This window comes from Neophocaena asiaeorientalis, unplaced genomic scaffold (genome assembly GCF_003031525.2).
Source record: "Neophocaena asiaeorientalis asiaeorientalis breed wild unplaced genomic scaffold, Neophocaena_asiaeorientalis_V1.1 scaffold364, whole genome shotgun sequence".
Lineage (NCBI taxonomy): Eukaryota > Metazoa > Chordata > Mammalia > Artiodactyla > Phocoenidae > Neophocaena > Neophocaena asiaeorientalis.
This window is the reverse complement of record NW_020172457.1, coordinates 1,641,852-1,713,940: the sequence shown is the minus strand read 5'-3', so window position 1 is coordinate 1,713,940 and position 72,089 is coordinate 1,641,852. Positions and strand designations below refer to the sequence as shown.

The following is a 72,089-nucleotide window of genomic DNA, read 5'->3' as shown; positions in this document are numbered from 1 at the left end:
GAAAGGGATAATCCTTGTGGGCGGCACAGCTATCAGGAAAAAACAAAAACACATTAGCTTTTTGACGAAGAGACTTTGACCATAACAAACTTCAAAAAGTCAGAAACGGTGTCTCATTTAGGTAGAAAGAGAGGCCTCCGAGGGCACGAGCCTCTTCTGAGACTGCAGATCCTGGGTCTGCCCTTGGGGTCGTGGCCCACCTTCCAGTCCTCTGCCAGGGGGCTCTCATCCATCAGCACCTGGGTGATGGACACCACCCTCCCTGTGTGCCCAGCACTGTGCCTAAGGTGTGCAGGGCGGCAAGACACGATTCCTGCCGCCTGGTAACTCAGTCTAGTTGCAGGACCAGAGAGCACCTATTGCCTTCAACAGTAAGAGGGTGATAATAACATAAGAGATGTTAACAAGTCTGCACGCATGACACAGCAAGTGCTCCGAACACGTGGAACAAGAAGCCACTGTCACCTCCAAAACCTCCTGGTACCAGTGGGAGCTGAAGTGAGGCCAGGAGAGTAGTTGAGGATTTGCTACAGGAAACAGGGAGAGGGGACAGGCTGGACGTCGAGCTGGGGGTGGACTGATGCAGGCGTACGTGTTGGCCAAGGTTCACAGTCCCATCTGCAGGGCCAATGGCCTGTGTTGGGAATGTAATGGCAACAGCGTTGGGAAGTCTGGCTGGGCAGAGTGTGAGAGGCCCAGGGTGAACCCTGCTTGGGGCATACAACTCCCACGCAAATATTTAGGCAATTCAGAAGTTCCCCATGGATTTTTTTTTTTTTTTTTGGCATCCTATCAAACCTGAGAAATATAACACTGCCATTAGCCACAGGGGCTCAGTATAGCAATAGATGCCAAACTGTGGCAGTGTGGATGTACGTATGTGTGTGTACATATGGTTAGAAAAAGCTTCCTAGGTGACCTGGGGATGTTGCAGCCAGCCGCTCCCTTCCCACTCCGATCCTAACCCATTAAACATCAGTGGCCGCAGGATAATCTGACAGCTGTTTCTAGAATAGCACTAGAGAGTAGAAGGAGTCTATACATAAAGGGGCCGAACAGAAAACCCCTGTGGTTTGTCTGCCCTTCAATATGCTGCGTCAGCAGCAGGAAGGGAAAAGGAAACTGAATGAACGATCAGTGATTCTCAAAGCAGAACAGATGTAACTTGGCGACTGATTCACTTCTCTCTTCTCTCTCCCTTGCCCGCCAGATCAAAAATGATTTTAATGTCTAAAGGGTAAGCACCATTAACACAAACAGGGACATCAGAAAGGGCCAGTGGTAAACTCTGCTTCTGGCCTATTCCGAATCTGAGGCCATGGCGTGGCAGCAACACACTCACAGGCACGTGCTTGAACGAAGCTCAGGAGAGAGTTATCGGCCAAGATGCAAACCTGGCGAACACCTGCCAGGGCGGTGGGAAGCCACCAGTGGTGCAAACCCAGAACGGGAGAGAGAGCAGAGGCTGGAAGGAGAGAGCTAGCACCCGAGCCGGCCTTAGGGAATGCTCAAATTTTGCTTAGAAGAGTAACTACTTGAGAAGAAGAGAAGAAACAGAGAAGTCGGACGATAAAAATCACGAGAGAGGAGGTTCTTAGTCTCCACTGTGAAGTGGGGAGATTCTTCTTGAAAGCAGAAAATGAGTTTTAAACTTTATGGAGTTAATGCAGTGGTGCAAAAACGAAAAGAGAAAAAACAACCTTGCTTGTCATCTCCCTCAGCTTCCACACTACAAGTCAGAGGGAATACAAGGAACCAGCACATATATAGCTGGAGGGGCCGAGTGATTCTCTCAGTCACATGGTTTAATCGCTGTGGGAGCTGAGCCCCAAGCACCATGGTCTTCCAACTAGAACCCTTTCATTAGTCATTAGAGATAAAGAGTCACATGCAAATTTTTCCAAGAAGGCGGGGCACGAGCCACCTGGGATCATCTGGTTTCAGATGTGCCACTAAAATTTGAAAATTAAAAGTCAATATATGTGGTTACTGCAGGTTAGGCCAACAGTGCATGGGAGCGGGAGAAGACATCTAGGGCAGAGCTCCCTGCATTTCCCGGGGGGCTGAGTGCGGCTCAGCTGACACCCTGTAAATGTTTCCTGCTGTACACGGAGGAGAAGGCAAGTTAACAGGCAAGGTAACATGCACAAGTCAGAGCCGCTGCAATAGCAGGACTTGGACAGTGAGGCCTCCAGGCGTTATTCTTTCATCTGCAGCACCCGATACCCTCCTGGGGCTCTCCCGGGACTCACCTCACCAAGGCACAGACCCTCCAGTTCCTGTTGTAGCTGAGTAAGGTGGTCATGTCCGCACTGCTGAGTTCAAAGTCAAAGACCTAAAAAGAAAAAAAAAAAACAAAAAACCAACCTTCCAATAAGCTCTGTAAACGGCTATCAAACACAGAATAGGGAAGCATACAAGCAGCTCCAGGAAGGATCACTGATGAGATGTTGCCCGGAGTGCGGAGGGGCAGGAAGGTAGACTAAACTCAGAGAAAGTTTCTTACATGACTATTCAGAGAACGCACATGTTTTGTCTGGGTACTATGTGAACGATGAAAACAGACCTTCCCTTCCAGAACCTCCGAACAAAATGATACTTTTTCTTCCATTTATCTCTTCCATTCATTTCAAAACCTCTGCCGACCGCTTCCACTGTGATCAGCACCAGGGGAAATACAGTGATGGGTAAGAAGTGTCTTTGCCTCAGTTTACAATGAAGCAAAGGACGAGGTAATTCAACAGCTATGCTACAGGGAATAATTAGCTGCGCACTGCAGGAAAGAGGCTCCACAAAGCACGCAGGGAATCCAGAGGAATCAGGAAGGAATTCCAGCTGGGAAGCTGAAGGATGTGGTCAAAGGAGATGCCGTTTGAGATGGGCCTAAGAAGCCAGATAAGGTCTTGACACACAGAGAAGACGAGAAAGGCGTATCAGGTGGAGAACTTTGCCTACCCCAGGACCAGAGGAGGGCCCTCAGCTTGGATGATCGCGGAATGTGCAGATAGAAAGCCTGCTGCATACTCTGTGATCACAACCGTGCAAAAATGTGCGGACTACACAGTGAGATGCAAAATAATTGCGTTAGTACTAGAGACTAGTCATTTTATAATGTTTCTTTTCTAACCCCTTGAAAACATAAAATATGAAACAAAAAATGCATCTCTAGCAGGATATGTGTTTCTCGTGGTCACTGTTTTACCGCTTTATTTATCTCCTCCACCCTCCCCAGGCCCCAGGGACCAGCAGCACGTGTTACAGCCACAGCCTGGCCAGTGGAACAGGCAAAAATCAGCTGCTTGCTATGGAAACAAGAGCTGCTGGGAACCAGGGCTCAGGTGAAGACAGAGGGGGTCCGGGCAGAGCTGCTCTGCTCAGTGACAGCAGAGGCTCACGGGCGCAGGGACCCACCTGGAGAGCTCTTCTCCCAGCCCAGCCCCCAACACTGGTATGAGAGGCAGGCAGGCAGGAGGTGCCAGGAGGTCTGCTCTGCTCTGGCAGGTGCTCGGAGAGAACACCTCACTGGTGCCCTGTAAGGTCTGTGCAGGCCTCGGACTTACCAGCACAGCAGTGTTTGCTGAGTGCTTATGAACGTACCAAGCATTGTGTGAAGCCCGTCGGTGCATCTTTTTTAATCTTCATGACAACTCTTGAAATAGGTACTATTTTACAGATGGGGAAACTGAGGCACAGTAACTAACGGAGCCCTGAGGCAAACCCAGGGAGCATCACTCAAGAGCAACATTTCTCGGCAAATGATGAGTTCCCCGAGGAGCCTCAGCACAGGTGTGTGCATGCAGAGCGGGGCCCGAGGCCAGGGCCTGCCAGGCGTAGCACCGCCTCCCAGAGGAACCACAGTCCCTAGTCCACGGTGGGCTCCCTGCCACTCCAAGAGGAGACGGGGGGAGGGGGGGGCCCACACACGACAATCCAGAGGCCCTGTGAAGAGCTGGCCCCTCCTCCACTGAAGAGACCCTGGGCCGACCAGCCAGGACCTTTTACCTGGAAGTTCTCAGCAATGCGTTCAGGTGTCACAGACTTGGGGATCACGATCAAGTTCCTCTGCATGGGGAACCGGATCAGAACCTGTGAACAGAGGTGCCGAGTGCGTCCGTATACCAGGAGCTCTACACTTTCATCTCACCTAATCTTACACACCCATCACCTGGAGAAAGAAACCCCAGAACTTCACAGCGAGGAAACCAAGGCTCAGAGGTGATGGGGTCATGCCCAGCGAGGGGGAGGGGAGACACTCAGGATCTGACCCCCGAGCCCCGCTCTCAGCCTCCTTGCCACGTGCTTCCGCATCTCCCGGGTACATTCCTCCCTGTCTGGGAACTCGCTCTACCATTTGGGAGCGCTCAGCTGATCACGAGCGGCCTTCTATGAGTACAGAGACGGGTGTTCCCAAACAGTGCTGAGTGCTGACCCTCGTGCCAGCCCTCGGAGGTAGCAGGGCAGGTCCGATTATCCCCAGACCACAGGCAGTCTTCTAAGTCCCTTTCCACCACACACTCCAGGACCCGAGCCACACGTCCAGGGAGCGCTTGACAGGGCTCGGTCACTCTCCCCCCCACCCCCGCCCCGGCTAATGGGAACCATCACCACGAATGCAGGAAGTTCTGGGAACAGTCATGAGCGCCTGGAAATGGCTGTACCTGGGCTGTGGTTTTATTGTGTTTGTCTGCAATCGCTTTGATCCTGGGATCCTCCAGTAGGGAAGGGTCCTCGGGCTTGGCCCTGGAGACAGAAACACGGTCTGCGTGAGCAACCATCATCGCCACCACTCCAGGCAGCCGGCAACCCTAACCCTAACCCTCATCGACCTTGGAGGGCAGCCTGCCTGTCTTCTGATTCAGAGCTCAGTTACAAACTCCCAACCCGTTAGAAAAAGAGTAGGCATCTTGCTACTGGAAACACCAACCAGGAAACCCAACAGGAGGCTCCTGGGGAGGTCTGCCCATCAGCCCCAGAAGCATTTTCCTTGATGCTGGATTTTTCTCTGTAGCCATTTCTAATCGTCACTAGCTGACAAGAGAACACGATCCCGTGGAAACTCACCAGGGCCTGTCGGGAGAGCCAAGGGGACTGTAGGCAGTCACTACAATGCCTTTGGACTGGCAGTACTGGATTAACTTCTCCTGAGTGAGGTACGGGTGGCACTCGACCTGCAGATGCAAACAGGAGGGCTGATGGTGCCACTGTGGGCATGGGCCATGGGGCACACAGGAAGTCTCCCCATGCTAAGCCCTTCCCTTCCCAGACATAAAGTTATATGTAACCAATGTCCCAACTCCTAGATAAGCTGTTAACAACTGTCTCTGTTTCCCAGCAACTGTCCTTGACATTAACAAGAATAATCTTGTTACTGTCGCCATGGGCCCTGAGGGTTTTTCTGGCTTTGGCCATTTATCAACTGTGACAGGTCTGAGGAGCTCAATGTCTGCACACAGCGCATCTCAAGACCCTGAGTCTTCACAAGGCAGGCTCAAACCCGTTCTCTCCTGCAAGTTTCACTCCCAGATGTGTCACTATCTTTCTGAGCCATAAATCAGGACTCTGCCAGCGCCCAGGGACCTGCCTCCCGGCTGCGCCCCAGGTGACATGGACAGAAAGTAACTGCTAGGATCACACAGTAACAAACAGGCACAGTGGCTTCCCTGCCGGATGTTACCTGGTTAACCGCCGGCTTATATTTTAAGCCGGGTTTGTTTAAGATCTTCTCCACCTGGAGATGGTTGAAGTTGGAGACTCCAATAGCTTTCACCAGCCCTTCGTCCACCAGCTCTTCCATGGCCTAGAGACCAAAGAGGGTCTGCTTGCTGCTGACATGTGCCCAAAAGGACAAGGGTCAGAAGCACCTCTCGCACCAGACAACTTACCAGGTCCTGCCCTATTCGGTGATAGCAAATTAGATCTTTGGGAAGACAAGAGGCACCAAGACAAAAGCCAGGTTGGCTTTAATGAGACAGGAAGAGCAAAAAACAGAGAGTGACAATTACAGCGAAAGAAATGGCAGAGCCGGGTATTCACACCTGGCCCCTCGCAAGGAGACCGGGGAGCTGGCAAGGAAGGGGAGGCCAAGCCAGGGGCTGCCTTACCGTCCAGGTGTCCACAAAATCGTTGTCACTGGGAACCACGCTGCCATCCCCATCCAATGGGAAAAAGTCCTTCCCAGGCTGTGGTAACAATCAAAGACAATCAGTAACAGACCTGCATAGATCTGCTGGGGGAGCTGCATCTTTGAAAGCAAAGTTCTAATACAATTATTCTAAGCTACAATAGCTGGCTACGGTTTTAGAGGATAATCAAGAGCAAATCCGTGTCAGTGTGAAGAAGAAACGGCAGACAACTCCTGGGCTGGTGCTGACCATCAGGTGGAGATGGACAATTCTCGGTCAGTGAGATGAACCCTGCCGTGGATGGCAGTATGTGCGTGGGCAGGGAGGACTCAGAACCAGGATTCACAGGGCCCATGTCCTGGCTGGATCCAAACCTACAAAACCACCACCTCACCAAGCCTTGCCAGCTTACTGTGAAAAACAGAGGGTGAAAGTAAGGCCTCGAAATACCACAGTGCGATAAAATAAGAGTTACAGGGTAAAAACCTGCATGCCTTCAAGCTGGTTGACAAAGCAGAAAACTGAGCCCCGTGGCTAGAAAGGAGGCAAAGGACATAATAACTCTAGAGCTTTTTGTGAAGAGGCAGGCTGCCAAGGTTTACCCAGCTTCCGCAGGATGGGGTGTGTGTGGAATGTAGAAACACGCACAAACATGTACAGGGTATGAATGGGTATGTGTGTAGGTGCCTGAGGCGGTGGGGGGGCGGTCACTGATGACATCTCATGGCCATGGGCAGGAGTGTCACCTGAGCCATGTTCACTGTCACAAAGTTGAGTTATACAATCACCAAATGACAAAGAGCAGCATTCTTCAAACTCTGAAACGTGCATGTGAGTCACCTGAGGTTCAGATTCAAAGGGCCTGGGTGGGGTCTGAGACTGAGTTCTAACAAGCTCCCAGGTGATGCCATTGCTGCTGGTCCAGGGACCATACCTTGAGCAGAGCAGCAAGGACACACACAGACTGTGTACCTGCTCACGACCTGCTAACAGGAGAGGGTGATGCCACAGGCTACACCTGGGCCCCGGGTACCTACCTTGAAGCCAGTGGGCCAGTGAATAAGGTAGAGGTCCAGGTAGTCCAGCTTCAGGTCGCTGAGCGTCTTCTGGCAGGCGCCTTTCACCAGGTCCTTCTCATGGAACGTGCACCACAGCTGAAGCCAGCGAGAGAACAAGTCTTACCCTGCGTGCCAGAAGCGCTTTCCCAGCCGGGAGCCAGACAGCTCGGGGACAGAGAACTTGCTTTCCTCTCCCCACAACCCACCCACTTCACTGTGACGCTGTAAACAGTGGGGAAGAAGATTCCATTTCACACGTGGATCCTAACTCTTCCAAAGGAAGGGAGGGTGATCAGATCAAGGAAACCTTTCACAAGGACCAAACTGAAGGCACCAAGTAGAATGGACAGGTCAGCAAGCCAGCCCCAGGCTCTAAACATGAGCTCTCTGGCCTACTCTCCCACAGGCTGGTCTACGTGGAGCCAGCCTCACCCTCCCAGCCGGTGTCCTTTGGGCACCACCAGCCTCTGGGTGAAAGACAGTGGCCAGCGGCAGAGATCAGTCTGCAGATGGGAACCAAGTACCATCCTCAAAGATAACTCCCTGGAAAGGGGGCGACAACCCACAGCTTTGGCCGCATCAGCAAGGGGCTCCAACCAATGGGTCCAGGCGGAGTGACCATCCAACAGACAGGCGGCCACAGACGGGCAAACCCTAGAGCCCTCATGGCCTTGAGTCAACACACTTCCTCTGGAAGAACTGCCTGCCGGGTGATGACCGTAGCTGTATTAGGAGGCCCCAGAGCGTGGTCATGGCCCCTAAGCTAATGCTGCCCCTGGATGAATGTGGACAAGAACCCTCCCTCAGGCTCCCCTGCAGAGCGGGGTACCTTGCTGACGATGAAGAGGTCCTCACGCTTCACCACCTGCTCCTGGAGCTTCTCCTGGATGGCCAACCCCACCTCGTTCTCGTTCTGGTACACGTGGGCACAGTCAATGTGACGGTATCCAAGGTCAATCGCTACCTTCACAGCCTCCGTCACTTTGCCTGGAGGGGACTGAAAGAAACAGGAAATGGAAGGCATGGGGATAAAACCAAAAATGAAACAAAACACACAGTGTGCACACAACCCAGAAGCAAGGGCAGCAGGGACCCACGGCTCCTCAGGGACTCCTGCTTCTTTTAAGACTAGCAAAGGCAGGCCACGGCAAGTGTCCGAACATCCTGAGGTGAGATGCAATGTTGCTTCATTTTAGGAAAATCTGACAACCACTTACTAGCAGCACAGATCACCTTAATTAGATGGGCCAAAGCCTCTCACTTCCTTGTTTCTTCAGAACCCATTGACGGTATAAAAAATCCCCCACTCTCTGGATCTATTAGGTTCCCAAGACAATAAGGGATACCGTTTCCTTCAAACAGCTCAAAATATTTCAAAAGCGCTGTAAATATTCACTCCAATTCCCGTTTGGTTCCCGAGTTCCGTGAGTGAATGCCTATGATTTATTTTCCCCTTCCACTCGTGGATTCTGGTATTGGCCATCACTTGTTTTTAAGCAGTTTTGAGTGTATCAAAGTCAGGAACATTACTGGTACAGATTCAAAGGCCTGTGCTCCAATCTCACTGTGTAAGAATCTGCTTTAAGAGGTGGAGGTGGGAGGTGGGCCCTCAGAGGTATTAGCGGACAGAAATGAGTTGACGGGAGGGGGAAATGGGAGCTGTGGAAGACCATATGGTTTGTGGTCAGAGCGGCAAAAAGACTGAACGCCGCGCCTGCCCTGACCATCTGCGCGTCTGAGTGAGTGGGACAGGTGTGGGGAGCGCCCCCAGCACCCAGTCTGGCCGCACAGACACTCATCTCCGCGATGCTCCTCTCAGACCAGAAAGGTGGAAAGCAAACGCGTGTGCATCAGACGGTCGCATGCATACAGCGCATTCCTCTGGAGAGCTGGGGTAGAAAAGAATGACCAGGAAAACTCCCCAGGGCCATGAGCAGCTGCAGACATCTGCTGTTTTGACATGGGCTGTTGTGAACAGGCCAGGGCAGAGGAGCGGGGGACCCTCACCCAGGTCTCTGGCCACCACGGAGGGAGTAGGGGGCGTGGATAGGCGATGCTGACCTCAGGTGTGAGATCAGAAAACATCTTCAGACAATCTGGCAACCTCCTAGTTCCCTGGAGGACCCAAGAAGCTACACCTGCAGCCTTCCCCCGACCCTTCTCGGTTAAAGGAACAGAGCAGGGAAACCTTGGCATAACCAGAACGGAGTAAGTACCACGGCCTCCTTGTGGCGTCCTGGGCACAGCTGCTGATGAGAGCAGAGCACACCCCTCCCCAGGAAAGAGAACAGGTAAGGAGACCCAGCTGGGGAACTGGCTGCTGGCGCGCGTCAACTCTCTTCAGGCTTGATGGCGCCCTGACTGGATTTCTCTGCGGGCCTGTACTGTACCAGTCCAGCACCTCACTGCCCCCAACGCTGGGCAGAGGGGCAGGAACCTTTCCCAGGCCCAGCCCAGCCACACGCTCCATCTGCCACAGCGACTGGCGCAGGGCCAGAGACGTGACCCCAGCCAGGCCCATGAGAATCAATCTTTGGACTTCAGCTGATGCTACCAAGACAAGATTTCCTTCTGCTGGGGTCCCGGTGCTGGAAGCATGTGAGCCAGGAGCTGCTAAAGGAAAGTGGGGTTGAGGGACAGATGAGGGTTGGTGAGAGACGGCTCCTGGGCACATCTTTTATAGCCTTGAATCTGGTACACCTGACATCATTTTGTAAGGCAATGAATCCCCGCCCGGACACATTCTTTTTCCTGCTGAAGATTAAACTGGTTGTTCAGTTCCTTGGAACCAGAAGAGTACAGAGTAGGATGATCAAGGCTGCTGAACAACTGACAAAAAAACTTAAAAACACGTTCTTGTGATGTTTTTATAGAGAAGCCAAGGACAGAAATGACCTTCAAAAGGTCACGAAGAAGCTACAGCTCCCTGACCCTTCCCCGGACAGAGGGCTGATAAGTGAGAGAAGCACGTGCTGGGAAGCTAAGCCCAAACTGCTTTCAAAGGGGAAAGCAAAGCAGAAGCGAGGACTGTCATGCATTTTACAAATTAAATTTGTACAAGCTGTGGCAATTCATAAAAAGACTCTTGCGAAGGGGTGCTACATGCCGGCCTCCCCTTTTCAGAGACGCCTTTGCAGCAGTGGGGACTAAGGCTGCCTGCGGCCGCCGGCTCTATGTACAGCCGGGAACCAATGGCTCTCACCTGGGCTGGCCGGGCCAGGCCCGCCTCTGGGACAGGCATGCCGGTGGCGAGAAGGCTTGTGCCAGGGCAGATATGTAACAAAATGGAACCTGCCCCGTGCGGTGTTTAGCCCACAATGGCTCAAACTGAAAATAACAACAGCTGCCATTTGTTATGGGTCCATTTTCACTAGTTTTAAACGTATTATTGAATGGAACCTTCACCACGACCCTGGTAGATACTGTTATCTCTGTGGATAAGGGAACTAAGGTGCAGAGAGGTTACGAAACTGGCCATGATGGTGCAGTAAGATGTCAGGATTCAAACCCTGGCACGAGGACCTGAGAGCCAGCCTCTGCTGAGAGGTCTGTGTACTCTGGGGTGGACCCCAAGAGGCTGTGAGACACTGGTCAGGGAGAGGACAAGTCTCCTGGGCTTGGAAAATCATCCTCTGAGAATCCACAAACTATGTTCAATACTATCTCAATCAAGAGCCCTTCCCACAGAGACTAAAGTAACTTCCCTCATCACTTTAAGATACGGTAAAAAATGACTCAATAAACTTGGGAATGCTAACATACAATTACACCATCTCCCCATCCCATGTCCACATCGAAAACTGCCCATGGAAGGCAGGGGTCCAGACTGAGACTTTGAAAAGAAAACAAATCGTAAAGATCTGTTTCCATACATCTAATAGGAAATCTGCAGAAAACCAGCAGAGGAGTAATATTACCCAAGTAATAAATAACCAAATTATACAAATCCTTTAAATTTATTTTAAAATAATAATAATACAGACAAAATCATGTTTGAAATTCATTTCTGCCACTAATCTGCCCTGTGACTTGGCCACATGCACCTATTCCCAATTCCCCTCAGACCTTACAGCTCCAAAGCTCTAGCTTGGGTAGCAACTTAATGATGTTCTGGGCTGATGGCACCAAGTGACAGTGGTGACAAGTCTCTGCCCCTGAGGCCCCCATCAGCTTCACAAACTGGGCCTATTTTCTTTTCATATAACACTCCCAGGAAAACTACTGTCAGTCTCTCTCTCTCTCTCTCTCTCTCACTCTCACCCTTTAAAAACCTAATCATCTTCCACTTTGCTTGTAGCCCATGCACGTTACTTTAAGATAATATCCCTCCCTCTATTCCCTCTGCAAGTCAAAAACAAAAAACAACAAAAACACCACAGATCCAAAGAAGAAAGGTTACAAAACAATGTCATTGGTAAAAACAAAGTATCTCAGAGATTGAATCCTCTGCAGTTTTAACATGGGGGTTTCTGGGAGGAAAGGACTGTGCCCTTTCAGACATTTTTTTTTTTTTGAAATTTTCTCGTTAGCAGGTATCGCTTTTGTAATGGAGGAGGTGGGTAGGGAACAAAGGAAACTTCACTTTGGGGAAGAAAAACCATCCTGGGTAAGAAGTATGAGAACAGTGTGCCAATGGTAACCCTGGAGCAAGAAACACATAACCATAACTTTTTATTTTTTTATTTGTTTTTTTTAATTTCTGGCTGCGTTGGGTCTTTGTTGCGGTGCACAGGCTTCTCGTTGCGGTGGCTTCTCTTGTTGCAGAGCACAGGCTCTAGGCACGTGGGCTCAGCAGTTGTGGCTCGCAGGCTTAGTTGCTCCGCGGCATGTGGGATCTTCCCGGACCAGGGCTCGAATCCGTGTCTCCTGCATTGGCAGGCGGATTCTTAAGCACTGAGCCACCAGGGAAGTCCCCAACCATAACTTTTGATGTGAACTTAGATTAATGAATAAATAGGGCATCAACCTCTAAGGCCTTGTAAACTAACATATTCCGGAAAAGCTGTCACTGAAAAACACTGTTTAACCTCTTCTGATTAAACCAGCTTTTCTTCAGAGAAACTCAACCTGCATTTAAGAGAAACTAAGCTTATTTCTTATTATTGGTTTTGTTTAAATACTATGTCACAATATAATTTTCTGTTTTTCATTGTAAATATAAAGCATTTTAACTAGATGCATGTTAAACAGACACCTGTGACCTAATTTCTCAAAATGTATTCCAGGTTCCAATTAATTTACTTAGAATCTTCTGGAAGAGGAGTTGGCAAACTTTTTCTGAAAGTGGGCAGACAGAAAGTATTTTAGGCCTTGTGGGCCAAATGGTCTGTCATAACCGCTCAACTCTGCTGCTGGAGCAGCACAAAAGCAGTCATAAAAGACATGTAAAGGAATGAGATGTGTTCTAATAAAACTTTATTTACAAAAACAGGCTGTGGCCTGTGGCCTGTGGTTTACCAACCCCTGAGCTGCTGGAAGAGCATACAAAGAAATGGGGATTAGGCAACAGTCCCAGCCTTGATTTGCCCTAACTCCTATTCACAAATAACATTCTGGCTTCCAATTCAGCCCCTCCATAATAAAAAGGTATTCCGATATTGAACGCAGATATTCTGGGGACTAAAAGGGTTTCAGCCCCTGCTCTAATTTAATCAGTTGACAATACAGTCCCGATCAACTTGGGGTAAACCTGAGCGAGCTGGGCCTGCTCGTCTCTCGCCTGCCCTGTGCTTACACACAACGCTCCCACTCTGCACAGCTGGGAGACCTGGGTCTGGCAGCTTTGTATCAACAAGGCTTAAAATCTGCCACACTCGTAAGACTCCAACAACGTAAGCATCTGGCAGAACCCTGAGAATGGCAACAATGTACAATTTTTCACGTCAACAGAGACGCTTTTCATTGTTTGGTGCAGAGAAGCCAACCTCACTTGGCTTATCGTGTTCAACTATGTCCAAATTTATTTTACAGTTTAATAATGTAAACCACAATTTCCAATGATAAAGAGCATTCTGCTGAAGAATCTCTTTCATTGCCTTATCACAGGAAAACAGTCAATTCTGGCTATGGTTTTTACACCAAAGCTCATAACTCGGTTTGGCAACAAACACAGACCAACTTACTAAACCAAGATTAACTTCCTCCCGCTCAACATGAATCAATCTGTCCTGAATTCCAAGACATCACTGTCTCCACTTGGTTGAGATGGGGATGGACCAGGAATGGCCCTGGGCAGGCAGGTCTTATTTAAGTATCTTTGCCTTTGAAGAGCTCCAGGTGTAGGCCTGCAGGGAGATGAGGCTGGTGAACAGAAAAACAAGCTACTGTTTTAGCTCCCAGTGCCAGCACCTCTGCCCTCTCCCCTCTTCCCCTGGCCGGGATCTCAGGCCATCATGAGCTTGCCTTGAGTTCTTTCTCAGCATTTTCTCCTATTCTTAAAGGAAGTGATATCACCCTCAAAGAGGCAAAAACTGGTTTATCGGCAGCAAAAAAAAATCTTAGCTTATAAAACGGTTTGTGGCCCGCCAAAGAGCCAATGGACACAGACAGATGTACAGTCTATCTGTGATGTTGAACTTTACGGTGGGGGGGTGGGGCTAGAAATTAGGGGAAAATGTCTCAAAGGCTCCTGGGTGCGGGCAGATACAGAGATAATGGAAAAGAGATGGAGAAACTCTATCTCCATTCCTAGGTTTTGAGTATGTGGGTGAGTTACAACGGCCATTTACCATCAACTTTTCAGCTAGGGCCAAACATTTATCAGCAACAGGACACTGGTCAGCATCAGAAGTAATCTCTGTTTTAGTCGCTTCCTGGCACTACAATGCTCATGGCTTATTTACCGTCCATTGGGGACGTCAAGCTTGCCAAGGGAAACTGCCTCTAAGCCACATGGGCTCTGAGGCAGAGATGCTCTCCCATCGGCCTGAAACCTTCACCTCCAAAGAGAGAACGGAGAGTGTGAGGACCTTCAAAGGAACAGTGATTGGAGACTCCCAGAGCCCCGCCAGGAGTCTGAAGGATACAACACAGCCACCGTCACATGGAAGATCCTCAGGAACGAGGTGCTGCACCCACTCCCAGAGCCTCCCCCAGTTCTCACAAAGATAAGCAAACGGTATTTAGGTAACCCCATCTTTGTCCAGCATCTGTGAAGGAATATATACACACACACACAGGGGAAAGGTATTAAAACACTATTCATATACCTTTTTTACTTGAAAAAAAAAAAAAGGAAATCTACTCCAAGCCCATACTTATACCATGTCACTGTCACCTCCCCTACCACGCCTCTACACAATTCTGTACAACATCTCCTCGCCACCCCCAAAATCTAGTTATCTTACTTCTTCGTATTAATTCAACACATATCTTTAGGGCACCTACAATTTACCAGGCACCTTGAGCAGTGCTGTAAATAGCTGTGACCAAGGTAGACGCTACCCTTGCCCTCAATGAACTTAGTCTGCTGGAATGAATGATCTAAATATACAGATTTACAGAGCTATCTTAACTAAATATACAGCTTTGGGGTTGGTGGGGGGAGTGTTAAGTGCTCAAGCAAATGATTTAAAACCCGCTTTTATCAACTTTTACTCCTTATTTACCCCAGCCTCGTGATTTTGAAATGACGAACCTAAGGTCAGGACCATAATTTCTGAAACCGCGAGCTTAGAATAAAAATATTGGAATGCATCCCACCCAGTAAGGTTTAAGTATTGTTTTGTGGAACTTTTGTTCCAGTTACATGTGATGGTGGTTCACCATCGTAAAAACTGTAACTTGCCATTGCCAACAAAGTGTCTGTTCACATCCATTCCAAGAGAACAACCTGTGACAGATGCAATTTAACTTGGTACAATGGTCATAATTCAATTACACCCTTAGAGCCACCATTGGGCTTTTGGAAGGAAACACAAGTCACATATACTCTGATCACTTTGGCCAAGAAACACTTTCTGTGTGAGACAACTCTATGACCCTGTATTCACCCTTATATTTACAAATTTTCAACGGCAGGTTTTCGGGTTGAGGTAAGCACCATCTGCTGCTCTACTTCAAACCATTCCACGGCGCCCTCAATCCATGCAGTGTTTTCTTTTCCTTGTCTGTGTGTAAATAACCAATGCCCAATCCTATATTCAAAGCTCCAAGGAAAACCCTGGCCACAGCTATGCAATGTAATATACAATACCCGAAGCTAACGTATAAGCGGCTTAAAATTATTGGGTTTCCCTCGGCGCCCATAATACCACCCCTCTGTGCTAATTTTCAGATACTCAGATTACCCTTTTTACTCCTAACCGTCTCTTGGGGACTCTGTGCACAGATTTCAGTGGTACCGAGGTCTCCGAAGAGTTTTACTACCGAGGGCAGCTCGCAGTTTTGCACGGGCGGGAACCTCCCGGCCCAGATTCTCCGCCCAGCACACTACACCCCGAGAGGCACGCCCGGCTCTGGGGGGCTCCGGGGCTCGCGTCTGGGGACATGTAAATAGACGGGTCCTGGGCAAACTCGTGCCGCCTAACTGAATCACCTGCAGTCTCCGAGCTTACCTTGGGACGCTTATTCCTGAGGGAGCAAAACCGAATACGATTAAGGACAAACTATTTCGAAGAAAGACAAAGGAGCGGGCGTAAGAGGTGCCGTTGAGCGAGGGACGCCGGAGCCCAAGGCTCTTTCCCCTCCATCTCTCAGGCCCCGCCCCCGACCTCCATCCTCGGGGCCACAGCGGCGGGGACACGGGAAGCCCCCTTCGTTCGGCGCCCCATTAGTGACTTTCCAGCTGGGGTAGGATTCAAAGTGCGGCCCGCGGGTCCCAAGCACCAGGGGTTACAGGGTCGGCCGCCCATGAGGCGTTCTCAAGTCCCCCACGCAAGGCCCCTGGGCCGAAACCGCAGGCCAGCGCCCTGCCCGCCTCGGCGTCCAGGTTCCCGCGCTGCAGGCCCGATCCCGCCGGGGGCCCGGTCAGCCCAAGCGTGGCTCCTCCCGGGCGGGGCGTCCGCGGCGGGGTCGCTCAGGGTCACTGTAGGTCTCTTCCCGTCCCAGGCCGCGCCGAGCCTGAAGCGAGCCCCGGACTGCGCTCCTCAGGGTACCTACCTTCCAGGTGCCCAGCCCCAAGATGGGCATCTTTGCGCCGGTGTAGAGCACGAGGTGGTTGGCCATGACTGCCGAGCTCCGCTGACTCCGACCAGAGGACCATGCAGCGCAGGCTGTAGCGCGGTCCTTTATATAGCCTGTGAGGCCCGCAGAAGCGGCGGGTACGAGAGGCTCCCGGCTACGCAAAGGCGGCTTCTGATTGGCCCGCCCGCCAATCAGGACGCTGCGCCTCTGTTAGCCCGAGGTGGGGTGGCTCTGCCGGGAAGCTCCTCCTGCTAGGTCCTAGCGGGACCGGATTCTTTTCTAGCCGGTGGTTCGCCCACGCCCCGCGCGGGGCAGCTGGCTCAGCCAACTGCTGTGGAGCGTGGAAACGCGAATGTTTTAGCAAAAGTAACAGACTTCTCGTAAATAAGTAGCCTGGGAAGGGTTTTTTTTTTTCATTTTTTAAAAGAGCGCATATGGGTACATTTGTCTATTGTTCAAGACCAGTATCGTGCTCTTTGGGAATGTGACCAAAGCCGTGTCTTTAATGTGTAGGAACACACAGACTGCTGCTGTAGTTTAGCAAAGTTTGCTCTTAGAAAGGTGCACGCCAGAGAAGTGGCTTGCAATCTTGCTACAAAACATCACCTGGAGATTAGGGTTTGTCCAGCCTGTATGTAGCCTCCTAGGGCTAATTTCACCCCTAGATGTGAGCTTTGTCTGTACACACTGAGTGTGGTTCAGCAAGCCTTCCTCCAAAAGCCAGCATCTCTCGAGGTTAGAAATCCCTGATGAGCTTTATCCAGAACACAGAGAGGACATTCAGTCTTTGGTAAGTATGACTCCATCAAAGCAGCACATTTCGTACATGGTAACTTAGCGAAGCTCTCTAGATGAATAAGGCAGAAACCCACAAAAGATAAGTTAACTTTAATATTATAGCTTCAAAATATTCCGAATTAGGAGGTGCTAGATAATAAATTAATCGGCCTTAATTGGCAGGTAGGAAAACACATTAGTTTCCAAGATAACCATAGGAAAGTTGCTGGAAGACCTTTGTAGACAATTTTGGATTCTTTCCAACAACACTTCTCCATGATGCTGCACCCTACCTCAAATTTGATCTTTCTGCTCCATCTCCCTTTAATATTTCCCCTAATTATGCAGGATTGGGAACTACCTCTGCCCGGTAAATGACTCAGGAACCAGACCTCTCTAAACTCCATTCTGGTGATTTTCCATTTAGTGACTTCTAAAAAGTGCCCCCCTAGGAAAAATTTATACAAAACAGACTAGCCCAGAGATTTTCTCCTTTTGACTATTATAAAAACTGTTGTTAGTAGGCAAATTCTGATACTATTTGTCCCCCCAATAAGAGAATTTTAATTTGAGCCTACCGCTGGGAATTTGGTTTGTGGTGGAACAGCAGTAGCCTACCCACGCTGCATTCATAAGATCTTTGTCGGCATAGAGGTTGCTGTCCAAAGTCACCCTGAGTGACCAGGTTGCTATACATAGAGGGGCTATCTGTTAGGGACGTATATTCATTATGAATGGCTTTGTTGTTCTTTCTTTGATGATTGAGTTTACAAGTTGACTGCATGAAAGCATAACTGGCTAAAAATGGAGTATTCTGACTGGGCTATCAAATGTAAAAAGTCAGACCTGTGGATCTTCTGTAGCAACAATAGTACTGTATTTGGAACATACTGTTTTGATAGGCCCTGTTGCCTCTGTAATCTTTGTAAAATGACATTGTACACATATCAAAGTTATTCTTTAAAAAACCATCAATGGAATTCTTCTGAGAAACGTTCTAGTAATCCTATTAAGAGCAATGTGAATCTTAATGTACTCGAAACCAATAATCCCATCATGAGAACCAGTAATCTCATCCTGAGGAAATAATTTGAAACGAAAACACACATACATGCATGCGCGTGCACACACACACACACACACACACACACACACACACACACACACACCATACTATAGGTATAGGGCTGGGACTGGGGTGAGGCAAGTGAGGTACTTAGGTGAAAAATTGCAGGCCTGAATGTGGACACCTCCTTAAACTTTCTACCCTTGGCACTTCACTTGCCTCACCCTAGTCTAGCCACACACACACACACACACACACACACACACACACCTGTATGGATGAAAAACAGTTCTATACACATAATGTAAAACTGTAAATGTCCAATAATAGCAAGAGATGAAGTGTAGGCATTAAAAATGAAGACAATTTAGATATAGAGAAAAGTGTATATGAAATAACACTAAAGTGAAAGTAGAAAACAAAATCATAAATAGGACATGATTACAAACATGAAAAAAACAACGTGTAACATATGGATAAAGTTAGGAATAAGCCAAATGTAAGGGAGGATACTCTTTGTCAGATTATTTCATTACTAAACATTTTTTGCAATTAAAAGACAATTTCCTATTAACTACAGGATAAAACTTAAACTCTTTTTTTTTTTTGTGGTACGCGGGCCTCTCACTCTTGTGGCCTCTCCCGCTGCGGAGCACAGCCTCCGGACGCGCAGGCCCAGCGGCCATGGCTCACGGGCCCAGCCACTCCACGGCATGTGGGATCTTCCCGGACCGGGGCACGAACCCGTGTACCCTGCATTGGCAGGTGGACTTGCAACCACTGCGCCACCAGGGAAGCCCTAAAACATAAACTCTTTAGCTTGGCATTCAAAGTCCTGTGAAATCTAGTATAATTCTGTAAATATATGAGAAACTACCAAATTGTACACTTTAATAGGGTGCATATGATGGCGTGTGAATTATCTCTGCATAAAGCAGTTATCAACTAACACACAAAGTTACATGCTACCTGTCCACACAGGCTGCTGGAGGTGAAAGGAGGTAGTAGGCTCTATTTGCAGTCCCTCAAGGACCCAGGCTAGAGGTTCCACCACATTGTTTCACTGCTGCCCCAACCCAAGTCTTCAGGGTTTGCCTCAGGAGAGCCAAAGAGCACCAGGAAGTCACAAATGAGTAATGAATTGCTCAGGCCTGCAAGTGGCACACATCACTTCCATCTACAATCTACTGGCCAGACCTACTTGCGAGGTCCTGCCTATCTTCAGTGAGATGGGCAAGTGTCATCTTCCTGTGTGCCAGAAAGCAGAGGAGAAGAGAATACAGTAGAATACAGTAAGCAACAAAGTCTCTTCCACAAGGACAAATTGAGCCCGTATTATGTTTCAGATACTGCTTTAGGCACTTTACATACATTACATGAAGGTGTTGTTGCCGATAGTAATAATATAATAGCTAATTTCTATTGAGTTTACTATGTGCCTGGCACTATTCTACAAGCATTGTGTGCATTAAATCATTTAATCTTCATAACCGCTCTTTGCAGTGGGTACTATTATTCATCCATTTTACACATGAGGAAACTGAGGCACAGAGAAGGGAAATAAATTGCTAAGGTCTCATAGCAAGTAAGTGGCATGGTCAAGATTTAAACCCAAGAACTTTGACTATATGGCACCTGAACTCTTATCCACTACACCGGTGGCTTTCAAGTTATTTTACCACGACTCACAGTAGGAAATACGTTATGTGCGTCAACTGAAAAAAAAAAGCACAACCTAAAAGTTGAGAATTATGTTTTATTCAGCAGACTTGCTGAGGGAGACAGCCTCTCAGAGAGCTCTGAGGACTGCTCCAAAGAGGTGAGGGAGGAGCCAGGATATGTAGGAGTTTTTGCAACAGAGACCTGGTAGTCGGAACATCAAAAGATTATGGTTAATTAAAGAAAACCAGATATCTCAAGTTAAGGAATTTAGCAATTTTCTATGTATGGGAAGATGCAAGAGTCTGGGCTCATTGAAGTTATTCCTTTGATACGCTCCTTAGCTATCTAGGGACAGTATCCTGTTTTTTTCCATCCTGAATCCCCTCAGGGTGCACCGTTGGGGGTGGCTGCCAGTGGCTGATGGCTTGATGGCCACAACATTCTTTTTTTACCGATATGGCAGGTGACATTCTTCGTTCACATATGTGACACAGTGCACATATATATATGTATCACAGACACCAAAGACCCACAAAACAATTTTCATCCTTATTATCTGTGGCATACTCTGATATTGCATATTCTGTTTTGTTTTATTTTTCTAGTATTGATTGCAACCATGATTCACTCCTGATTCCATGATAAATGATTTCGTGGTCCACTACTGAGTCATGGTCTCCAGTTTGGAACTCTGCCCTCCATCCATACCGTGCCCTCACCACTACTCCTCATTTCAGGTAGCAGCAAAACTGTGATAACCACACACCAGGCACCTGACAACAGCAGCCCCAGGAGAAATCCACAGGGTGAGCATTCCTGTCATGCCAACAAAGGTGTCTTTCTCCCCACCTCTGCCCACTCCATCCTTCGGTACCCTTGGCTGAGCAATCATTGGTTTGGAATGAGAATGCCTGAGATTGGTCCTCTGGAAGTGGGAAGTAGGGAGAGACGAGAAAGAGCGTGGAGGTCACAGGAAAAGGACAGAGGCTTCAGCTCCTGTCATGGAGTGGGCTGGACATAAGAAGCTCAGGGAACTGGTCTGTCAGGGAGCTGTGTCAATATTTATTTTTGTTTGCAAGATGAGGTTTAGATGGCAAACATCGTTGGGAGAACTGTCAATATTAACCTTCCTCATAGACTCATAGATACAGCAGAATAGCAAAAAAAAGAGAGAGAGAGAAACAAACATTGTGTCACCTTTAGCACAACTGTTCAATAAATTCTTGTGAATAATAATATCCATGGGTGCCTTCCATGTATCAGGCACTTCAAATTCACTGTCTGATTTGACCCTTACAACCTCCTGGTCAAGACAACTGACTATTCCTTTCCCATTTGGGGCATTGAAGAAACTGAGGTTTGGTAATATTAATTGGCCCAATACCAACACGTTAGTTAAGTGGCCTTCTTTTAAAATTTTGATATTTTGTTCATCATGGATTTTTTGGCATTAATTTCAATTTTTAAAATATTGCATTAAAATATAATCTATCTCGATTCCTGAGATTTTTGGTGCCCTCCTCCCCCTCAATTCCGCATAGAGGCAAAGGCCTCCCTCACCTCACATTGCCTAAGAGCATCAAAATAAAAAGGAACCGACCCCCAGGGGTGGAGTTGTTCGCAAAGAGCATTCATTATCCACCTCACGAGCACCGGTGCCGGCCACACTCTTACAGCGCTTGCGCATGCGTGAGAGCACCGTGTGCGCCTCTGTGGGCTTCAGCACAATTTCCTGCCCCTGCAGCAGTGACTCCACCCTTTTTCTTCCAGTCAAAAAAGCCTAAGAGAAAGCAGATGACTGAGGGAGGCGTTGTATTAAATGCCTAAGGCATTAATGAATTCTTTATCCCGAGGTGGGGTGGCCCTGTGGCTGAAAACCTCTGCGGCCTGCGGCTCCTGCTTTCCGAGGGAGGGGACTTAGTACACTAGTGGCAAGAGGAGAGACTTACCCATCCGTCACTGCGAGGGGAATGGGCCGCGTAGCGAGCGTTGCCAAATCTGGCTCCCTGTGCACCAATGCCGAATAGCAATACGGAGACAGAGAATTGGAAGATAAGAAATAGAGAGGCGCTTTATTTTCTTTGCCAGGCCAAGGGAAGACACAGTAGGCTAACGCCTCAAGAACTGTGCCTCCCTCCTTGGGGAATCGGAGAAGATTTTATACGTGGGGCTCGCAGTCCGCAGTCTGGGCGTCTGTGATAAGGATCAAAGTAGTGAAGGTCTTGCGTTTCTTTTCTTCTGCAAATTCATGGCCAAAGCTGGCATCAGGTGGTCAGCAACCGGGTCTGGTGTCCCTGAAGTTACCGGCCCGTGACCTTCTTTCTGAAATGAAGAGTGCTACAAGGGAGTGTAGGGGGAGAAGAAATGCCAGGTGCAAATGGTAATTTGTATGGAGTCAGAGAGTAGTCAGCTTTGTGAAGGACAAGTCTAGCTACAAGTGTTTGTTAGTAGTAACAGCTAAAGAATAACCAAGATTGCTTAACTCTTTCAGGCCTGTTTATGTTGTTTCCCCAGCCTGTTCATTGTTTCCTTATTTTCCTTGTTGATCAGAAAAGTCTCATTTCTATTTTTGCTGCAACAGTAGTGCAGATAAATAAGTCTCCTGCACTCCAATTTAGGAATAGGTTACTGGTGAGATTGAGGGGTCTCCTCATTTGTCTGGGGTCCTGGTTTTGGAGGGGTGGGGTGGGGTGGGTGCAGGTCAGTGAACCTACAGAATTGCTAACACAGGTTCTGGTATTTGTAGGCAGCTTGGACTTGAGCATGGACTTGGATGACATGATTGATAACTTCCTGGCTGCCAGCCCCTGTTTCATCCTCAGTGGCCAGCACCATACCTGTCCTGAGAAAATCTACTATAAGAAAAGATCTCTGTGCGTAGGTAAAGCACGTGTAGTATTAGCAAGTTTGGTACCTTTATGGAAGAAGTGTATTCAGTCAACAAACTCATTCACTTATCCAAGAAATATTTACTGAATGTTTAATGCCAACAGTTACTGTTTTAGGTCCTGGGATTACAGAGATAAACAGGACAGTCTCTGATCACATGCAGCTTCCTTTCTAGCTGGGGAGAGATAAATAGTAAACATACCTAAAACAAGCTAATGTAATATCTGGCCAGATAATGTTAAGCCACTTGATGAAAACAAAGGTGATCAGGATAGAGATGAGGGCAGGGTTGGCAGCGTTGGAAGGAGGGTGGAGAGGGAGGTGATGCATGTGCATACCTAGAGAGACACATTCCAGCAGGTGAGAAGAGGCCTCCGTGGACCTTGACGGTGGTTGAGTTGTTTTGTGTGTACATGGGGTGGGGGGAGGGGGCGTGGTGGAGAAGCAAGGAAGGATGGTGACTCTTCTTGCTTGCTTGTCCTCTGGCACAAGACGCCCCAAATGCCTAAGCAACAATCAGAGCTTATCATTTAATGGCACTCTTGCTGTTTCCCAAGAAAAGCATCTTCATTATGATAGTTTCAAGATGCAATAATTTGTGCTTTCCTTTCCTTGGATGGAATGTCCCAGAATGCCCCAACCACTGGACCCCTAAAAACGTTACTGGTGTGGCATGCATCCTGAGTCTTGATGGGGTTTACTCCCCAACCTCTGGAGTACATGTTTCCTTCCAGGGTCTCCAGTGTGCTAGCCATTTCTTGCTCAGACAGTCCCATTAGCATGCTGTCATTGGTATAGTGGATCAAGGTGGGATGTCCAGAGGTCCAGATACCTTTGAACTACAACAGAAAGAACGACAGTTAACTGAGCCCTGGGGAAAATCTGTAAATGCATACTGTTGTCTGTTCTGTCTGAATACAAAATGTCTTTGATCCTCCTATTGGTGGGAACAGAAAAAATCCATTTGCCAGCTAAACATAAATGCGAAGAACAATTATTGCAATAGACCATGGAATCTAAGCTGGATAAAGAGGGAATCAAGGACAAGGGGTTGCTGACTGTCTAGGGAAGGTGGAGGTGATGGACAGTGAAGTGAGATAAGATTAGTGGATCAGGGGTCTTAATGGCGCCAAGGAATTGATGAAGTGTGAGTGTTAGAGGCAGGGGAAAGAGGTATTGGTCAGGATGCGATGCTGAAATTTGAGATTTAATGGTAGGAGATGTATTGGTAGTAACAGTAAAGAGAGGAAAAGTTCATAACAATTGAAGGGGTTCAACTAAATGAGATACCAGAGGCACCAAGAATTATACGGATGTTGGAAGTCTTGGAGAATGGTTACAGAAGGGGTGGTGAAAAGTGGAAGAGTGACCCTGGGGTCAGTAGAAGGGACAGTGGGGCTTACAGTTTGATGCCACGTACTTCAAAGTATCTGAGATGTTGAGAGAGGAAATAAACGAAAAGCTGCGATATCCCAGGAGGATATTCACCTCACTTTTAGGCTCAGTGGAATGAAGACTGGCAGAGGAAAAACAGCCCCCCTCTTAAGAGAGCTGCAGGGGAAGCATCGTCCTCCAGGGGGCGCTGGTTTTCACTTACAGCAAGTTCATGAACCCAACATTCAGAGAAGAGCTGGAGGATAAAGTACAAGGGCTTCTGGCAATAAGGCTTGTTGGCAGTGGTCTGTGGATAGTGTTTAATAACCAGGGCTCTGGGGAGCGGGGAGCGGGGGAGGTCTGATTTGCAGGGGTTGCCAGTTTCTGTGGAGTAAATCCTCCCCACACCCCTCAGTCCAACCTATTTCAAACTGCCCAACCTCGAGGGCCAAGATCAGGGTGGGTCAAGGGAGGCACTCACTCACAATTTGGTGCAGAGACAAAAAGCTCAGTAATCACGATGAATAAGATTTTAAGACGATAGTTTTTAAGGAAATAAATTTATTAAACAAACGACTGTGATGATTTCATATAGGGATAACAACGTTGAAAGAATAACGGGGTGGGGAGTGCCTCGGGGCGGGGGAGGGACTCCTTGGGTGTGAGGAGGCCCCACATTGCATTATAAATTTCGAATACTCTGCGAAAATCCTGAAAGAAGCCTTGTCTGCTGCTGCAGTCATCATCAGTTTGCTCAGAATCAGGGCTTTGAGTCACCAGTAGAATCACAAGACTTTGTCGAGAAATGGGAGCACGCTCCCGAGAAACGCACGGACTTTTGTTAAGAGCAAAGGAAAGCCCATTGTCAAAACAATTCGCCAAGCTTGAACATTTATGAGAGTGAATGGGTCATAAATCACTGTACATTTTTAAATATTATTTCTGAGAAAGAAATACATTTTCAATGCAATAAAAACCCACTACATGCACCATTAGGAGTGTATGTTTTTATGTGCATTCTTCCAGGGAGGACTTCCAAGCTTTCTTTTAGAGTCTCAGGTGGGTTTCTGACCCCCCAAAAGTTAAGATTATCAGAGGGCAGCCTCCATAAAATGTAAATGACAAATATATACACTATAAGCCCATCGACTGCAGCATGTCTACACACACATGCAACTTGTTTCATATATGTATATATGAAACTTCTTGGGGGAAAACGTTTTCTGAAACTATGTGATTCGTTCTGATTATGAATGCAGAAAAATCCCCAGCAAGTTTTATAGGAAGTAAAATTATAGTAGAGAAAAGGCTCTAATTCCATGCTAACCAAGCAAAGGGAATTGAGTTTTCTAAGAGAACATTTCTCGGTAAACCTAACGACTAAGTAAAGGGTTATGTGTATACCATCCCTTCTTTGCCCCTTCTTCCCTTCTGCTGCCTGGATTGTGGATGTAATGCTGGAGCTCAAGCAGCCAGATGGAATCATGAGACAGCGTGGATAAAGCCGCAGGATAGAAGGAGCCTAGATTCTTTTAATGGTGCCGCTGCCATATCAGACCTGGAGTGCCTTCCTTCAGTCTTCTTTTACATGATAGAAAAATATAAACTTCTGTCTTATTTATGCTACTTCTTGCCACAAACTCTGCACAGATGTTCCCAATTATGCATTGTAATCACCCCAAGAGGTAAGTATTGTTATACCAGTTTTATAGATGAGGAAGCCAAGACCTACAGAGGTTGAGTAGGTGGCAGGTTGAGTCAGGCAGTCTGGCTCCAGAACCAGTGTTGTTACTCCATGCCAGGCATTATTCCAAGCCTGTTAATTAAGTAATCCCTACAGGAAACTTACAAGACGGTTACTGTTATTCCCCCAATTTGTGAAAGAAGAAATTGAGGCATGGGAAGGTTAAAAGGTACCACAGATCATAGCGAGTAAGATGGAGCCAGGGTCTAAGGCAGGTATCTGACTCTGGGATTCATTGCTAACATTCTGCAATACAGCCTTTCTCAGAGGGCTGCTTTTGTCCAGTGAACAGGCATCAGTCATCTGGGTAAACCTGATTTAGGACCATGTGCCCAGAGTTGGCCTTGATTAAACTCTGGCATTGAAGAGGGATCAGCTTTGTAGCATTGCCAATGCCCAAACTATATATAGACATTAATTTTAAAAAGGCAGAAACAAAAGCCAATATTTGCAAAAAATTCTCCTCAGTAGTCATTTAAAAAATCTCAAAGAGGGCTTCCCTGGTGGCGCAGTGGTTAAGAATCCGCCTGCCAGTGCAGGGGACACGGGTTCCAGCCCTGCTCCAGGAAGATCCCACATGCCGCAGAGCAACTAGGCCTGTGTGCCACAACTGCTGAGCCTGCACTCTAGAGCCTGCAAGCCACAGCTACTGAGCCCGTGTGCTGCAACTACTGAAGCCCATGTGCCTAGAGCCTACGCTCCCGCAACAAGAGAAGCCACCTCAGTGAGAAGCCTGCGCACCACAAGGAAGAGTAGCCCCCGCTCACCGCAACTAGAGAAAAGCCTGTGCGCAGCAAGAGACCCAACGCAGCCAAATGAATAAATAAATTTATAAAAAAATAAAAAATCTCAAAGAGAGTTACCCTTGTAGCAAAGCTTAGAAAGATATTTACCCAAATCATAATCTGATTTAATGCCCCCATATACGAAAGTTGTATTTGTCTATTTTAAGAGTATCAGAACTTGTTTGAGAAGCGAACACTTATCTGATGTTCAGAAAAATAGCATATTGTATGTTCCTCGCCTGGAAATCCCTGGGCAAACAAAAGTCAAAGTAATTGTCAACATGTATTAGTCACAGTCTGTTGGAGTTTGAGGGTGACTGCTCTTCATTTCCTGAGCTGAGAATAAACTGAGCCATAGACACAAGGATACAGAAATCAAATATCAGCTTTGTTTCTGACAAGCCTGAGTTGGAGAATAGGGTTTGAACTTTGCAGCCAGGATCCATCATGTGCCCCGTGCACCCGGATTCAATGTGTCCACCAGGGCCATGTAAATCTGGACCACTGTGTCTCCCTTTCAGAGGTTAGTCATTTACCTGGTGGAAAATGCATGCAACCCAAAGACAGGCTTGTTTTCTCTGACACACACACACACACACACACACACACACACAGGGAGAGAGAGAGAGAGAGAGAGAGAGAGAGAGAAAGAGAGAGAGAAGATCTGGAAAAGGCTGTCCCAAGTATGCACAATTCAAATTCAGGAAAAGTCCTAGATTCACCGAATAAGTCACTCCACCACCCTTAGGGAAGAGTAAGTGAAGGGGCAGGTGAAAGGGAATGAATGTTGTCCTCTAAAGAGCTGCCGGAGGGCAGACTGTCCTACTTTATGGGGGCAACGTGGAACCTAGAGACATACAACCAAGAGGTCCTGCTAAGATGACTCGAGTGAAAGGCAATGCGCCAAGAGTTTTATATGACGAGGTGACAGGTAGTCTGACTCCAGAGGCCCCATACAGAAGCCCCACACCGTACGGGCATTTCCAGTGTGTGAAGGGCAGTCACCAAGGGCCATCTTGGATCAGGGGACCCATCTCATCAAAGGAGTGTCACATGCGAGTCATTGTTCAGTCACAAGCGTGCACCCTTCTCTCCATCCTTAAAGTGGGTTCTAAAATGAAGGAGGGAGTGTGTGAAATCGCCTCCTCTGTGAAGCCTACTTACATTCAGGTTTTATTAATTCAGCCTGCAGGTAGGCATTGGTGCTACCTTACAGGTGAGGTCTTTAACCCTCAGAGGGGTTAAGTGACCTGCCCCAGACTATACAGAGCTAAAAAGAGGATGAGGCCAGGATTGAATATTTTAGAAATGCCCTTCTCTTTGCCTCTTATCTCACTGCCAAGGAGAAAATGATCTTCCAAGAGCTTGAACCAGGTTGAGTATAACATTAACTGATCTGTACCTTAAGATCTCTCAGTAAGAGTGGTTATAAGATCTATAAATAAACAAGGATCATGGCGAGGGAGCTATGAATATGTGATGAGTTTAGAATTTTTTCCTTTTTCTGGCTCATCTAAGTGTTCAAAGCTGAAATCTCTCCTTCCTGTGAAATCTCATAACTATGTGATAGTCTTGAGTACCAGGTAGCAGAGATAATACATATCTGTCAGCCATACATCTCAACAATTGTTTCTTGTGGTAGAATCTTGGGGCCCTTGTGTTTCACAGTTACAGGTTCTTGATGGGCCAAGAAGGGTTCAGGGTGAGAAGCTCTGTGGAGCTGGAAGAGGTGATACTGACGGGTGACAGTGGAAGATGCATGCAGACACCACTTGCCAGAACTTGGGTGTGAGCAGTTCTCTGATTTTTCTTTATTTAAAAATATAAATATAAAATATATTTTAAAAATATATATATATAATATATAAATATATAAAAATATATATAATATAAAAAATATAATATAATGTTACTTAGAGTAACATTAACTAATCGTTTATTAATTTAATAAAGAGTTATACTTTTTTTTTTTTTTGCGGTACGCAGGCCTCTCACTGTTGTGGCCTCTCCTGTTGTGGAGCACAGGCTCCAGACGCGCAGGCTCAGCGGCCATGGCTCACGGGCCCAGCCGCTCCGTGGCACGTGGGATCTTCCCGGACCGGGGCACGAACCCGTGTCTCCTGTACCGGCAGGCGGACTCTCAACCACTGCGCCACCGGGGAAGCCCAAGAGTTATACGTTTATAGGAAGAAGGAAGCACATGCATTGCCAGGATTTTTGCTAGAGATGGTTCATACGTTATTCTCTTTAATCCTCGCAGGAACCAGCAAAAGTAGGCTGTAATCTCTCTCTTTCTCTCTCTCTTTTTGAGCTTTAGTACATGAAGATCCTTACACTCAAAAAGATTAACTAACCTAAGTACAAAAGTCCAAAACCCAAACTCCTTTCAACATACAAGAATCCATTCCAACAACTAATGTTCTTAAAACACTATTGAGTTACAATGAGTTCTGCATACAGAGAGTGTGCAGTCACATACCTTGCCCTCTTAAGTGTTTCCCAGACCCCTCTTGAGCTACTTTTTGCTGTGCTCACTTTGCAGGTGAAAAAGCTGAAGCTCAAGAAAGTTACTTCTTATAGCCAATAAATAGCAGAGTTGGAATTCAAATGCAGGATTCAAATGACACACCATGTCAAACTCTGCCCAGGACACTGCCACTGCCACTGAAATCTGAGACACATTCCTCTTCACCCACAGGAAGCGTTTCTATTTGCATAATGGCCTCACAGACAAAACAAAGCTTGCTGCCTAAAGACAGACTAGGGGGTTTGCGTGCTCAGACTTTGAAAACCTAAATCTAAAAGTGATGGTTAACACCATTATCTTTAAAACAAACAAACAAACAAACAAAAACCCTTAGGTACAATTATGGATGGCAGCTCCAGAGAGCATTGTTAAAGGAAACCTTTGGCATCCATCCCTGTATAAGTCAGTGTTCTGCTAAGAACAGAACCAATAGGATGTATATATTTCTCTCCATAGATAGATAGACAGATACATATACATGCTTTGTCTCTCTCTCTGTATATATATACACACACTCTCTCTGTTTCTCTCTATATACATAAATATATAATAAATATATTACTGTATATTATATATTATCTCCTTTAATCCTCACAAGAACCTGAAAAATTAGGCTAAAATGTCTCTCTCTCTTTTTGATGTTTATCAGGATCCTTTAGCAAGATCAATAGAGAGAATTTATATATAGAAAGATCTCCTTTAACCCTCACAAGGATATCAATATGTCTCTATATCTACATGTATCTATCTAGATAGATGGGGTGTAGATTTATTATAAGGATAAATGTGATTATGTGATTATGGAGGCTGCATGGAAGTCCCAAGATCTGCAGTCAGCAAGATGGAGACTCAGGAGAGCTGGGGGTGTAGGTTCCAGTCAGAGTACAAGGCTGGCATCTCAGTGCCAGCAGTCAGGTAGGCAGAATTCCCTCTTACTCCACCCTTTTTCCTATTCAGGTCTTTAACTGACTGGATGAGGCTCACCCTTATTGTGGAGGGCAATCTGCTTTCCTCAGTCTACCTATTCAAATGGAATCTTATCCAGAGACACCCTCACAGACACACCCAAACTAATGTTGATCACATGTCTGGGCACCCTGTGGCCTAGTCCAGTGAACACATAAAATTAACCATCACATTACCTAACCAATGACATTGGCATTAAGAAAGATAATGGAGATCTTCCACCACATACACCTCATTGCTCTCTTATGAGAGGCAGGGTAACTGGGCAAACATTATATTCGTAAAGTTTAGATGTTTGCACCAAGCCCATAACTTCTCTTTCTCTCCCACTCTTACTATTTGCTCTCTTCACACATCTCCTATATTAAGCTGCTCCATAATTCCACTTGGCAACACTTGTCTGTCAACTGAAATAAAAATGCACAACATAAAAACTGTGAGTTAGGTTTTATTTGGGGTCCTTACTGAGGAGTATAGCCCAGAGACAGCCTCGCAGACAGCCCTGAGGAACAGCTTGGAAGAGATAAGGGAGGAGCCAAGATAAATAGAATTTTTTTTTTTTTTTTTTTGCTGGAAAAAACATGTAGTCAAACATCAAAAATACTACTGCTGATCACAAAGAACAGACATCTCAAGTTAATGATTTTAGTGCTTTTTTATGTATGGGAAGACGTAAGAATCTGAAGTTTTTCCTTAGATATGCATCTTAACTATCATTTGAAATTTGAAAGTTTTGAAATTTTTGAAATTTGAAAATTTTCCTTAGATATGTATCTTAACTGTCTAAGGGCCGGTATATCCAAAGCACAAAATGCATCCTGTTTTTCTCCAACCTGAATTCCTCTCAGGGCAACTACAGTGGCTAATGGCTTGAACCTTGTAGAACTGGAATTGCAGGCGACATTTTTTTTCCTTTACATGTCCATCTGAAAATAAGTTTCACTGACAACAAAAGTTAGCAAAGTATGGAAGTGCAAGGGGCTGGGACACAGAAGGCTTGAGTTTGGATTACAGCTTTGCATCATACTAACTAACATAAGATTGAACTATATAAATGTATAAATATTCAGCTTTTTAAAATATAGGAAATGTCAAGTTCATGTGGTTTAATATAATAATGATAGAGTAAGGGGGTGATACTTATTATCTCATGTAGCTCTCACAAAGCTATTGTGAAATAGGTTTCTCATCACCTGCATTTTACTGATGAAGAGAAAGCTTCAGAGGGTTTGACCAAGGCCACAAAGCTATTGTGTGACTGAACTGAGATTCTAACCAGGTCTCCCTGTTTCCGGAGCCAACACTCTTCTAGGCTTCACTTCCCATTTATACTGTGAGTCACAGAAGCATTCTAGGTGTCAGGCATCATCTCTTCTATTTATCCTATGCAAGAAGGAACTTGGGGTTTTCTTTTTTCCACCAGTATTAACAAAGGAGTTAAACCATAAAAATTGACAGAATTCATAAGTAATGGAATAAAGATTTTAAAAAAGTCAGGCAGACAACTAAAAGAATAAAAATAAAGAGTAAAGTCTAGCTACATGCAATAAGCATAGGGTATTACTCGTGAAAGTAATAACGATTAATAAAAACGTGTGATGCCATCTGTACTCGAGTCATTAAGTTATAGTATTTCTCAGTGAAAAGAAGTGTCTCTTTATCAATGACTACAGGATATGAATTGTGATAAACAACACAGAGAAATAATGGATTCCTTTCTAGATTGTTAGTTAGCTCTGCGTTTTACTCAGATTGCATACTTTCTTGTCTATGTAGGAGATGGGGCTAAAGACAAAGCTTCCCCCTCTCACTGTCTTGAAGAAGGAATTTTGCAAAGCAATGGGTATAACATAGACCCTCAGCCTCAATGGGGGACAGTATCCTTCCCGGAATGCAAGGCTTAGGTGATCCCAATGAAGGCCTGCCTCTGCCTAGGCCAGTCTATGGGTCCCTCCACTTGGGCTTGGCACTAACACTTCCCAATCCCATGTCTGCCACAGCCGAGACAAAGCACCATAAATAATATATGTACTCCTCCCTTTGTACCCCTAGACCCTCTTCCAGGGCTGCCCAACGCGGCAGCTGCACTAAGAAGATGATACTTGATACACATATCGGCAAGGGGGTCTAGGGGTTGTGGCTGTCACAAGTACTAGAGATAGGACCCGGTAAGGCAGGCAAGGGTTCCCAAAGATGGTGGGCGAAATGAGAGACATGGAAAAACATTTTTTTTTCACAGTAAGAAACACCATGATCAGCCTGTGAAGGCCGCTTCTGCCTGACATGCCTCCCTAACCCCAGGCAGCTCTCTGGAGGGAAAGGGCAGAGAGCCATTCATGGGTCTCAAACCACATAAAATGGAATCTGCTCTCCATCCTGGATCAATTCCTAACATCCAGGATCAATTGTCTACAGGTGGGAGATAGTCATTCTTTAGGTGAAGAAACAGAGTAATCATTAATAATATCTATCTTTAAATAAGATTCTATTCGTCTCCTGCCTGGAAACCAGAAGCAAGAGGAACACAGCTTTGACAGGGAGTCGTCATGGAACTTAGAGTCGAACTTCTTGGATGTTCTTATTCTTTTTCCATTTCTCTCATGCATCTGCTCACTCTGCAATGCAATAAGGAAACCACCACAGGGGTTAAAAATACAGCAGAACGATAGAAGTGTGCAAAGTGGCAGGCTTACGTCAAGCTAAATTCAACCAAACCAAGTCAAGTTAATGCAGTTCAACCAATGTGTGTTGCACCAACCACCTGCTTAGAGCAAATGTACAGAACTAACGGTGAGATGGCGGGGCAAGGGCAGTAGGGATGCACAGGAGGGAGGATGGGAAAGTTTTCACAGAGGGGGTCCTATTTGTACTAGGTAAGTTGGGCAACATGATACAGAGAGTTTGGGAAGGGCATTCTAAGAAGTGGTTACCTTGACATGAATGAAGATGCTGAGTCCAGGAAATGGCAAGTATCTTGGCATCAGTGGTCAGGAAGGCACTGGGGAAAGAGAAGGGACAGAGAATGTGGCCAGAAAGGTAGACTGGTCCAGACTGCATAGGCCTTGAGTGCCAAGCAAAGGAGCTTTAACTTCATCTTGTGGATGTGCACTATTATGGGAATTGTCTCAGAAAATCAGAGTTTGTCCATTGCTAAGCAGTGATTAAAGTGCTATCAGCAATGCTGCCTTGAGGAAACAACCATGGAATTTTCACCAAGTAAGTGGATGGTTCTGTTTACTCAGCACTGATTGGTGTGAGTGGACATACCATTGGTTAGTATAGGTGTCATTCTTTTGTTTGAATGTTAGGGTTATTTCTTTGTTCACGTCTCTCAATGTTTTCTTAGTATCTAACAATTTCTAAAATTCTTGCCTAACTTAGCTATGCCAAGGGAATTCAGAAGAAAGTATATTTTTGTTCTTTATTGGCTGGAATTGTAAACTGTACTCAGGGAAATCGGGCATGGTGGTGACGAAGACATTAAATATTAGAACTCATGGAGGAAGGAGAAACTTGGGGGACTGAATCAGGCTGCTTGGTCAGTTTCTCCTCCCTACCTAGAGTTTTCATTCATTCATTCACTAAATACATATTTATAAATATATTTCTTTTTATAATGTATATTATTTATACATATAATACATATTCAAAATGCAAAATTTATTTAAAATATTTATATACTAGGCATCCTCTTCTCCACAAAAATTTTGTGGTCCTCTGTTTTCTTTAAATGAGAATCACACTGAGAACTGAAACCATCTATAACACACAGCTTCCTGTCTATGTCTACATTAACATGAATTTACTTTATTCACCAGCCTACTCTTCCAGGAGATTCTTGCCCAGGAAAATTAAAATTGAAGATAACATTATTGTTCATGTCAGGACAATAAAAGACCCATCAACTCTTAATTAATACACAACATTAAATGACAGTTTATACCCTGAAAATCTTTAAATCCTATCCTCAAAACCTTTACCTTTCTGGATCCACCAATTCTAGTCTATTACATCCTGATTCTTCCCCAGTTCTAATCAAGCTCCACCTCTGCCCCCTCCTCCTTCAAAAGACCAGACTTCAAAAGTCTCAATAAGGGACTTCCCTGGTGGTCCAGTGGTTAAGAATCAGTCTTGCAATGCAGGGGATGCCGGTTCGAACTAAGATCCCACATGCCACGGGGCAACTAAGCCTGCGCACCACAACTAGAGAGCCCATGTGCCACAACTACAGAGCCCACGTGCTCTGGAGCCATCACGACAACTAGAGCCAAAACGAAAGATCCCACATGCCGCAACTAAGGCCTGATGCAGCCAAAAGATAAACAAATAAATATATTTTTTAAAAAGTCTCAATAAATATTCCAACTTTGCCTGTCCCCCCTGAGATGCTAACGAGACTCCATAGAGGCAGCATTCTCCCTTACCTCGGTCAGGTCAGCATCCTCTTATCAGCAGGTTGTTTTGGTCTTATTTTGAGAACCTAGCATTCCAAAGAAGCCTTTCTCTTAAATTAGTAGAAATATGAATGTTTGAGCTGGAAAAGTGTATGTGGGAAAAGGTTTTAAGCGATTGAATTGATTGATGTGCAGCCTTGCCTAGAAATCAGATCGCAATAGTAGGAAAAATCAGATGACTAGGTAAAAAAAAGAATTTGAGAGATGCATGGAAATTGTTAGCAACAAATGAGAAGAAGCAAAAGGAGTGTAGGAAGTTAGATCCTTTTGGAAAATGATTAGACAACTTCATCTTTTACTAAACAAATATTGTGATTATTATCTAATTATTAAGAATAAGCTGTGGACTAGGCCATAAACTTGGATTGTTTTGAGAATAATCTAAATATTATAGCAGTACTAAAAAGTAGAGAAATGGAATTTGTTTTGTTATTGGGCTTTTGTAATATGGTACCACAAAAGCAAATATTTAGACTGGTCAGTTTAATACTTTCAGTGGAGATAAGCTTTTATTGTTTGTAAATTAGCACAACGTTTTCATCTCAATCTGCCAGAGGTTTAACACATATTGTGTAAGTACATGTTTTTACAAATTTATAAAAATATAAATTTTGTCATGCATAAACAAGTGCATTCTCGTAAATATGATCTGAAATTTTTTAGTGTTGTGGAAACATGTAAGTTTAAATTTAGCTTAAAAATTTTAGTACAAGATGGAGTGTTCTTCAGTTGTAATTTAACTTTGTATTTATCCCAACACGTTCACAGAATAATTGTAATAAAGTTTATGTGGAACTGAGGAAACAGGGAAAATTACTTGTAAATTGAAAATCCACTTTGCTTTTAGATTTGTGAATCAAGAAATTACTTTTTGGACAACTTCAAATTTAAATTTCCTCATAAATGTGTCAACTTTGACATGACCCAGTTGTAACATTTTTTCTAGATAGTTTTTTTACAGGTGAATCATTTGAATTTATAACAGCCAATGATATGATGCTGTCAAGAGGACTGAACTTCTGGTTGAAGGTTGATACATCTTGATTGTGGCAAAATCAATCAACAATCCTTTTATATTTTGATGAATTCACATGTGGATGCTTTCTTCCAAAGTATTGATAGAATCCTCTCAGTCCTGCACTGAAAGAGGAGAGCTGGCTTATTCATGTAGCATTATTTGTTTGATAAAGTGGGTTCATGTTATTAGGCAATAGAAGGGTTAAAATGTGGCTGGTATGTGCAAGATGTTTTTAGGGGGTTCCTGAAGCCAAAACTATTTCATAGTACTTCTAAGACAGCATTTTCCTTTTTGACTGTCATTCTCTTACAAGCATACAGTGGAGTTTTCAGAGGTTACATGGCATGCAATATTGCAACAGAGTTAAATGCAGAAGATATGAGAATTTGGCTGTCTTCTCTTAAACCACACATTAAAGAGTTTGTAAAAAGGCAAAATAATGCCAGTCTTCTCACTCAATTTTTGTATTTGAAAATAGTCATTTTTGCCTAAAAATATGTTATTTGTATAATATGTCATGGTTTTATTATTGTTATTTTTAATGAACTAATACATCAAGATTTCTTAATTTTCTCAGTTTTAATTTCTAACATAGCAAATATTAGTTAATATAGCACACATTAAACTAAAGCCCTTCAGGGTCCTCAATAATTTTTAAGCATATAAAGGGGTCCTGAAACCAAAAAGTTTGAGAACTACAGCCACAAAGTTCTACTACTGTTCCCCATTCAATGAGGAATCATTTCCAGCGTCCCACACGGTTGGCCACCCAACCCAAGAAAAGATGACGAGTTCAGAGGTTTGGGAGGTAGCTTGCCAGTTTGTCGGACAATCATAACGTCATAATGTCTCTATTTTGTGCCCCATTGAACTCCTGGAAATATCTTCTTTTCGGTCTTAGTGCTTGCGGTCATAAAATTTTCATATTGTATGATAGTTCTTCAATTTCTGAAGACAGTGTCATCTCTTGGCCAGTTTATTCTCCAAGCGTATTATTCCTATTTCTTTAGTGTATTCTCTGTCTGACATGATTTCTAACCTTCTCATCAGCACACTTCAGTTTTTTATGGTCTCCAAGAATTAGTTCCCTCCATCTCTCCTATCCTGTGTTTGTGCAATAGAGTCTTTAAACCCTAACCCTGATTCAAACATCATTGTGCTGCGTTTGGTCCCAAGTTTTAGCATAGCACAATTTTTATCTTCCCTTAGATGAAAAATGGCAAAACTTTATTCCATTATTAATCTTCTTCCATTCTTGGAATAAGGAATTGGAATATGAAATTTTAAAGCAAGTAAACCAGCAAAAAACTGATGTTGTATTAGAAATAGAAAAGTTAAATAATATTGATAATTATGACCTACCTATTCAGTGGCTGTGGAAAGGGTAAAAACTGGAGTGGGGAGCAGTTTCACATCTTTTTAGGATTACCCGAAATAATCTTATCTTTTAGGCAAATTGCCTGAAATGACTGTACCAGGAAAAAGTGCGTTACTGGCTTTTATCTCCAAAGGGAATGTTAAACAAATCATCTTACTTCACCCTCCTTCCTAGATCTAATTTTAAGCACTGAATGTACTGTGTATTTATAGTTATCTTGACCCCCAGATGAATTTGTCTAACAGGAATTATTAAATTAACCTTTGAATCTCATTGGCTTTGTTGTGGGGCAAGTGAAAGTTATTTGGCACTCACCTGTCAAAGGCAAAGTGTACAAACTCTTCAGAGTGTCTCGCAAGGGCCAGGTAGGAGAGCATAACCCTGTCTGTTCCATTCAGGTGACTTTAATAACTCAACTTAATAACTCAAGCTTTTAAGTTGAAAATCCAAAATCAATATCTATAGTATCAACTTAAAGAAAAATGCACAACATGAGAGTTGTGAATTTAAGTTTTATTCAGGGACTTACTGAGGACTATAGCCCAGGAGACAGCTTCTAGTAGCTCCGAGGGAACTGCTCCAAAGAGGTAGGGGAGAAGTCAGTTTATATATGAATTTTTTTCACTAGGAAATACATGCAGTCAAGTATATATCTTGGTAAAAGATCACAAAGAACATATATCTCAAGTTAAGGATTTTAGTGCTTTTCTATGTATAGGAAGATGCAAGAATCTGGGGTCATTGAGATTCTTCCTGAGATACAACCAACTAAGGGCCTGTTTATCCAAAGCACAGAGGCCCTCATCCAGTGCTTCTTCCTCTCAGGGTGCACTGTCTGGCAATTGCAGTGGGTTACAATTTAACCCTTGTAGAACTGGTGGGTTAAAGCTGGCGTGTTTTAACTGGTGGGTTAAAACAACACTCTTCGGTGTGTTTTTTTTTTGTTCACAATAGTAACATTCAATACAACTTTTAACAAAGCTAGCTAGTGTGCTATACTCTTCACATTTGGATAAATTGCTCTGAAGAATAATCTCAAATTAAAACTAACATTGGTAAATTTCAGTGAACGTGAAACCTTTTTTAACAGTTGCATTGAGGGCCTTCCCTGGTGGTCCAGTGGTTAAGAATCCACCTTCCAATTCAGGGGACATGGGTTCAATCTCTGATGGGGGAACTAAGATCTCACATGCCCCCAGGGCAACCAAGCCTGTGTGCCGAAACCAGAGAAGAGCCTGTGGCTGCAACGAAGACCCAATGCAGCCCAGAAAAATAGAAAAAAAAGTTGCATTGAGACTGTGTAGGTTAAAAATGTATACTTTAAATCCTAAAGCTACCACTAAAAAATAAAGCAAAGAGTTTTAACTAATAGTCTCATGAAAGAGATAGACTGAAATCATAAAAGATACTCAGTTCATCTAAAAGATACAGAAAAAGAAAAAAGAGAACAAAGAACAGTTGAGACAAATAGACAATAAATAGCAATGTAACGGATTTAAACCTAACTACCTCAATAATCACATTAAATGAAAATGGTCTAAACACTCCTATTAAAAGGCAAAGATCATCAGATTGGATAAAAAGCACAATACAACTATATACTGTTTATAAGAAGCATTTTAATTATAAGGAAGCAATTAGGTGAGAAGAAAAAGGGTGAGAATTATATTCCATGCTAACACTAATCAAAAGAAAGCTTGAGGGACTATATTAACATCAAACAAACTTACCTTCAGAGCAGATGATATTTCATGGATAAAGAAGGTTATTTCATAATGATAAAGAGGTCAATTAATCAGGAAGGTATAACAACATTGAACTTTTATGTACCCAATAATAGACCTTTAAAATATATGCAGCAAAAACTGATAGAACTGAAAAGAAAACAAATCTGCAACTATACGAGATTTCAACATTCCTTTTGTAATAATTGATAGAACAAGTAGTCAGAAAATCAGTAAGGATATATAAAACTTGAACAACACAATCAACTTGATCAAATAAAAATTTATAGAATACCCCACCCAACAACAGGAGAATATATATTCTTTTAAATGCATATGGAATATTTACCAAGATAAACAGTAATCTTGTCCATAAAACAGGTCTCAATAAATTTAGAAGTATTCAAGTCATACAAAGTATGTTCTATGACCGAACGAGAATTAAGCAGGTTCATGAAAAGATGCTTAACGTTGCTGATCATCAGGGAAATGCAAACAAAAACCACAGTGAGATATCACCTCACACCTGTCAGAATGGCTATCACCAAAAAGGACACAAATAATAAATGTTGGTGAGGATGTGGAGAAAAGGGAACTCTCCTACATTGTTGGTGGGAATGTAGCTACTGTGAAAATAAGTATAGAGGTTTCTCAAAAAAACTAAAAATAGTAACTACCATATGCCCCAGCAATTCTACTCCTGAGCATATATCCAAAAGAGACAAAAACACCAATTCGAAAAAATACATGTACCCCAATGTTCATAGCAGCAGTATTTACAATTGCCAAGGTATGGAAGCAACGTAAATGTCCTTCAACAGATGAATGGATAAAGAAGATATGGCATATATATATATATATATATATATATATATATATACACAATGGAATATTACTCAGCCATAAAAAGGAATGAAAATTTGTCATTTGCAGCAACATGGATGAACCTGGAGGGTATTATGCTAAGTGAAATAAGTCAGACAGAGAAAGACAAGTATCATATGGTATCACTTATATGTGGAATCTTAAAAATACAACAAACTAGTGAATAAAACAAAAAAGAAGCACACTCACAGATATAGAGAACAAACTAGTGGTTACCAGTGGGGCAAAGGGAGGGGGAGGGACAACATAGGTGTAGGGGGAAAAAGGGTTATTATGGGATTTTATGGAATCATGTATGTGAAACTTCTGAAAATTGTGAAGCACTACAGAATTTAAAGATTCTTTCATTCAATTAAAAAAATTTTTTTAATTAAAAAAAACCCTCACAACATAACCAGTCCCGCAAACCAATGCCTTGCTCTTTTTTCTTTTGAACTAAAGGGTGGAATTTAATCTTTTTCTTTTTTATATTTTTTTATACAGCAGGTTCTTATTAGTCATCAATTTTATATACATCAGTGTATACATGTCAATCCTAATCACCCCACTCATCACACTCCCACACCCCCTGCCGCTTTCCCCCCTTGGTGTCCATACGTTTGTTCTCTACATCTGTGTCTCATGTCATAGATTAGTTGACCATGGGTGTGTGAGTTTATCTCTGGGCTTTCTATGCTGTCCCATTGATCTATATTTCTGTTTTTGTGCCAGTACCATATTGTCTTGATTACTGAAGCTTTGTAGTAGAGTCTGAAGTCAGGGAGTCTGATTCCTCCAGCTCCATTTTTTTCCCTCAAGACTGCTTTGGCTATTAGGGGTGTTTTGTGTCTCCATACAAATTTTAAGATTTTTTTGTTTTAGTTCCATAAAAAATGCCACTGGTACTTTGATAGGGATTGCACTGTATCTGTAGATTGCTTTGGGTAGTATAGTCATTTTCACAATATTGATTCTTCCAATCCAAGAACATTTATTTACATGACACTGCAAGATATGAAATTCCACATAGAAATAAGAAACCCACTGAGAGGAGAAGCTTCATACAGTATGTACAGTTTGGAACTGTTCAAGTAGAGTTTCGTTGTAAAAAGTGCTACAATGACAAACCGCATTTAAAAAGAGTTCTTAGTAGAGAAACAGTGAGACAAACTTATACCAAACATAGTACACAACAACTTTTTTTGTGTGTGTGTGTGTGTGTGTGTGTGTGTGTGGTACGCGGGCCTCTCACTGTTGTGGCCTCTCCCATTGCGGAGCACAGGCTCCGGGCGCGCAGGCTCAGTGGTCATGGCTCACGGGCCTAGCCGCTCCGCGGCATGTGGGATCTTCCCGGACCGGGGCACGAACCCGCGTCCCCTGCATCGGCAGGCGGACTCTCAACCACTGTGCCACCAGGGAAGCCCCATAACAACAACTTTATGCCTCAGATGTGCAATCTAAAAGTTGAAGGTCCCAGCAGTGCCATCCTGAACTTGGAATGTAATACTCTCTTAGCAATAGCCCATGAAATACAACTTTCCTGATCCCCAGACAAAATAAGCAACCCCTACTCTCCTCTTCCTTCAACTCAACACAGAAAGGCATTTACTCTTAGAATTGTTAAAATTTGTCTAATAACCTTAGGGTTTGTTTAAGCTCTTGATTTGCCTTGGTAAACTATCATACATATTGTATGCCTGGCTGGGCTTTTGGAAGCATGCTCCCTGAATAATACAGTTTCTTTCTCCTTTTATTTTCACACCCAAATATTCTCTAAGAGTCACAGATTTGTTGTTCAGGTGTGCTTTTTCCTTCTTTAGTGCAGTGTTATCTTTCTATTAAGTGTGCTTTCTTACAAGAACACACATCCTTCATTTACCAAATTCCGATTCATTTGTATTAAACTACCTAGTTCTCATTCCTATGTTTACTCCATGCAATATTGTTTTGGGGGCATCTGAGGTCCTAAGTAGGGTGGCTAATTCATCTTGGTTTACCTGGGACTTTTCCGATTTTAAAACTGAAAGTCCTGGGACTTCCCTGGTGGTGCAGTGGTTAAGACCCTGCCTGCCAATGCAGGGGACACAGGTCCGATCCCTGGTCCGGGAAGATCCCACATGCCGTGGAGCAACTAAGCCCATGTGCCACAATTACTGAGCCTGCGCTCTAGAGCCTTCGAGCAGCAACTACTGAGCCCTCGAGCCACAACTACTGAGCCCACGTGCCACAACTACTGAAGCCCACGTGCCTAGAGCCTATGCTCCACAACAAGAGAAGCCACCACAATGAGAACCCCATGCACCGCAACGAGAGAAAGCCTGCACGCAGCAACAAAAATCCAATGCAGCCAAAGATAAATAAATAAATAAAATTTTAAAAAACAAAAAAACCTGAAAGTCCTGTGATCAGGAACTCTCCATGGTCCCAGGCAAACAGAGATAGTTTGGACACTTTAGTAAGAATTATTCCTGACAAGTGACCTTATCATATTTATTTAAGAAGTTTAAGCTCACCTCTCCTTTGCTGCCTCTTGTCATGTTTTTTTCATTGGATCCAATTTTACCGAGTTTCCTTCCTTTCCAAACTCTAAGCATCATAATCTATTAGAGTTGCAAGGAAACAGATATTGTCCGGTCAAACTCATTGATCTACAGGTGATCAAACTAAGCCTAGAGAGAAGTGAGCAGCTAAATTTACACCTCTGAAATCCTGTGGCAGTTATGCCTTACAACCATAGTATCTATAATAGTCATCGTGGCTAATACTTCTATGTCCTCAAGCCTTCCTGCTTGGTGGGGACAACTTGTCCTTTAAGATTAAACAAAAGCTTTCTCAGATTCAGATCCCATCTAATGACAAGTACCTGGCGTCTCTCCCAACGTCCCCAGGATTCTTGGTGTTCTCTGTTTTGCTGGGACCTCTAGGTCAGTCCCTGGCTCTGCTGATTTTCTGATGCTGGACATGTGCTCACCTTCTGTGTGGGGTGTTCTTTTCCACACAGTGTTGCTGTGGCTCCACTGCTTGGGACTTCAGCAGTTGTGGGCCTACTTTCCCTTCCAGTGTCCTTCCTTCCAAAGTCGTCATCATTGTGTTGACCAGGTCACTCTATGGCCATGCTCACCGAGGGTCCTCTTCCTGCCATCGCTAAAATCCTTATTGGGCTTTCCCTTCTAGTGTCTTTTTTTTTGGCCATGCCACGTGGCATGCCGGATTGGCATGCGGGATCTTAGTTCCCCAACCAGGGATCGAACCTGTGCCCCCTACATTGGGAGCGCAGAGTCTTAACTGCTGGACTGCCAGGGAAGTCCCCCTTTTAGTTTCTTAAAATGATTTTTCTTTAGCTCATCCTTCAGTGTCAGACAAGCACATCTCTTCTAAAACTTGGAGTTAGTTTTGTTGGTCCAGATGGAGGACAACTCGAGAGTACATTTCTCCCACCACAGTCATTCTTTTAATACATAATCAAGTCAGCGTCCCTAAGCCTTGACACCTCAACTTGCTTCTACCCCAGGAAAGTTCCCTGCCCACCCCATACACTGCCCCTCAAAAGTGAGGCCTGGTCTTTCCTTCTCTTTTTACACCTGATTATTGGTTCCAAAATGTCCCCTTATGGCTTTATCCAGCAAATGGATCATAACCCCATGCAGAGGCTCTTGAGTCCCCCTCAGCATTTACCTGGGTGCAGACCATGCTTTCTCAGGATCCCACTGCATTTAATGATCTCTAATAATATCTATAATAATTCCCAAGACCCAGCTTAGTTGCACCGATAACAATTTTCACGGTGTTACTATAAGAATAAAGCGATTTCTACCCCAAGCCCTAATCTAGTTTTGCTCATATAATTTATGTGGTTATATGCTGAAGAGAGATGCTAGAATTACAGAGACACCCTGCACTGATTATTTGCTTACTCTTCTGAGGGAGCAGGGATGAGCTGCTTCTTTATCCTACAGTAGACAAAGGACTGTTTTCATTTCTCGACTCTTTTCTGTTAACCTATATCAGTTTTTGGATAATAAGAAACTATGCTCAGGCCTCTCAGATTGGGCCTACCCTGACCCGAGGAGCAGACTCGGTGGGCTGCAGAGGGCTGCTGGGGAGGACACTTCCTCTTCCCTGTGCCCTTATCACTCAGAGCCGGCTTCGGCTCAAGCTTTGAACCTTTATTCTACACCTCAAACAATCCCCCATGAATAAAACACATCAATCTCTTTGGGGACAGTGTCTCCCTAGGCCAACTTGTCTTTCCCTGGGAGTTGGCCATCAGGCACTTCTGGGGGTGTCCTGAAGTTCCTATCAGAAAGGCCTGCTCAGCGTCTTGCATTCTGGCAATGAGAGCTTCAGTCTCTAGCCTGGCTGCAGGTAAATGCCCCTCCCAAGAGGGCTCTCACACCCAGCCAACACTGGGTAACACCAGTAACAAGGCAGAGTCATCCAGGAAAGGTCTGGTCCTAAGTCAGCTCCTAGCCACAGGTTACTCTGTCTCTCTCTGAAGAACTGATAGCTGGTCTGGGTGCATCTACTTGGAGGTAGGCGCTGGCAAGGGAAGCAGAGCTGCTCTTATACATGATGTGCTGTGCCTGCCTATGAACATGACTTTGAACGTGGTGTACTAGGTCTGACCCAGGAGATGAATGTGATAAAAGTCAGAGTGAGTAGGAGAGCCATGGAGATGTAGAACAGAAATTCAGACCCAGCCTGGGTCCATAAAGGTGCACAGATTTTACTAAAAAGCACAGGTTGTACCTACCTCAAGCGCTTCTGCGGTTGAAGAATGATCCGTTATGTGCCTTGCCAGCATCTCCCCGGTTTCCTTCTGTAAAGCCTTTAAAGATCATCTGGAAAGGTGTCCCCCGTCGCTTTCCCACTGTGCCCACCATGGATACTGTATCTATTCAGTTCTTAACTCGTTCATTTTCCCATCAGATAATGGTGACTGTCTTCACTGGAGTGAGCGCTGAGCTGAGAGTATGTAAATGCGCGTGGCTCCTGATCTTAGGAAGCTTCAGGCTAGTGGAAGAGGCTAAAGCTCATACACTTAGCAAGGTTCAGGTGGTCTGAGCAAAATGCTGAGAAAGCACAAAGGATTTAGTGATTGACTCCTGGCTGCTGCCCGGAGGGGTCAGGAAGGGCCTCACAGGGGAGGAGACATGGTGTCTACACCTAGCGGACGAGAGACCCTTGCCAGGTAGGGAAGGTGAAGACAGGTGTCACTGGGGATCTCACCAATGGTATAGGACTGTCACCACCACGGCCCAGGCAGTCTCTGACCTCAAAGCCGACAGGTGGCTTCATCACCCTGGGGCCGCCCAGTGATGCCTCCTCCTCCCCTGCTCGTAGGCATTTTTTACCCTACACAGGCCGTTTTCTTTTTCTTTTTACATTTTAAAAAAATTTTATTTTATTCATTTATCTAATTTTTGGCTGAATTGGGTCTTCCCTGCTGCATGCAGGTTTTCTCTAGTTGCTGGGAGCGGGGGTTACTTTTTATTGCAGTGCGTGGGCTCTAGGCACGCGGGCTCAGTATTTGTGGGGCATGGGCTTCAGTAGTTGTGGCTTGCGGGCTCAGTAGTTGTGGCACACTGGCTCAGTAGTTGTGGCACACGGGCTCTAGAGCACAGGCTCTGTAGTTGTGGCACAGGGGCTTGGTTGCTCTGCAGCATGTGGGATCTTCCTGAACCAGGGCTGGAACCCATGTCCCCTGCCTTGGCAGGCAGATTCTCAACCACTGTGCCACCAGGGAAGTCCCCACAGGCCGTTATCTATCCTCACCCAGGAAGCAGAAGACTCTGGGCCCATTCATTCCCCAAGGACTGCACTTACTCTGTGTGAGGCCCTGTCCCAGGCCCTCTGCAGGGGGAGCAAAGAACACGAGGCCCTGGGCCTGCACTGAAGAGCTGCAGTCATGTTAGGGGCTGTGCAAGGCCATGCAAAGGCATCAGTGTGAGTCACAGAAGCAAAGGCCATGGGTTTGTCATGGGGGTGCAGGGCCTTCCACACGTCATGGAACACAGTACTGAATATCACAAACACTAAAACTAGCTTTCTCAACTTTTCTCTGATTGTTTACAAGTAATGTGTTTACCCTGACAAATCTTGTTAGACTCAGAGGGTCAATGGCCAGGGTTGCTATGTTGATGGCAATGCACATCATCCATCTCTGATATCATATCAATAATTCAGTGTTCACGACGTCAGTTTTTTCAATAGACATTATTTACCCAAGAACTCACCATCACCACCGTGACTATAGTTTTGTTGCCACTATATATTCCATTTTATTTTTCATTTAAAATATTGGTTGAATGCCTACCCTAGGTCCAGCCCTTTTCCAGGTGGGAAAATTCAAAAGCAGGGGCCATAGGAAGAGGCAAATACCCTTGAGATGAGTGACATACTCAGCGCCTTCTCCCCATATACTCTCCCTTGGAATCCAGCCTTCTCTGCAGATGGAATAACAGACCTGCCTCACCCCTCAGACCTTCTCTACCAACTCACCCTCAAGATTTCAACTCAGCTCCAGGCTTTTTTTTTTTTTTTAATTTTTGGCTGTGCTGCTTGGCAGGTGGGATCTTAGTTCCCCGACCAGGGATCAGACCTCCTCTCCTCCCCAACACCCCCCGCAGTGGAAGCCCAGAGTCCCAGTCACTGGACCACCAGGGAAGTCCCATCAGCTCCAGGCTTTCAAATGCAAACAGCCGGAAAGACGTAGCTCAAGGATCCACGGATCATTTATGGCTCAAGGTGAATACATTTCCAGTGGGTGTGATTATGAAGAAGAGAGCAGAGCACCCATGGGGTCTGGGTTTGAGAGACCTGGAGCATTCAGGTGAGTTGTAGGGAGGAGGGATCGGGGAAAACGACACACGAAGGCATGCCCTGTTGACAAGATGAGTTCATGTTATAATTGCTTCTTAGTGTAGAGGAAACAGGGAAGAAAGTGCCCAGCGTGAGGGAACAGGGACACAGAAGGGAGGGAAGGGAGGAGGGAAGGGAGGAAGGGAGGGAGGGAGGAAGAAAGCAGTGCTCCTATTTCACAGATACCTCCAAGTCTGGGCCTGGAGCAGGCCTGTTATCAGTTTCTCCCCTTCTCCTGCATGTACTTCCTGAAGGAAGGGAATTCGGGAATTCATACGGTGACTTTCTTCCTGTCTTGTATTCTTTTTCTAACCCCCTGCCCCATCCCCCCACCCCACCTGTCTCCCAGGAAAAGGGAGAGGGAAGGAAGGCAAAGACTAAAGGCAGGGCTGGGAGGAATGAGGGGGAAGATGCCTGGGGAGGTGTCAGCAGGCTCCTGCCTCTGTTGTGTGAGCACAGAGCGTCTCGCACCTGTGGGAGCATCCTTCATCCCACACTGCCTTTGGAGAGGCCGAGCTCTTCCCAGGCCAGCTCCCTGCATTCACACAGTATCAGCAGCAGCTCCCACAGTGACAGCCATTCTTCCCAAAGGGTCTCTCCCACAGTCCCGGGGCCGGGCATCCATCTCCAAGGACCCATTTGACAGTCCTGGGGAAACACTCTCTCACCAAAGTAACGATGAGGCTACAACTTAAAACCCCTTATTCTGCAGAAAGACAAATCTCCCCTGAAGAAGCTCCTGACAAGTACTCACCCCACAAAAGGAATTTGCTTCCGTTTGCTTTCTCCTCCACAGCAAGCTAAAGACAACTTCTTTGGACAGGGAGAGGAACTCTCCAGACAGAGCTCCTTCCTCAAAGATGCACTGAGCAACTGGGGGGGAAAAGCACAAGGTGTGGGATGTGCTCCCTGTGGTGACATAAGGAAGAAAAAGGGGCTGGCTTGTTTCTTTCCACTATTTTAAGGAATAAAGTTCCAAGTGGTAATACACAAAGCAATCATTTTGGACTCATAAGCCATTGATTTCTGTATTTATGCAAACCAGCTCTGGACTGTGGGCTGTGGACAGGCTTTCAACGTCTTTGGGGATCTGGCCCCAGTGTTCCCCTGCTCAGCAGTTACCTAAAGACAAACGTAGCTGGATGGGTGGAAACACTCTGAGGTCCTGAAGAGGGAATCTCACAGCTGTTCACCCCAGGCCACACCACCGGCCCTCTTCCAGCCTGAAAGCAGCAGGAAAGCCTGTGTGGTGCTGTAGGGTGCGCGGGTGAGGGTGCGGAGGGAGGCTGGGGTCTGGGTGGCTTTCTGGGTGGGGGGTGTATGCAGAGAAGCGGTGTTTATCCTAGTGCTTTTCAAACTTCCATGTGAACGCAAATCACCTGGGAATCTTGTGAAAATGCAGATCCTGACTCAGTGGATCTGGGGTGGGGCCTGAAATTCTGCATTTCTGACAAACTCCTAGTTCAGGCTGATGCTGCCAGGCCCCCAACCATACTTTGAGAAGCAAAAGAGAGACAAAAACGGGAGGTGGTGAGGATTCAAAGACAAGATTTTCCCGGTTCCGAAAATGGCCTTGGTCTAGCTCTGGACCTGGGCCTGAGTTCCTGATTGTGTTCTAAATGGCTTTTAAGTGATACACCCAAGTAGGCTTCGTTAAAGCTAGTTTGTCTCTCCCCAGAAAGGATACCTGAGGGCCAGTTTTGTGTTAGATTTGTCTGGAAAGCCAGGTGTGTAGGTATGTGCTGGCCTCTGCTGGCCAAGTCTGGCATGCACATTCAGCTGGATGGGGCAATTTGGGGTCCACGTCCAAAGTCACTAGATTCAGTCCTTCAAACGCGTAGGTTCACTCAGTATCAAGCCTTTAGATAGTCACATTTTCAAGCTTTAACACAGGTTACTATTGCAGAGTTGGTTCTCCAGACTACATGTTAGATCTGTTAGGAACCCTTCATGGCCATTTAGTACTGGATGGTGGGTATGTCAGGATGACTTTGAAGTTTTTTTCCCAAGAGACAAGAATACCATTCCAAGCTGTTCTGGCAGGCAGCCCCTTCTCTGCTGAGAATCACCACAGCACTGTTATTTTTCATATGAATAAACTGAGGGCTCACAGAGGCTAAGTGATAGGGCACGTTGACAGTGGAAAAGCTGGCCCTAGAACCTGACATGGCATCTGCCCACTCACATTTGAGTCCAGGTCATGGCTCTGTGTGAGGAGCTGGTCAATCCCCTTCAAGACTAGGATGGAGCTCCCCTTCAGAGCTACACCGACCCCTCCTGCCCAATAAATCTGTTTGGTCAGAAGGAGGGAAGAACGGGCTCCTCTCCCGTTGCGGAGCGCAGGCTCCGGACGCGCAGGCTCAGCGGCCATGGCTCATGGGACCAGCCGCGCCGCGGCATGTGGGATCTATCCCGGACTGGGGCACGAACCCGTGTCCCCTGCATCGGCAGGCGGACTCTCAACCACTGCACCACCAGGGAAGTCCTCTCCTAATTATTTTTAATGCAACAGCTCAGCTGTGGCTGTCTCCAGGCTTCCCTTGTCAAGGACAATGCTAGTAATGACCACTGAGAAACCCTAGAACTGGGAATTTAAGCCCCAGGACTTGCCTTTAAAGATTACCATGAAAGACAGGGGTGGAAGGGATCATGAGAAACCCCTCTTCTTATAAATAATAAAAACAAGATCCTTCAATGTCCATCTTACGATGAAGGGCAACTTCAGCTGTGATCTTAAGCTTTGTGCACATAACCCAGTTAATAGAGATTCACCAGCAGGCCACAAGGGACCTGTTGACCGATTGTCGGGAAAAGGGCCAAAAAGAAAAGCACAAGATAGTACGGCTTCCAGCAGCCAGAGAGAAAAGAGGCAAAAGAAAATTGATTGGTGGGGAAAAAAAAATCCAAGAGGCCAATTCTGCTCTCTGTCTTTTACTGCTTACCCTCCTTCAAAACTGTTTTATGCCTTCTCCTTTCTCCTAAAATCACCAACACTTTTCCTTTCAAATTTAGCGGATGATCTCCATGCATGTTTAGAGACACTGATACATGGAGAAAATAGACAAGCACCACCTCCTTCACCCTACTGTCATGTCCACCACCTCCCCCCTCTGCTGTCCTACACCCAAGAGAAGCTTCCTTCCCGTTGCAAAAGGAGACATGACTGTGGTCCTAATGAGGACTTTCTAAGGGATGAGAAAACAAGAATAGTTTAAGGGAATCAGTTCCCAGATTCTCATGGAGCCCCAGCATTGCCTAAGTGGGTCATGGAGACATTCTCGCTATGTAACCAGCCCCCGTGCCATACTCCTCTGGGGGCCTCACCAATACCAGGGGCAAATCATGCATATCATCACGGAGCTGCATTTCTTATTTCGTAAGACTGTTCAGGCTAATTCCAGGCCTGGTGGAATTAACCCTAACAGCACAGTCCACCCCCAATCTGCAGTCAAAGGACTTTTTATGATAAAACAAACACTCTTAGTTTGACAGTACTTATTTGCCTTGTAACATTGCCTAATCAGATAGACATCAAACAGTACATACAGATTCCAAACATTTTCAATAGCCGGTGAGGGGTTCTTTTTAGATTTAAACAATTAGGTGAAGCATTCAGGGATTCTAGCACAAAGTATCTCACATTTTTGTAGTTACCTTTACAAATCTTTTACCTCCCTGGTCTTTAGCTATATGCACTTTATGCTATACATCTGTTGAATGGTTAAGAACTGTAATCAATCGTTAATTAAATCTAAATCTTCAGACCAATTCTCCTCCATAGAGATAATGTCCTTCAGGGGCTTTAGTTCAATTTCCCAGTAAATGTGCTTATCATCATCAGTATTATCATAAGTATCGTTAGCTTCAATGACATTAATTTTATCTACGCTTCCTGAATTATAGGAAGTAGTACTCTGCATATAAGGTTACAATTTGAATCAGGTATAAGCACATTATAATTATTTTTTTCCCTCTCAACAAAATCTCTCTTTGCATATGGTATATGAATTACTTTCCTAATGCTGCTGTAATAAATGACTACAAACTTAATGGCTTACAGCAATGCAAATTTGTTATCTTACACTTCTATAGGTCAGAAGTCTGACACGGTTCTCACTGGGCTGAGAGCGAGGTGTTGGCAGGGCTGCTTTCTCGTCTGGCGGCTCTAGGGGAGATTCTGTTTCCTTGCCTTTTCTAGCTTCTAGAGGCTGCCTGCACCCTTGGCTCGTGGCCTCCTTCCTCCATTTTCAAAAGCCAGCAATGTTGGGCTGAGCCCTTCTCGTGCTGCCATCTCTCGGATTCTCTTCTCATCTCTCTTCCTAAGCTCTTCTACTTATAAGGACCCATGTGATGACATTGGGCCCACCTGAATAACCGAGGGTAGTCTCCCCATCTCAAAGTCAGCATATTAGCAAACTTAATTTCATCTGCAACCTTAATTCCCATGCGCCGTGTAACCTAACATATCCACAGGTTCCAGGGATTAGGGCGTGAATACCTTTGGGGGTTTCATTATTTCGCTTACCATTCCTTATGTATTATTTCTCGACAGAGTATGAACTTGAGGCCATGTCTTTGTTATTCCAGGATTCAAAATGTCTGAGTAAAAAAATAGAAAGTCTTGAGTACACAGCCAAATTCCTTTCCTCTGGGTATATGGCTTAAATAAATACTCCTGCCCAGTAAGAAAGGTCCACAACAGGATCTATGGGAAACATTCTTGTCCTGTGTAAAATGTGTCCAGTGGAAAGAGTAATAAAACAACTACCTATAAAAAGGGCACCAGGTCCAGACAATGTTAATGATGAGTTTTAGAAACTTTCAAGGAACAGATCATTGTCATGTCATATAAGTTGTTCCAAAATATAGGGAAGAAAAAAAGAGAGATTGAAAGAAGACAGCCAATTGTTTGATCAGACTAGAAAACCCAATAACAAATAACTATTATTCAGTGCACAGCATGTTCCCTCCGGTGCATGCAAGGCCCCTCAATTTGTCATCTGTTCTCACTTTCATTTTTTTCCCTTTGCCCTTCAACCCTACTGCCAGCACCGTGTCGCCTTCCCAGACCTTGTCATGGGCCAGCACCCTAGTATATTTGCAACCTTGTAAAATGGGTTTTGATGCCTGTGTTTTTAAATTCCATAAACAACATGCTGTTAAAAAAAGTGTAGGGCAAGAAAAGAAAACTATTGGCTAATCTCATATGAATTTAGACACAAAATTCTAACTACTTTTCCAGTACACACCTTGTTATATTACATGTACTATTATGTTCACATGTCCAAGATATTGTTCAGCAAAAAAGTTGTCAAGAAAGTGCATGATATTATCCAAAAATAAATAAAGAAGTAAATAAAACGTGTCCAATTACCATGAGTTGCACGATGGGGGAAAGAATTGTTAGCACTCAGTCATGGTGCTGACTCTGGGAAAGAGGGTCTCAATGGGCTGCATTCCCCAATTAAACATTTTCATGGACTGGGGAGCCTGTAAGTCCCCCACAAGCATTCACTTCGGCTTCTGCTCTGAGCACCCCTGGCCATGGTGCCTGGGATACCTCAGACTCCATTCGCATGAAGACATCTAATAACCCAGCTTGTGTGGACCTGCCAGCTTGTTTTCATTGCTGGGTTTGGGCATGTTGTCTTAATATCTGCCCTAATTACAGGGCCCATTTTATCAGTGCTGTGTTATCATCCCAGGTGACTTGCTATGTTTGTCCTCCTCCCTGGAATAGGATGCCTTCCAGGTGCCCTATCTATGTTATAAGGTCTTTTTCTGCAATATGTCTTTCCTCATGAAAAATGAATTCTGCCTGGCCCATTTCTCCTAGCCCAGCTCCTAATTCTCTTAAGGTCTCTTATTTTGAGTGGGCTGAATGCTGTTTGATCCTCCAGACATGTTGTTGCTGGTGAGTACTAACTGTTTTCATACAGTTAGGAAATAAAGTGAAGACCCCGAAAGATTGAGTTCCTCAGGCTAAGATCAAATGAGTAGCAATGACCCCTAAGTGACCTCATGTTTGTAAAAGGTCTTGGGTTTACATAGCCAGATGGGGTTCAAATGCTAAATTAGACTCACAGGATCCAAAATGGCAACGCACAAATCTACAGGTTATTGTAGGAAAAGGATACAGTATAGAACAGCATCAAAGTAAGAATATCCATCACAGCCAAAGCCTGCCTCACAGCAGAGGGTCTGCAGAGACTCCTGAGCTCCCATTTTTCTCCCACTATCAGGGCTGTGCCAGGACATACTTTGCCTCCTGAATCAAGAACCACCAACTTATGTACAGAATCCCTTGGAATGAGGGTGTCCAAATGGGATCTCAGACAATGCTTCTTATACCTTACTGGCTTAATCAGCATTTTCTCGCTTACATAACCGGCAGTAAAGGAAAATTTACACTGAGGTGTAAAACCATCGATTTCATTGTTGTCAGCAAACAATGCTGACATACTGGTATGAACTGTCTTGAAAGTCCTCAGACCCAAGATTACAAAGCAACACTATTAAATCATTATTTTCATGCCCAGTGACACACAGCCACACGCCACGTAGCCACATTTATTATTTTATGTCATTCAGGCCTATGGAGTTAACTCTCACAGCACACATGGATACAGAAACTGCTTTTTAAATAGTCTCCATTTGTCTTCTTTAGAGATGAATTTCCAGTGAAATTTTACAGATTTATAAAAAATTTAAATTATATTTATGTTTCTCTAAAAAAATCATTTTTGTGCTAATAGTAATGCTAATGATAACTCAATTCAGAAGAAAAACTTCCTAATCTTTCAAATTTCATGGTCACAGGAAATAAAATATATTAAAATTTTAAATCTCTATTTTTGTTGGAGAGAAATATGATCTAGTGAACAAGAAAAATGCTTCGAGCATAAAAAGGTGCTACATTAGGATAAAATTCCGTGAGGGTGGAAGCCTGGAATTATGAGTTAAAGGAGCAAGAGGCAAGATGAAAAGTTTCTAAATGTTAAAGAAAATCTTACATTTAGGAGTGAAGTTTTTGTTTTAAAATGTCAATATTGATAATCAACTGGGATTATGTCCTCTGCAACTCTTTCAAAAATTATATATTTTGCAACATTTCTTTGGACAAAAACATTAGATTTCAACATAAAGAGTGTGAGAAGGTTCATATTTTTTTCCAAATCCTCTTTGGAAAAGCGTGAAACATTGGAAGGCGTTGCCCTAAAGAAATTTACTCAGGTGTATTAGAAGAACTGTCAAAATTTTTCATAGTAGCATTTTCAAAATAGCCAAAAAAAAAATTTTTTTTTAAGTGTAACAAACCAAATGTCCATTAAGAGGATTGACCCTTGGCATGAGCAAAATATGCCAAAGGGCAGGTGTACCCAGGCGCTCCAGAACTGGTCTAGTGCAGTGGTTGGCACACTACATACAGCCCATGGCCCAAATTTAGCCTGTCACCTGCTTTTTTGTTTTTTAAGATTTATTTATTACTTTATTTATTTTTGGCTGCATCAGGTCTTAGTTGCAGCACACGGGATCTTCGTTGCGGCACGTGGGCTTCTCTCAAGTTGTGGCACGGGGTCTGGGACGCGTGGGCTCTGTGGTTGGCGGCACGCGGGCTCTGGGGAGGTGCGCGAGCTCAGTAGTAGCGGTGCGCAGACTTAGCTGCCCCGCGGCCTGAGGGATCTTAGCTCCCTAAGCAGGGATGGAACCCGCGGTCCCTGCATTGGAAGGCGTATTCTTTACCACTGGACCACCAGGGAAGCCCCTGTCACCTGTTTTGTAACTAACATTTTCTTGCAACACGCCAATTCATTTATGTATGGTTCATAGCTGCTCTCATGCTACACAGCAGAGTTGAATATGTGGACACCACATGGGCCAAGCTAAATTGCTCATTGGATAAGTTTTGGCTTTTTACAGAAAAAGTTTTCTGCCCCCTGGTTTAGTTCATCAAGCTGGGGGTGTGGAGGTGAGGCGGCAGGCACAAGCATCCTTTATTTTATTCTTTTTAAAAAATTCTTTAAAAGATTGAAGTCTAGTTGATTTACAATGTCATGTTAGTTTCAGGTGTACAGCACAGTGATTCAGTTCTCTGTATATATGTTATTCTATGTATATATTCTTTTTCATATTTTTATACATACATTATACGTTATTATAAAATATTGAACATAGTTCCCTGTGCTGTACCGTAGGTCTTTGTGGGTTATCTAGTCTTTATAGCTTATTCATACTTTATGTTTATTTTTTTGTAGGTACGAAATGTGGTATGTATTTTTATTTATCATAAAATATCAAAGAATACTTTCTATTTCCATACAACACAAAATTCTAAGGAGGTCGTAAGAGCACCCTGGACTATTAGAGCATAATTTTTGAGGAGTAAGTTTTCTTTAGTATTGTTTCTCACTGTGTGCTCTGCAGTTAACTCGTGTCAAGGATGATCTACTAGCAAAAGTACGTAGAAATGGGAGGATGGTGTTCCAGGATCAAAAAAGTTTAGAAAAACCACATCTATACCTCCACTTCAAGATTCACAATGCACATGATTAATGTATTAAAGGCTCTGACAAGTCCTGTGCAAAAGTGACCTGTTTACACTTGTTTAACCCTGAATTTTCCAAAAACTTTTGAATACATCCTTTTTTTTTTTTTTTCACACAACATCTATTCCCTGGGACACGCTTTTGGCAACTCTCTAATAATCTAATGGCAGCGGAAGGAAGAGAGGTCCAGAGAGAAGCAAAGGGCAATGACAGTGGTTTTGGGTGATTCTATATGGTTCTGTTTCTGTGGAACAGAAAGGTATGGATTGAGATAGGAAACACTTTAAAGAAAGAATCAATAATACTAGAACTATATTTGAACATGAGGAAGGAGGCAGGGAGATAGAACATGACCATTCTACACATTTGCGCATCGGAGTGAATGGGGACAACTGAAGGGGAGAAGATTGTGGTGGCAGAGGCTGGACCAGTCCATCTGTGGCGCAGACCAAGTGCCTGCTGCCAGATCTGATGAGGCTGCTGCCTGTGTTCCTGCCGCTCAGGGAAAGGCAGAGAGGGAGCTGAACAAAAACTCTAGTAGATCAGCATGAATTTATTGCTGGATAAACCCACCTTCGCTCTCTTCTCACAGGAGAGAGGGCAAAGCTCACCGGTTCTGCTGATGAGGTCTTCAAGAAACCTATCAGCAAGCATACTCTGCTTTGGTTCATAAAGTTTTCAGTTATTTCTTGTTATTACAGAATGGGACAGCCAACAAATTTCCCTTCAGTGTGCTCATGTACTGTGGCCTGAGCCAAGGTCAGGGTTGGTGTTTGTGGAAAATGTTGTAAGAGGGCTTTGCATCCGCTGCTGCTTGTACTTTGTTTCTGAGCAGAATGTTGGAAAGGAGGGAAGATTCTTTGATTATTGGACTTCAGCCTTATATGTCAAGTGGGTCAGAAACTCTGAGCAAAGTGGAGGAATGAGGTAAGGACAAAACTGTGAGAGAAAAAAAACGAACACAAAAAAGTGCACTTGTCTGTCTTTGATCCTGGCGAGTGAGAAGAGCTGGAGAGCTGGCGAGCTCGTGGGGATGGCCCTTGGAAATGTCCTTATCAGCTGCTTTTCCTCGGGTCCAGGCCCCACTCCTGCCCTCAGGACCATCACCATCAAAACCCCACGGCTGACCCCTGTCCCGTGGAGCCGTCTAATCTTCCCTAAATACAGCCTTTTCCCTTATTTTCTTCTGACCTTAAGATTGTCCCTGAACCATCTATAAAGAATACCTGTTTTTGAGATTCTGAACAAAACGACAGCTTAAAGCCATGCTTTCTCTTAGAGTGCACTAAGTCACGTAGGCTAAACTTCAAGGCTCACCAGCCTGAGCCTGGGCCTGCTCAGGCACCTGGGGGCCCTCGGCCTCCTGCCCTGGGCTCCCTGGCCTGTCCAGGCTACCTGCCTTGTTCTGTGAGAACACTGTCCTGACGCCACAGCTCTGCTCTTGGTGGCCTCCAGCCCTTGAGGGGCCAAAGCCATGCTGTGGCCTGTGGGGAGGGATGGGCCCAAGCCCTTCATCCCCCTCCACTACCTGTGTGGGGAACCACGACCTCCGGGAGGGCTGGGACTGCAGCCTGGCGTTGAGTGGCTGGCCCATGGTGGACACTTAGTGGCTTAATAAATGTTGGGCAAAAAGTGAATTGATGAGAGTGGCAGCACCATCACCTGTGTGCCTGTTCCATCTTTCGCTAGGTGAGCAGGAAAGGACAGGAAGTGAGAGACTGAGGGAGGAGGGCCAGGGGCAGTGGGGAGTATGAAGGAACATGCATGCTTGCTGTTGGCCTTGTAGATTGCTTATAGTTTTGATCAAGCGACCTTTCTTCTGAAGTCGAAACTGTGGAGCCAGATTTCAATGGGAGTTTATCATGAAATTATATCATCTGAAGGCTGGCAGGAAGAGATGGGGGCAGGAACAGAAGAAATGCCTGAACCACGAGACCAGTGATGGTTATAGAAAGCTCTAACACCCAGACATCTGTACTTCTGCACTATTACAAGGCGATAATTATTTGTAAAGGGGGCAAGAGGACTGACATCTTGGAAGGGGTGGCCTTTGTGTCAAGTGCTCTACTTAATTTATTTAAGAGGAGACTTCCCTTGATTGAACTCAGATACTCAGCAAAGGAAATGTTTGATCATTACCAAAAGTGTTGGGGGAGGGGGAGCAGCCTGATAGTAACATCCTGTTTCTCTGTCTGCTCCATTTCTCCCACCTGGGTCTTCTCCAGCCATCATTCTATAGCTATCGAGGTACCCTCTGCCCTCTGACCATCTTGCCCCATCTCCTGTGTTGACACTATCAGGGTGGCAGGGTTTTTATGGAATATACTAAAAGCCATGGGCCACTAGCACCAGGGCATGGAGTTATCTTGCTTCTTCCGGGCTGGAGTTGTTCCCTAATTCTTCAGGCTGCAGCCAGTCTGAGAGAAGGTTTGGCCTCCTCCCTACTTAATCCTTCAGTGTCCTCTGAGAGCTGTAGGAGGCTTGTGCTGGAACCCTGTCACTCTTCCTGGCCCCTCCACTCCCAGCCACCAGATCACACTGTTTTTCTCTCCTTTAACCTATTAAAACATGATCTAAGAATGGGACTCCTTTTGATCGTAAGGTAGATTTTTGAAAAAGTGCTGTTAGATTCTATATTTTAACATCGTTAAAATTCTGTATTTTTACACCAATACCCATATGTGTATTGGCTTATAGTTTTTTCTTTTCCTTCCAGTTTTACTGAGATATAACTGACATACAATGCAAAGTTTAAGGTGCGCAACATGATAGCTGGACATACGTATATCTTATGGAATGATTACTGCAATAAGTTTAGTTAACATCCATCACCTTGCATATACTAAAAAAAATTTGTTCCTTGTGATGAGACCTTTTAGGATCTACTCTCTTAGCAACTTTCAAATATACCATATAGCAATGTTAGCTATAGTTATGGTGCTGTACATTACACCCCCAGGATTTATTTATCTGATAACTGCAAGTCTGTACCTTTTGACCCCCTTTACCAGTTCCCCCGACACCCCCCCTCTGCCTCTAGCAACCAAAAATCTGATCTATTTTTCTATGAGTTTTGTTTTTTGGGGTTTTTTTAGAGTGCACACATAAGTGAGATCATACAGTATTTGTCTTTCTCTGTCTGACTTACTTCACTGAGCGTCATACTCTCAAGGTCCATCCATGTTGCCACAGGGCCTGTAGTTTTCTATTGGTGAACTATCTTTGTGAAGTTTTGGTAACAGTGTCATGATGAATTCATATGAGAAACTGTGAAGCTTTTCTTCTTTCTCTGGTAAAATCAAAACATAGAGGAATTATTTGTTTGTTAAAGGTTAGAAGGGAATTGACCTCTAAACCCATTTGGACCTATAATTTTTTAGGGGGTGGGAGGGAAAGAGATACTGCTCTTTGACAAATTTCTCATCTTCTCCATAGTTAGTTATAGGTTTAGATTTTCTACTTTTTTTAGTACACTTTAGCAACTTATACATAAAAATATTTCACAATTTAAAATTTATTTGTATGGAATTATGTAAAATAATTTCAAAAAAATTAAAAATTTCCCCTGTATCTGTGGTGATTTTTCTTTTTGGGGAGAAGTATTTGTGACTTCCTTGTTGTTTTCCTTATTAATCTAGTGGGAGGTGTTGCTCTTTCGCTATTGTAACTCATCCTTATTTATCTCTTAAGAACATGTTGCATAGATTTAGCTTTCTAACCCAGTTTGATAGGCTTTGATCATGTACTGAATTAATCATATTAATTCAATAAATATTTATCATGCATAATCCTTAAAAGATACCAGAGGATTATTGTACAGATGAATTGTTTTACAAGCATTAGCACAATTCCAGAAGAATTGTAAGTGCTCAACAAGGGTTATTCTATGTAATAATAAATTGCGAATAAGACAGTGTCCCTGCCCATATAAAGATGAGTTTTCTTTGACTTTTAATAGGTAACTTAAATGTATTCATATTATTGTAATGTCTTTTCAAATTTCTATTATCTAACCTTATTTTATTTTTGTCATGCTTTGCTGACTTTTTCCCTATTAAAAAAGTTTCCTTTAATCCTGATGGTTTCTCTTTCTATTGGTTTGGGTGTTCTACAATCCACTCATTCATTCAGTTTTTTATTTGCTCTTTCTTGCTCTTATTTGCTCCTTCCTTCACCTTTTATACCAAATTTATCTTCTGGGAACTTTCCACTACCAGCCATGCTGGGTGGTGGCAGCTGCATACAGAGAAGAAATGGGAGCACCAGCTTCAGAGGGTAAATAGTTCCCTCTGATCACGGAAAAAAATGATAAATAACAGATACAGAGTAAAGCAGCAGGAAGACAGAGTTGTTGGCTATTTTTAAAAAATTCCACTGACTCAAAACTTTGAAGCAATATAGCAGGCTGTGTAGCCCACTCCCTTGAAGACCAAGAAATTCACCAGCCACAATCGTTCATTCATTCATTCATACACGTAGTATGTACTGAACACCTGCTATGTACCAGGTACTCTCCCAGGCAGTGATGGTGGTGAACAAGACAGATAAGATTTCTTCCACGTGGAGTTTACATTCTTGTGATGGGAGAAAGAAACAACAAGTAAACACACTAATTCAGATTGTAATGAAATGACGTGAGAAATAAACCTGATGGTAGAGACTAGCTGGGGGGGGAGTGGGTAATCATGCCACTTTATGTGGGTTGGTCAAGGAAGGAAGCATCAGTTCAGGAGACAATTTTGCCGAGACAGGCAGAGAGCAGTCAGCTCTGCTAAGAGCCAGACAAGAAGATTTCAGGCAGAGGGAAAAGCAACTGCCTGTGCCCTGTGTTGACTAAACGAAAAACACACAATGTAAAAGTTATGAGTTAAATTTTATTCACGGAGCTTACTGAGGACTATAGCCTGGGAGAGAACCACTCAGAGAGCTCTGAGGAACTGCTCCAAAGAGGTAAGAGAGGAGCCGGGATGTCTCTGAACTCTTTTCTGCTTGGAAAAAAAATGTAGTCCGGCATCAAAAGATGACTGCTAATCATAGAGAACAGACATCTCAAGTTAATGATTTTAGTGCTTTTCTATGTATGGGGAAATGTAAGACTCTGGGGTCATTGGACATTTTTCCTTAGATATGTATCTTAACTACCTAGGGGCCGGTATATTCAAAGCACAGAATGCTTCCCGTTTTTCTCCATCCTGAATTCCCCTGAAGGCGACTGAAGGGGCTAATGGTTTGATCTTTGTAGTACTGGAATGGCAGGCAACATGTTTTTCTTTACCCCTAGGACAGGAAAGAACTTGGAATCTTTAAGGAACAGCGAGGAAGCCTGCAAGTGGGACACATGATAAGCCAAGGGAGAGAGTCACAAGATGTGGGAGGAAAGGCAGTAAAGGGACAAAGTGCAGAGGCCTTGAAGGCTCTATTGGAAGTCTGTATTTCACTGTGAGTGCAGTGGGAACTCCTTGATGCATTTTTAAGCAGGGGGTAACATGATCCATTTTCATTGTTAAAAAGGTATAGTGAAGAGAATGGTTTGTAACAGTCGTTCTCAAGCTTTAGCATGAATCAGAACCACCTAGGGAAAACACAGATTGCTGGGCCCCACCTCCAGTGTTTCTGAATCAGTAGGTTTGGGGCGAGGCCTGAGAATTTGCATTTCTAACAAGTTCTAGGTGCTACGGACTGAATTGTGTCCCTCACAAATTTGTATGTTGAAGCCCTAACCCCCAGTGTGGTGGCATTAGGACATGGGGCCTTTGGGAGGTAATTAGGTTTCAGTGAGGTCATGAAGGTGGGGTCCACATGAGGGGATTAGTGCCCTTATAAGAGACATCTCTTTCACTTTCTGTGCCATGTAAGGACACAGTGAGAAGGCAGCTGTCTACAAGTCAGGAAGCAAGCCCTTATCAGAGCCCAACCATGCTGGTACCTTGATCTTGGGCTTCTAGGCTCTTGAATTGTGAGAAATAAACTTCTGTTGTTTAAGCCACCCAGTCTGTGGTACTTTGTTATGGCAGCCTGACTAAGATACTAGGTGATGCTGATACTGGGCTGGGCCCACTCTGCTAAGAACTACTGCTCTGAGAGAACCAAGAATAGGTCCATGGAGACCAGTTAGGAGCTATTTCAGGGATCCAGGTGAACATGGACATGGTGGTACAGTTTCAATGGAAACGAGGTTGAGAGGGAATCAGTCAGTTGATCTATAAAAAGCATTTAGTCATAAAAACAAGAAAAGTCGATGTAGTTCCTGACTAAAATTTACTCTAAAGTTTGCAAAGAAATTCTACAACCTTGTTTCAACATTATTCTATTCTTCTTTTAAATATTTTAAAGTCCCAAATAAAAAGGTTGAGATAAATCGGTAAAACTGAGAACTGAACGTTTTCTCTGACTTACATAATGTGTGGGCATCTTTTTAAAATTCTTATGTCAGCATAGGATGTCCCTCCCTTTCTGTCCCTTTTTAAAGCACCTAATTAGGCATCCATCCATGAATAAAAATGCCTTGTGGGAGTTGTGGGATCCAGCACTATACACCAAGGGACCCAAAAGGAGTCTGCCCACCTGTGCATCTGGTAATACACAGACCTCAGTAAGGGCCATGGGACCAGGGGAGCCAGCAATCCTGCCCCAAACGCTCTTGGCTGTGGCCAGGGAAGACCTGGAGAGTGCTGACTTGGGAAAATACCCAAAGATGAGAGAGAATTTGTTGAAGTCCAGCCTTCCCAAGAGGAGATTCCAGCATGCTGTTAAAAAAAATATATATATGAGTTTGTACACAGTGGCGAGGGTAAGAGGAACTTGGCCAGTGCTGCTTTTCCCCCCAGGACAACACAGTGAGGGGCTGAGCTATCCCTCGGGGACCTCTCCCACAGGGAAAGGGGAGTAGTGAGTGAGTGCCCAGCTACCCCTAGCTGTGAGGAACACAGCTGGAGAAACCCATTTCTCTCCAGAAGCGCCCAGTGCACACAGGCAGGACCTCCATTGTGGGTGGGAAGGAGGAGATCAGGAAAGGGGCAGATGAAAACATCAAAGGCCATTTAAGGGATGCAATTGCTGCTGATTGAGCTCAGGACTCCAGCAGGAAGCTCGCCCACAAGCCACTGGGAGCACCTCCCCTGAGGATCTCTCCACCAGCCACAGGCACCCCCAAGGCCCCAAGACTAAACACACACCTCCCCTCACTCTGTTGCTGGCTTGGCTCTGAGTGTGGTGGCGAGAGAGTCTGGTAAAAGCAGTGCCATCAGAAAAACAGACCAGGATCTGTGGGCAAGGGAGAAGCCACAAACTTGGGCTATAGCGCCACCTTCTGGAAACAAGAGAGGTTTCAGCAGCCAGCCAGGTGAGTTTTAAGAACCAGAGAAGACAGAAAAGCTTAAGAATCCTGCCACAAGAGAGAGCAAGATGTGTGGAGCAGGTAAATCCATATCAAGGCAGACAGAAAACCTCAGATGTAATAGCCCCAATGAAAAATACACCCCATCTGAAGGCAACTAGTAAAGCTCTGAGGAGAAGTCTGCTACTTCAAGTGCAAAAGCAGCAATGCAAAGCTATAAGGAACACGATGAATCAAGGAAACGTTGCACCAAAAAATAACAATAATCCTCCAATAACCGAGCTCAAAGGCACAAAATCTTGTGATCTAGCTGTTAAAGAATTAAAAATAGCTGTTCTGACAAAGTAAATGAGCTACAAGAAACAGAAAGACAATTCAGTGATGTCAGGACAAAAATATATGAACAAACTGAGAAATTTAACTAAGAGATATATATAATAAAAAAAGAACCAAACAGAAATTCTGGAGCTGAAGAGTTCAACGAGTGAAATGAAAAATGCAATAGAGTAGATCAAAAGGAAGACAGAGTAAGTTACCTAGAGAACAGGAACTTTGAAATAACCCAGAGAGGAACAAAGGGTGAATGAAAAAGAGTGAAGAAATCCTACATGATCTATGGGACTCAATGAAACATACAAATATCAGAATAATCAGGTTTCCAGAAGGAGAAGAGAGGGAGAAGGAAGCAGAAAGTTTATTTCAAGAAATAATTGCTGAAGAACTTCCCCACCCTGAGGAGAAACATGAACATCCAAGTTCAGGAAGCTAATAAATCACCCCTTATCTCAATGCAAAATGACCTTCTCTAAGACATATTATAATTAACCTTTCAAAACTCAAAGATAAAGAGACCATGGCTATCATCAAGAAGACAGGACACAACGTGAGCATGTGGAGGAAAGGGAACCCTTGTACACTGTTGGTGGGAATGTAAATAGGTTCATCCAAATAGAAAAGGAAATGGAGGCGCCTCAAAAATTAAAACTAGAACTATCATATAATCCAGCAATCTCACTTCTAGGTATATATCCAAAGAAAATGGAAACAGGCTCTCAAAAATATATCTGTACTCCCATGTTGATTGCAGCATTATTCACAATAGCCAACTTACAGAAACAACCTGAGTGTGTGTCAACAGATGAGTGGATAAAGATGTGGTACATACATGAAATGGAACACCATTCAGCTTTAAAAAGAAGGAAATCCAGCCATTTGCAACAACAAGGGTGGATCTTGAGGGCATTATGCTAAGTGAAATAAGACAGAGAAAGACAAATACTGCATGGTATCGCTTATATATGGAATCTATGAGAAAAGCCAAACTCATAGAAACAGAATAGAATGGTGGTTGCCAGAGACTGGGGGTGGGGGGCAGAATTAGGAAGAAGTTATTAAAAGGGTACAAATTTTCAGTTATAAGATGAATAAGGTCTGAATTTCTTAACATCATCAAATATCCATCATTGTTCAAATATCACTTATTGTCTCATCTTTCAAAATGCTTAGTTTGAACTTAAATTCAAACAAGATCCTTTTACTGCAATAGCTTAATATATCTCTCATGTCTCTTTTAAATCTAAGATGTCTGCTCCCAACTTCTCTCTTTTTTTCCATGGATTTTATTTATTGAAAACTGTCTTGTTTTTTGTATACACCTCCCCATATTCTGGATTTTGATTATTGCATCCTTGTGAAAGACTTTAGCTCATTCCTTTGTATGCTTTGTTCTGATATATATTTTCCTATACTTTTATTTAGAACCTTTGTATATACAGTCTTATGTTCCAGGGTTGGCACTTTTAAACATGATATATCTGAGTTTTTTAGACCAGTCATGATTATTTTAATAATGTTATTTTGGTTTTATTTTCATCATCTTATTTTTTGTTTTCTATTAGTTCCATTTTTTCTCTTTGGTCTTTTTTGCTCTCTTTTGAATTGATAGTAATTTTTAAAAAATTCCTCCAATTAAAAATATCTGTAGGCTTACGTGATATGTAACAGCTCTTTGTCCCAGAATTGTCTATCCCAGAAACCTGTGCATTTCCAATTTAGCATTTATCACAAGCATTTTTAGCTTACTTAAAAATAACAATAAACATTCATTGAGTGAAAAAAAAGATGAATAGGGTCTGATGATCTAATGTATAACGTGGTGACTATAGTTGATAACACTGTTGTATAATTGAAATTTGCTAAGAGAACAGAACTTAAATGTTCTTTCTCTCTCTCTCTCACACACACACACATACACACAAAGTGTAAATATGTGAAATGATGGATATGTTAACTAACTCAATGAGCAGACTCCTTTCACAATGTATACATATATCAAACTGTCATGTTGTACAGTTTAAATATCTTATAATTGTGCTTGTCAATTATACCTCAATAAATCTGAAAAAATAATAAATAAAAATATCTATTGAGAAAAAAGATAAGAGCAACTGAAACTTAAGTTTCATCATAAATCTACCTCTGTGAACATGACTTCGTGGCTCTGCACCATCTGGTTTCTTTATACTTCTCTGGCTTCATCCTTAGCTCTGCTCTTGGAGCGTCCACACACTGGCTTCCTCTGATGAATTTCAGGGTCTCTCACCGCAGGACCTTGGCTTATACTATTCCTCTGCCCAGAAAGTTCTGTGTCTCACCATTCTTGGAACTGTTTCTTTCCTCCTTGTTTCTAACAGACACATGAGTTGCTGCTTCCTCTCCCTCTTGGATACACTGATGTGGGAATATTACAGAGGGTGAAAAATGGTCACTGCCCCTCACTCATTCTTCTATAAAATAATTTTCTCTTAACTTGTATTTATTTTACATGAAGTAAAACTTATTATAAATACATATTCCTCAGACCAGATAAAAGAGAACTTCAGTTTCTTAAAAGTATAAAACCATGAAGCTGGAAAGTACCTAATCAAAGCTCTTACTAAATCTCCTGGCGTTGATCAAAACTAGCCACAGATTCTCTGTAACAACTCTCAACAAGCAGTGGAGTTTGTTTTCCCACATCTTGAATCTGTGTTGGCCCCGTGACCTGCTTTGACTGATAGAATGTGGCGGAATTAACACGGCAGATGTTCTAAGAATAGGTCCTAAAATGCTGCTGTCTTGTGAACAAGTGCAAGTTAGCCTCCTGGAGGATGACGGATGTGTGGAGGGGGGTCTCGGCCGTCATCGCTGGCAGCCCGCAGCCAAATGAAGCTGAACACGTGAGTAAGCCCAGCTGACACCACGTGGAGCAGAGACGGGATTGCTGAGGGATTTCAGCCCAAGTTGCCAACCCACAAAATCATGAGCAAATAAATGGCTGTTGTTATAACAAGCTCATATTTGACGAAGAAACAGCTGATACACCTTCCTAACCCCAGTTGTCCAATAAAGATCTCTGTTCTCACTGGCTCACAGTTTAAGTGGTTCTAGAAGAAATATTAGGAGGGATCACACACCTTTCTGTATTCTGTGAGTCACAAAGAATTTACTAATTCAATAATACTTGCATTGCCATGTCATCATTATGTGCTGGGACGGTAAGATGCCCCTATGTGGATTCACGAGATTTTACTAAAACCCAGTGGCCACAGTGGGTTTATGAGACATGCATATGTTACCTGATATTGAAGTAGATAATTTAACAAACATTAATGGAGTCTGAAGATTTTCCGTTCATAGGTGCAAATATCATGCCAATTGACTCCAATGAGCTATGTCATAATCCACAGTCTAGAGGTTAATGTTCACTTCAAGAGTCAATCAAAGCCAACTCACAAACAAGGGAGAACACAAAGACAGAAGACCCCCCTACCTGCAGGCTGAAATCTATGCTGTGCCATGCCATGAGTCTCTGTCATGTCCTCTGTATTGCTGACTACCCAACTAGTCACAGCTGACTTAGATCACGATTTGGCCATCTCGCAACTAAGCCTGGAATTGCAACCTTCAGCACTGATGCACTGCTATTCCTCTCTCCTCTTCTAGACCCCATTTCACAGTGGAAACAATCACAAGGCAAGAAGAGTCCCTTTCTCCCCTTCCTTCCTTCCTTCCTTCCTTCCTTCCTTCCTTCCTTCCTTCCTTCCTTCCTCCCTCCCTCCCTTCCTTCCTCCTTCCCTCCCTTTCTCTCTCTCTCCTCTAGCTGAGATCCTTTAACACAAAAGAAGTCCACCTTTCCAACTTCCAGTTGTACTGACTTTGTTGCCTTACCATGAACAAATAGAAACTTCTATTGCACTTCTATGTGATCTAGGGCTCTGAAATTAATTCAGGTCTGTTAGCAAAAACCTGACTGAACAGAAATGGGCCCTTTAGATCTTGTTTCTCCCCTGTTTTCATCAGTGAAATAGGATCCCCCAGACAGCAATAAAGAGGCCATGTAGTTAGAAGCCCCATGGACTTGTCAGCAGGATGGAGTGGAAAAGGAATGCTGGGGCTGAGGGGAAAGCCTTCTCATTGTGGGAGCAAGCACACACTTTTCAGAGAAAATCACAGCGGGTGTTTTGATACCTTGGACAGGTGCGCTGGGTGTGTAAGAAGTAAATGCAAGGTTTCAGGAATAAAATGTCATAAGAATAAAACTGAACATACTGTTTCCATATGACCCAGCAATTTTGCTCCTTGGTATTTACCCAAATGAGCTGAAAACTTAGGTCCACACAAAAACCTGCACATGAATGTTTACAGCAGCTTTATTCAGAATTGCCAAAACTTGGAAGCAACCAAGATGTTCTTCAATAGGTGAATGGGTAAGCAAACTGTGATATACCCATACAATGGATACTGGCAATGAAAGAAATGAGCTATCAAGCCATGAAAAGACATGGAGGAAACTGAAATGAGTATTTCTAAGTGAAAGTAGCCAACCTGAAAAGGCTGCACACTGTATGATTCCTACCATATGACATTCTGAAAGAGGTAAAACTATGGAGACAGTAAAGAGATCAGTGATTGTCAGGGGTTGGAGGGGAAAGGGGTAGGGATGAATGGGCAGAGCACAGAGAAACTTTAGGGCAGTGAAAATACTTTGTATGGTATTTTAATGATGGATACATGTCGTTATATATTTGTCAAAACCCATAGAAGGTACAACGTAAAGAGTGAACCTTAATATAAACTATGGACTTTAGTTAATAATAATGTATGGATAATTTCTGTAAACCTAAAACTTTCCCCCAAAATGAACCCTATTAAGGAAAAAAAGAATGTCATAAGGATGAGGCTGTCCCGTCTTGAAACGGTCTATGTGCAGGGCCCACATATCCATGAGGCCCAGCAGGCACAGGGTCTAGGGCCCATGATATTTTTTAGGGACCCACAAAGATGTTTTAATTTCTTTAAAACTCAGGAGGAAAACATGAATATAATAACACATATATTGGTCTGGGTTTTTCTGTAACATCTTCCCTTAAGATGTTACAGAAAAACCCAAATGAACTTTTCGGCCAGCCCAATATAATCATAAATCCAGGCTTTATACCACCTCAGTCATAAAATATACTTTAAAATATATGATGGGAGAAGGGGCTCATAAAGGCACAAGTGTCCAGGACCCACAAATGTTATACTAAGGTCCTTGCTGTGTGGGCGTGAAACATAATACCCAGTGAATTTGGGTGTGGGCCTGCTCTATGGCTGGGGCTCAGCTGGAAATGAGCTAAGAGCTTCACACAGAGCTGGGATGTTAAGAAAAGAAGGGGCCTGGGGTTGTTCTTGAAGAAGCCTGGGCAAACAGCCTACTGGAAAAAAAGTAAAAAGCAAATTAGAAACTGCATGAGCGGGAATAGAATGGGGCTGGTTGGGAAGCTAGAGTATTTTCTGTGTAGGATAAGAAGCTGGGCTCAGAGGAATTAAGGCATTAGGTACCAATTACAAAGGAACCTCCAGGTGGGAGCTGGATTCCTGGAAGCAGAGACCAGCTGAGACAGAAGAGTCCTGTTCTCAGGGTATGGGGATGCCAGAGGGAAAGACTCCTCTCTGGCTGGGTAGAGACTGAACAGGCCTGGAAAGCACTTCTGGTGGTTGTTTGTGTTTCACACACACACACACACACACACACACACACACACACACACACAAAATCATTCCTGGCAGAAAACCTGTGTGTGTTCTTTGTCCATCACAGATAAGATTGCTACAGCCTTGACTTAGACCCATCTCATGCCTCTCATTTTACGTGAGTAAATGAAGCATATTTTATCAGCCCCAGAGATAAGCAATCCAACCAAAGAGTGCTTTCATGAGCTACAAAAGCTTATAAACGTTTTTATCTCCATTCTTTTGTTTGTTTGTTTTTGTTTTTGTTTTTGCGGTAGGCGGGGCTCTCACTGCTGCGGCCTCTCCCGTTGTGGAGCACAGGCTCTAGACTGCGCAGGCTCAGCGGCCATGGCTCACGGGCCCAGCCGCTCCGCGGCATGTGGGATCTTCCCAGACCGGGGCACGAACCCGCGTCCCCTGCATCGGCAGGCAGACTCTCAACCACTGCGCCACCAGGGAAGCCCTATCTCCGTTCTTGTAGCAAACTTTCAAAATTAACAATGCCTGAGAGGAGTAGGTCTTACCCATAAATCCTCACTGAAGGCAATTAAAACCATCATTCCATTTAGTTGCTGCATTTTCATCAGTTTCAAAAGATCTTGGGTCGAGAAATACTACTGGGTCTGATCTGACTTCTTTGCAATATGATATAATACAGCGGTTCTCCAACTTAGATGTGTGTAAGAATCACCTGGGGGGTTGTTAAAAAGCTAGATTCCCAAGGACCACATCCCCCCTCCACATTTTGGCTCCGTGGATGCAGGAATCTTCATTTTTAACAAGAATTTGAGTTGGTTTAGGTGCCAGTGACTGGTAGATCGTATTGTAAGAAATAGAGTAAGTCCTCAACATACTATCAAGTTCCATTCAGAGAGCGTGTTCGTAAGTCCAATTTGTTTGTAAGTCTAAGTTAGCCTAGGCACCCAACTAACACAATCGGCTCTACAGTACTGTACTGTAATAGGTTTATAATACTTTCCACCCAAATAATACATAAAAACAAACACACAAAATAAAGGAAACATTGTTACTCTCACAGTACAGTACCTTGAAAGGTACAACTGTACAGTACAACAGCTGGCACACAGGGGCTGGCATCGAGTGAACAGGCAAGAAGAGTTACTGACTGGAGGAGGGAGAGGAGGGGGGAGATGGTAGAGCTGAAGGATCCTCAGCAATAGGAGACGGAGGGCAAGCTGAATTTCATTCACGCCTGACGTTGATGGCACAGGTTCTGGCTCCTTGCTGGATTCAATTCTATCTACCCTCTTGAAAAAACGATCCAGGGATGTCTGGGTAGTAGCTGTTTTTTTCTCACCACGGACAACACAGTAGCACTGCATTGAATTCTAAACAGCTGCTACAACCTTCGTGTACTGTTCTATGTTCGGGTGTTGTGCCTCAGAAACTAACAGTGCCTCCTCAAATAAAGAAAATCCCCTTGCCATTTTCTGTGTTGTGAATCTCTTCGGTTCTTCAGTTACTTCTTTCTCTTGTCTCTCTTCATCCTTTCTCTGGGCCTCCAGTTCCATCAGGTCTTCATTAGTAAGCTCCACGTTTGCATCTTTGAAAGTTCACAGCTTGAAGGTTCGTATGTAGGGAACTTACTGTACCTTCATGGTGCTCAAGGTATAATCTCTAGTGGAGAGAAGGGTTTCTCCACTTTTTGGGCACCTTAGGATCCCCCAGGGAGCTTTTTACAATGCCAGTGTTTTACCCTCAGACTTAGCAATTCCACTCCCATGTAAATATCCACCAAAAGATACATACAAGACTGTTTAAAGCATCACTACTTCATAATATCCCCAAACTGGAAAAATCCTAATGCTTATCAATCGTGGAACAAGATGTCATAGAGTGGAATACGACACAACAATAGGAATAAACAAACTACAACTTCATCCAGCAACATGGATGAATCTCACAAGCATACTTTTCGATGAAAGGGGCCAGACACACAAGAATGCACAACGTACGGTTCCATTAAAACATGTAAGTAAAGTTCAAAACGGGGCACAACTGCTCTATGGTGTTAGAAGTCCAGAGAATGGTTGTCCTTGAGGGTCCGGGGAGGTGGCGTGAGGGGCTTCTGTGTCTGTAATGTTCAGTTGCTTGCTGTGGGTATCGTTACGTGGGAGCATTCACTGTGTGAAATTCACCAGCTTATGCGCAGGTCCTGAGCACTCGTCTTGAAGGGTATGTTAAACTTCAACCAAATATCTATTAATACTTAAGGCTAAAAAAAAAAAGAAAAAGTCAGTGTCTGGGCTCTACCTGAGTCCAGTTAAATCTGAATGTCTGGTGTGAGTGTGGGTGCGTGTAGGTGGGAGGTCACAGGCGTCTGCAGTTAGAAGCTTCCAGGTGATGCTACTGTACAGCTAAGGTCGAGAAACACTGCTCTAGAAAAAGCCTAATCTGGGTCTATAGCAAAGATCTTTTACTTATTAATTGTGTGACTTTTAAGGTGACAAACCGTCCCCTCAGATAAACTGACTGACCTGAACGGTTTACCTAACCTCTCCGAGCCCCCTCCTCTATCATAAGAGGTTGATAATGATGTCTACTCAGTAAAGTTACTTTGGACGTTAAATGGGAAAATTACACAAAAGCGCTCGGCATCACGCTGACCGCATCCCTCCTCTCCTTTTCTCCTTCTCCAGGGTGGTTCCTCTTCTATCTGATTTCCCCCTTGCCTGACAGACTTTCTCAGGGGATCGTCTACCATTTGGGCTGTCTTCCTCCTTGAGAAGAAAGGGTGTCTTTACCTGGATAAAGATGGAGTTTGCAGGCACAACGTGGTGAATGCACAGGGTGGAGCACCGTGTGGAGTATGTGGACTAAATGTGCATAACACAACACTGTTTATATAAACTCCAGGGCTTCCCTGGTGGCACAGTGGTTGAGAGTCCGCCTGCCGATGCAGGGGACGCGGGTTCGTGCCCCGGTCCGGGAAGATCCCACATGCCGCGGAGCAGCTGGGCCCATGAGCCATGGCCACTGAGCCTGCACATCCAGAGCCTGTGCTCCGCAACGGGAGAGGCCACAGCAGTGAGAGGCCCGCGTACCGCAAAAAAAAAAAAACTCCAGACACAGGCACACTTCATACCAATAAGCGTTATGAAAGCATTGACCAAATATGTTAGCATGATGTCCTGCATGAGCGATAGAAATAAAACAGGATAAATATGTAAACCCAACAGACAAAGAGGACTTTGTATGAAACGATGATGTTCATATTCCATGAGGTCAGTTCATGCACCTGACCCCCCAGAAACACATGAATGAGAAAACATAAACTGATATTTAGAAATGTGTATTTTTTATGGAAACAAAGACAAAAGCTCAGGAATCCAATACAGTTGGTTTCCTCCTACACTATTGGGACCCCCATGACTGAGGACCCCTTCTCATGAGAACATGGTTTTCTGGGAAGCAGAAACGAAGCTTGAGAGCCTTCTCCTGTTCTGGCAATCTTTTCCCCAAATATGTTTTCTCTTATGCTCTCGATGATTCATTTTTCCTTAATTACGAAGTTGAATATGTGCTTGATCAGTTTGGACGTCTGGGTTGCTGGTCACGGATCACTGTAAGTCATCAACCCGCACAAACTATGAGAAAATAGATGTTTGTTGCTTTAAACCATTAGGTCTGGGGATAACTTATCATGCAGCAGCAGATAACTAATACAGCAGAGAATACCCTTCTCATGCTCGTGGACACATCCTGTTGACCATCAGCTGCCGTCTGCCAGGAACCACCACTCCGTCCAATGAGTGTGT

At 44.3% G+C, this 72,089-nt stretch overlaps 1 protein-coding gene and 1 long non-coding RNA gene across 2 annotated transcripts in view; both read right to left on the bottom strand.

Moving 5' to 3' along the window:
- Positions 1-16,464, bottom strand: part of LOC112394976 (aldose reductase) — a 16,840-nt gene extending 376 nt beyond the window's left edge. Inside the window, exons 1-10 of the mRNA XM_024737985.1 lie at positions 16,280-16,464; positions 8,010-8,177; positions 7,160-7,276; positions 6,102-6,179; positions 5,675-5,797; positions 5,062-5,168; positions 4,659-4,740; positions 4,003-4,086; positions 2,253-2,335; positions 1-29 (exon numbers count right to left, since the gene is read on the bottom strand). The exon at positions 1-29 is cut by the window's left edge and continues 376 nt beyond it. Coding sequence (XP_024593753.1) covers positions 1-29; positions 2,253-2,335; positions 4,003-4,086; positions 4,659-4,740; positions 5,062-5,168; positions 5,675-5,797; positions 6,102-6,179; positions 7,160-7,276; positions 8,010-8,177; positions 16,280-16,345 — 937 coding nt within the window. The 5' untranslated portion in view covers positions 16,346-16,464. The remainder of the gene's footprint in view (positions 30-2,252; positions 2,336-4,002; positions 4,087-4,658; positions 4,741-5,061; positions 5,169-5,674; positions 5,798-6,101; positions 6,180-7,159; positions 7,277-8,009; positions 8,178-16,279) is intronic.
- A 30,301-nt stretch (positions 16,465-46,765) lies between these two features.
- LOC112394944 (uncharacterized) lies at positions 46,766-64,860 on the bottom strand. The gene is made up of 4 exons (XR_003002254.1): positions 64,751-64,860; positions 58,087-58,227; positions 50,918-50,991; positions 46,766-47,265 (listed from the first exon to the last, which is right to left on the bottom strand). It is a non-coding gene; the product is annotated as an uncharacterized LOC112394944 (long non-coding RNA).
- Positions 64,861-72,089: the final 7,229 nt, after the last annotated feature.